Source organism: Cetorhinus maximus, chromosome 21, assembly GCF_964194155.1.
Source record: "Cetorhinus maximus chromosome 21, sCetMax3.hap1.1, whole genome shotgun sequence".
Classification (NCBI taxonomy): Eukaryota; Metazoa; Chordata; class Chondrichthyes; order Lamniformes; family Cetorhinidae; genus Cetorhinus; species Cetorhinus maximus.
Window position 1 is genome coordinate 20,343,587 of NC_135899.1, and position 66,665 is coordinate 20,410,251.

Consider the following 66,665-nt stretch of genomic DNA (forward strand, 5'->3'; position numbering starts at 1 on the left):
AGCAAAGGGGCATTAGAGTTAGAACACAGTACACCAAACCCCATCTGCAACGTGCTGGCCCGGTGGAACACCTGGTGGACAAGCCGAGTGAGTGGGCAAATGCATGGCCGATGCAGCATAATGTGGATAAATGTGAGGTTATCCACTTTGGTAGCAAAAACAGGAAGGCAGGTTATTATCTGGATGGCTAATAAATGGAGAGAGGGGAATGTGCAACGAGACCTGGGTGTCCTTGTACACCAATCGCTGAAGGTAAGCATGCAGGTGCAGCAGGAGGTAAAGAAAGCAATTGGTATGCTGGCCTTCATAGCCACAGGATTCGAGTACAGGAGCAGGGATGTCTTGCTGCCATTATACAAGGTCTTGGTGAGACCAACTGGAATATTGTGTGCAGTTTTGGTCTCCTTATCTGAGGAAGGATGTTCTTGCTATAGAGGGAGTGCAGCAAAGGTTTACCAGACTGATTCCTGGGATGCTGGGACTGACATATGAGGAGAGATTGAGCTGGTTAGGATTATATTCGCTGGAGTTCAGAAGAATGAGGGGGGCGATCTCATAGAAACCTATAAAATTCTAACAGGACTAGACAGGGTAGATGCAGGAAGGATGTTCCCAATGGTGGGGGAGTCCAGAACCAGGGGTCACAGTCTGAGGATATGGGGTAGACCATTTAGGACTGAGATGAGGAGAAATTTCTTCACCCAGAGAGTGGTGAGCCTGTGGAATTCGCTACCACAGAAAGTAGTTGAGGCCAAAACATTGTATGTTTTCAAGGAGTTAGATATAGCTCTTTGGGTGAAAGGCATTCAAAAGATATGGGGAGAAAGCGGGAGCAGGCTATTGAGTTGGATGATCAGCCATGATCATAATGAATGGAGGAGCAGGCTCGAAGGGCCGAATGGCCTACTCCTGCTCCTATTTTCTATGTTTCTAACACACAAAACCAGGAGGTAAAAAGCTCAGGGGAAATAAGTGGTCGACTGTGACACCAGAAGTGCAACGATCGCATAATAATAATGTAAGCTCATATGCACCGGGCATGGTATCCCCTAAAACTCCATATTATTTATGGAATCGAGATGCATACACCACTCATCCTCGGTTTTTTTATTGTCTCTACACATTCTGACTTCTTGGCCAGGATTTTTCGGATGGCGGGGTATCCCGTCCCGCCATTGGAAGAGCTGGTGGGGAACACGTCCCCACTGGCACTCTCTGTCCCGCAGCCATTTCACATTCCAACGAGCATTAACTGGCTGCAGGCGGTACCTCCGCCTCTCCCTTGGGAAGAAATCCCTTCTAGGCCGGCAGCTCTTCAGTCCCCGCAGCGCGAGAAGCTACAGTGGCCAGGAGTGGGACTGCAAGCAGTCCCAGGGGCCTAAGTCCCCAGGGTTCCAGTAAGAGGTAAGATTTGGGGAGTCTCAGGGCGGGGAGGGTAGAGGAGTCCTGGATGGGGTGGGTAGTGGGGTTTGGGGTGTCGGGGGAGAGGCCAGGGTTGAGGGGGGGGAGATCCTGCAGTTACCGGACATTAAGGTAGGGGCACCGAAGTTAAAAGGGGGATCCTGATATAGGCGCCCCCACCTTCCTGAACAAGGCTTGAAGCCGATTATTTTAGGGTCTCGTCCAACCCAGCGTAAAATTGTAGAGAGGTGAGGGTGGGCAGGAACCCAGCGGGAAGCCCATCCAAAGAATTTTGTGCTCAACCCCACCTTCAAACCCTTCAGCGGGGGAGCATAAAATTCTGGCCTTTGACCCGATGGCAACCATTATATTTAAAACAGGAAATTATAGATGAGATCCATAAAATTGATCAGAGATTAAGAGAGACAAGCTGACAGAAAAAATAAAGCAAAAAAGCATGGCAACCTGGAGCAGGAGAGTGGGTTCAGGAATGACAGTTCGAAAGGAGACCTGGCTTAAGGCCTAAATGGGAAAAAAAAGCCCTGTTTGAATACATTTGGTTGTTAACGAATGAACTGTTCAAATATTCAGTAATCAGCCACATGGCAAGCAGTCTCTATAGACAATCTGAAAAGGTGTTGTCAGGGGCCTAAGACCTCACACTTCATATTTTTATAAAATATATACAGATATCTTCAAGGCTAATTTCTAAAATTTTATAAACTGAACAAAGGCTGTTTTAAGATTGGCTGAAACTATGACTAGCTGTGACTCTCAAACAATAGGAGCTACCATGGCAGTACTGCAGAAACCTGCACCTCATTATCTCTGAAGAGACACGAATGACCTCCGTCAGCTGCAGAGAACAAATTCGAAGAGAACTGTACAAAAGCCATCTGCATTTCATAAGACAGGCCTGGCCAACTGGAGCCTATCTATCTGCTGGGACAAAGGACCCTACAACCTTCCTTTAAGTCTTAATGGGTGGGTTTAATTTAAACAGCCCTTATTTCTCCTCTCCCATAAAGAAAAAGGTGTTTTGATTTTGATTTTCCCCTTTATAAGCGGTGGTGTATTTCCCAACCCCTCAGTTATGTTGTGATCCAATCTCTATAATAACCCCACAAACTCGAGATAGGATTAATTTATTTGTACACACACAAACGCAGGACTAGGGTCACGACGTAGTCTCCTTTTCACTTGCATAATAAAAGAGAGATAGAGAAAGAGAAAGATTTACAGGACAAAGACCACAGAGAAAAGAATTATGGTTTCACATGTGTCCAGGATCCAGAATCAAATTGCAATGGTGTATTCCTTCACAGAGGTCGGCAGGCTGAAACTGATGCTGGATAATTCACTTAGTGCATCAGCAAGGACATCACCTGATCCTAGGATGTCGAAGGTTAAGATGACATGGGAAGATTTGAATATGTCCTTATGGGGAATTCCATTCGGACTAGAGTTCTGAATTCCCTCTGTTGGGGATCAGGTGTAAGCAAAGCCATTGGTTTCAGATCTATAACTATTCAATTCCTGATTAAGTATCCTCCAAAGTGTCTGGGGTTTACAGGGTGGTTAACACTCAGGGGGTGAGCGATGGTCAAGCTGCTCTGGGCAATCTGCAGGGGAATGCTGGGCATCACTCTCTCTGAGCACCAGGTCTTTTGATCATAGGGCTGAGCTGCTGTTGTTGAGGCTAGCTTCTGCCTGTCTACTTTGGTAACCTCTGGGTTCACAGGTTAAGGTGGGGAGGGCGATGGCGTAGTGGGATTGTTGCAGAACTAGTAATCCAGAGACCCAGGGTAATGCTCCAGGGACCCGCCACGGCAGATGGTGGAATTTGAATTCAATAAAAGTCTGGAAATGTTGTAAGAACCCATCTGGTTCAATCTGTCATCCTCACCTGGTCTGGCCTACATGTGACTCCAGACCAGTTGACTCTTAAATGCCCGAAAAAGCCACTCAGTTGTATCAAACAAAGTCACAAGAAAGGAATGAAACCGGACGGACCACCGGGCATCGATCCAGGCACCGGAAATGACAATGAGAATCTAAGCCCTGTCGACCCTGCAAAGTCCCCCTTACAAACATCTGGAGGCTAGTGCCAAAATTGGGAGAGCTGTCTCACAGACTAGTCAAGCAACAGCTTAACATAGTCATACTCATGGAATCATACCTGACAGATAATGTCCCAGGCACCATCATCACCATCTCTGGGTATGTCCTGTCCCACAGGCAGGACAGGCCGAGCAGAGGTGGGGGCACAGTGGTATACAGTCGGGAGGGATTGCCCTGGGAGTCCCAAACATTGACTCCAGACCCCATGAAGTCTCATGGCATCAGGTCAAACATGGGCAAGAAAACATCTTGCTGATACCATGTACTGCACCACCCCCCCTCAGCTGAGGAATCAGTGCTCCTCCATGTTGAACATCACTTGGGTGGTAAGGGTGCAGAATGTACTCTGGGTGGGGGACTTCAATGTTCATGACCAAGAGTGGCTCAATAGCACAATTACTAACCGAGCTGGCTGAGTCCTAAATGACATAGCTGCTAGACTGGGTATTAGGGAACCAACAAGAGAGAAAAACATACTTGACCTCATCCTCACCAACCTGCATCTAGGAATGACCACCACACAATCATTATGGAGATGAAGTCCCATCTTCATGTTGAGCATACCCTCCATCATGTTAAATGGGATAGATTTTGAAGAGATCTAGCAACTCAAGACTGGGCATCCATGAGGCGCTGTGGGCCATCAGCAGCAGCAGAATTGTACTCAAACACAATCTGCAACCTCATGCCCCAGCATATCCCCATTCTACCATTACCATCAAGCCAGGGGATCAACATTGGTTAAATGAAGAGGGCATGCCAGGAGCAGCACCAGGCATGCCTAAAAATGAGGTGTCAACCTGGTAAAGCTACAACACAGGACTACTTGCATGCCAAACAGCATAAGCAGCAAGTGATAGACAGAGCAAAGCAATCCAACAACCAACAGATCAGATCTAAGCTCTGCAGTCCTGCCACACCCATTCATGAATGGTGGTGGACAATTAAACAACTCACCAGAGAATGAGGCTCTGCAAATATCCCCATCCTCAATGATCGAGGAGCCCAGCACATCAGTGCAAAAGATAAGGCTGAAGTATTTGCTACAATCTTCAGCCAGAAGTGCCGAATGGATGACCCATCTCGGCCTCCTCTGGAGGTCCCCAGCATCATTGATGCCAGTCTTTAGCCAATCTGATTCACTCCACATGATATCAAGAAATGGCTGAAGGCACTGGACACTGCAAACGCTACGGGCCCTGACAATATTCCGACAACGGTACTGAAGACTTGTGCTCCAGAATTTGCCGCGCCCCTAGCCAAGCTGTTCCAGTACAGCTACAATATTGGCATCTACCTGGCTATATGGAAAATTGACCACGTATGTCCTGTACACAAAAAACAGGACAAATCTAACCCAGCCAATTACCGCCCCATCAGTCTACTCTCCATCATCAGTAAAGTAATGGAAGGGGTTACTAAGCACTTGCTTAGCAATAACCTGCTCACTGAGGCCCAGTTTGGGTTCCTCCAGGGCCACTTGACTCCTGACGTCATTGCAGCCTTGGTAAACATCGACAAAAGAGCTGAACTGCCGAGGTGAGGTGAGAGTGACTGCCCTTGACATCAAGGCCGCATTTGACTGAGTGTGGCATCAAGGAACTCTAGCAAAACTGGAGTCAAGGGGAATCAAGGAGTAAACTCTCTGCTGGCTGGAGTCATACCTTGCATAAAGGAAGATGGTTCTGGTTGTTGGAGGTCAATCATCTCAGCTCTAGGACATCACTGCAGGAGTTCCTCAGGATAGTGTCCTTGGCCCAACCATCTTCAGCTGCTTCATCAATGACCTTCCTTCCATCATAAGGTCAGAAGTGGGGATGTTCGCTGATGATTGCACAATGTTCAGCATCATTTGCGACTCCTCATGCTTGAAGCAGTCCATGTCCAAATGCAGCAAGACCTGGACGATACCCAGGCTTGGGCTGATAAGTGGCAAGTAACATTCGCGCCACACAAGCATCAGGCAATGACCATCTCCAGTAAGAGAGAATCCAACCATTGCCCAGTGATGTTCAATGGCATTACCATCACTGAATCCCCCACTATCAACATCCTGGGGGTTACCATTGACCAGAAACTGAATTGGACTAGCCATATAAATACTGTGGCTACAAGAGCAGGTCAGAGTCTTGGAATCGGGCGATGAGTAACTCACCTCCTGACTCCCCAAGGCCTGTCCACCATCTACAAGACACAAGTCAGGAGTGTGATGGCACCACATCCACAAACATTCACTCCCTCCACCACCAACACACAGTGGCAGCAGTGTGTACCATCTACAAGATGCAGTGCAGGAATTCACCAAGGCTCCTTAGACAGCACCTTCCAAACCCACGACCACTACCATCAAGAAGGACAAGGGCAACAGATAGATGGGAACACCATCGCCTGGAAGTTCCCCTCCAAGCCACTCACAATCCTGACTTAGAAATATATCACCATTCCTTCACTGTCGCTGGGTCAAAATCCTGGAATTTCCTTCCTAACAGCACTGTGGGTGTACCTACACCACATGGACTACAGCGGTTCAAGAAGGCAGCTCACCACCACGTTCTCGAGGGAAATTGGGAATGGGCAATAAATGCTGGCCTAGCCAGCGAAGCCCACATCCCATGAAGGAATTTTAAAAAAGCTGTTTAAACCCAGGTACTATGCTTAGGCTGATTGTCAGGAGTTTAGTGTGCTTTGAAGGGACTTTGAACCAGAATCCCATAAAAGGATCAGCGTTTGGCTCAGGCACTGACACAACTGGGATGTTCCAGGGCAGTTGCTAGGTGCTTTAGGCTGACATAGCAATAGGTGGGCAGCGCGCTCCTAAACTTGGGCCTCGTTCTCTGGGCCCAGATGATAGGAAGATGTGTTTCTGACAGGGGCCTCTTCCGCATCCATAGCAGGTGAGGTTGCAGTGCAGTAGCCTGGTGGGTTGTTATGGATAATTTTAACTGCAGGGGTTAACCCTGTCAGGTCACCTTGTGATTCTGCATTAAGGTGGGAGAGCATGGGGCCCAATCTGGTTGGAATTCCTCTGCTGGTCAGTTGGGTGGTAGGCTTCATGTATTTTGGGACACTATTGCTCTAATGTGGATGGTCAGCTCTTGCCACACCACCTGGTGGCTTTTCAACTAAGTGAAGCATCAAGTTCAATCTTTCTGGGCTAACCTGGGAACTTTCCTGGTCTCCATTTAAATTCGCCAGAAAGTTATTGGCTAAACCAAGCATTGACTTCCTCGTTGGGGCCTTTGGCTTTGGAGGATGCACTCTCCAAATTTATTCCATGTCCCCGGCACACCTCTGCCCTCAAGTGAAGGTGCAGCCCCAGCTACACTCCCTTGTGGCTTTTCGACTGGGGGAGGCATCTCACTCCCCATCTGCTCCGGGTCTCCCTCTGTCTCTATTTAATGTCGGAAAGAAGGTTTCTGCTAGCCATACTTCAGGCAAGTCCGTAAACTTTTCCTTTCCTGGTTTAATAACTTTCCTTTGTTCCGGCTGTTGGGCTACATGGGGCATCTCCCTCACCATCTCTTTCCCTGCTGTAGGGCTTCTCTTGTCCCTGTTTAATTCTGGGGTACTCTGTGAATTTAATTTAGATTCTGATGGACTTTCCTGGACCTTTTTTAAATTTATTGGCCTGGCTTCGGCCTTGTTGCATTTGAGTAGCCTCCGGTCAAAGTTTATAGAGGCTATTTCACCCTTTTGTGCCTCTGAAACTTACCCAGCTTTCTGCTTTCTTGCAGATTTCTGTTTGTTGGCGTTGGCTCCTTTCACTAGCTAACACATTGCAGCCAGCCAATTCGTTCTCAAGGAGGAAATCGATTCCTTTTACTGATAGTTCAGAGACAATTCTTACTGTAACAGGGCCTGAAAAGGTCCCACTCTAGGTGTCACACCTTATGGAGGAGACATGAAGAGGTATTAATATCTATAATGTTTTTGGAAATTATTTTTATTTTTAAAATGGAATTGCAGTGGGGTCTGTGTCTATGTGTTTGACTGCGTATCTTAATTGGATTAAAGCCAGCTAGCCTGAGTGCTTTGATGTGTAGTAGTTTTGAGATGTTAATTAGGTGAACAGTAAAGAGAACAGTAAGGTAAAGTGTTCATTTGCATTTGCTGAATAAAGCATTCCAATAGTGGGAGTAAAATCTTGCACCTAGCTCGAAGACGCCAGGCAATGTGCATATTTTTTTCAGCTTACTAATAAAATTGGTGGAATGAAAGGATATTATTGTTTGGAGAAGTAATGTTAAAAGCCTGGTGATACAATGGAAAATTTACATTTAAAGGAAAAGCTAGATATAAACAGAAATTAGCTTGTGTGTGTAAGTCAGAGGCATTTACGATCTAACCAGCCTGGAAGCCTACAACTGTGTCTGCAAAGGAACTAAATTGCAAACTAAATTTCATTTTGAATTTGTAAGGTCAAATGTGCTTTGCCTGGTGTCTGTTTAAAGTCTATGGGTTACTGTTGCCTTGATGGAGATTTACCTGGGAGTGATTAATTTGGGGATTTGTTTAAAAGTTATTAGGGTAGTAATAGACACTGTGAAATTGTTCATTTTGGCAGTAAGAATAAAAAAGAAGCTAATTATCTAAATGGTGAGAAATTGCAGAGCTCTGAGATGCAGAGGGATCTGGGTGTCCTAGTGCATGAATTGCAAAAGGTTAGTATGCATGTACAGCAAGTAATTAAGAAAGCTAATAGAATGTTATTATTTATTGTGAGGGGAATTGATTACAAAAGTAAGGAGGTTATGCTTCAGTTGTACAGGGTACTGGTGAGACCACATTTGGAGTATTGTGCACAGTAACGGTCTCCAAATTTAAGGAAAGATGTTAATGTATTGGAAGCATTTCAGAGAAGTTTTTCCAGACTAATACCAGGGATGGGCGAGTTGTCTTATGAGGAAAGGTTGGACAGGTTAGACTTGTATCCACTGGAGTTTGGAAGAGTAAGAGGTGACCCGATTGAAACCCTTAAGATCCTGAGGGCTCTTGACAGAGTGGATGTGGAGAGCATGTTTCCTCTTCTAAGGGAATCCAGAACTAGTCAGTGGAAGCAGAGTCTTTGAATATTTTTAAGGCAGAGCTAGATAGATTCTTGATAGCCTTTCACCCTCTTGTTTATCGGGGGGTGGGTAGGCAGGAACGTGGAGTTGAGGTCACAATCAGATCAGCCATGATCTTATTGAACGGCGGTGCAGGATCGAGGGGCTGAGTGGCCCACTTCTGCTCCTAATTCGTATGTTTGTATGTATGTTGTATGGCTCTCTCAGCCTGACTGACATCATTGGTGGTGAAGGAGATGAAGTCATTTGCTCGCCTAAACACTGCAGTCATGACTACCTTTATGAAATGGTGTGCTGAAGCGTGAGATATGTCACAAAAATCTCAGGCCCGGAATGTCTCCGATGCATAAACGTTCTAGGCCACAATCATCTCGAGTGTGACAAGCATAGTTTGAACTGATCTACCCAGCCGGCAATACATAAAGGGAGGTCACTGTCTACACTAGGGGACTTATTCTACTCCCGTCCAAAGTCCTCACCTTATTCTGTTTAAGCTAGTGGACTGCAGCAGTTTAATTAGTAGAACAAGTAGAAGTAGCAGTACTCACCTGACCCTATTTACCAATCAGCTGCCTCCCTTGCGTCGTGACACTTTTTGAATTGTGACATCACATCGAACTCCACCACCTTAGCGTCCTGAGGGTACACTCTCCTCTCCTGTCTAAAACTCACCCTCTTCCAACCCTAACAGCAACTTTTAGTTAATTGCTAAATTAAAGAAAGACTAGACTTTAGATGGAATTTAACCCTTAAACTCCCTCAGTCACCAATCTCCAACTAAAGCTCTCTACTGCAGCCAAACACAGCACTCCATATTTCCATTTATGTGTTTCCATTAACAGGGCTATCATTTCAGCAGGCCATGATTGGTTTAATTAGCACAATATAAATGATCTAGATCTTGGTGTGCAGGAAACAATTTCAAAGTTTGCAGATGACACAAAACTTGGGAGAATTGTAAACTGTGAGGAGGACAATGTAGACTTTCAAAAGGACATTGACATATTGGTGAAGTGGGCACATAGGTGGCAGATGAAGTTCAATGTGGAAGAGTGTGAGGTGATACATTTTGGTACAAAGAACAGGAACAGTATAAAATAAAAGATACTATTCTGAAAGGTGTGCAGGAGCAGATAGACCTGGGTGTCTATGTGCATAAGTCATGAAAGGTGGCAGACAGGTAGAGAAAGCTATTTCTAAAGCATACAGTATTCTAGGCTTCATTCATGGGGCATAGAGTACAAGAACAGGGAGGTTATGATGAACTTAGATAAGACACTGGCTAGACCTCAGCTGGAGTAGTGTGTACAGTTCTGGGCGCCACACTATAGGAAGGATGTGAACACGTTGGAGAGAGTGCAGAAGAGGTTTATGAGAATGGTTCCAGGGATGAGGCACTTCAGTTATGAGGAAAGATTGAAGAAGTTGGGACCGTTTTTCTTGGAGAGGAGAAGGCTAAGAGGAGACTTGATACAAGTTTTCAAAATCATGAGGGGTCTGGACAGAGTAGATAGGGGGAAACTGTTCCTACTCGTAAGTGGATCAAGAACCAAAGGGCACAGTTGTAAAGTGTTTTGCAAAAGAAAAAATGCGAGGTGAGAAAAACTTTTTCACACAGCGAGTAGTTAGGGTTTGGAAAGCACTGCCTGGAAGTGAAGTGGAGGCAGGTTCAATTGAAGCATTCGAGAGGGCATTAGATGATTATTTAAATAGAAACAACGTGCAGGGTTATGGGGAAAAGCCAGAAGATTGGCACTAAGTTAAAATGCTCAGACAGGCGGTGCAGACACGATGGGCCAAAGGGCCTCCTTCTACACCGTAACAATTCTGTGATTCTAATGGCCCTTGAGAAGGTGATGCTGAGCTGCTTTCTTGAAATACTGCTGTCCATGTGGTGTAGGTACACCTACAGTGGTGTAAGGGATGGAGTTTCAGCACAGTGAAGGAATGGTGATATATTTCCAAGATGGTGAGTGGCTTGGAGGGTAACTTCCAGGTGGTGGTTTTCCCATGAATCTGCTGCCCTTCTAGATGGTAGTGGTCGTGGTTTGGAAGGCACGTCCTAAGGAGCCTTGGTGAGTTTCTGCAGTGCATCTTGTAGGTGGTACACACTGCTCCTACGGTCAGTGGTGGAAGGAGTGAATGTTTGTGGGTGGGGTGCCAATCAAGCGGGCTGCTTTGGCCGGGATGGTGTCAAGATTCTTGAGTGTTGGAGCTGCACTCATCCAGAAAAGTCGGGGGTATTCCATCACACTCCTGACTTGTGCCTTATAGATGATGGACAGGCTTTGGAGAGTCAGGAGATGAGTTGCTCGTTGCAGGATTCCTAGCCTCTTGATCGACTCTTGTAGCCAGAGTATTTATATGGCTAGTCCAGTTCAGTTTCTTGTCAATGGTAATCCCCAGGATGTTGATAGTGGGGAATTCAGCAATGGTAATGCCATTGAATGTCAAGGGGCGATGATTAGATTCTCTCTTGTTGGAGATGGTGATTGCCTGGCACTTGTGTAGCGTGAATGTTATTACCACTTGTCAGCCCAAGCCTGGATATTGTCCAGGTTTTGCATATTTGGTCATGGACTGCTTCAGTATCTGTGGAATTGTGAATGGTGCTGAACATTGTGCAATCATCAGTGAACATCCCCACTTCTAACCTTATGGTGGAGGGAAGGTCATTGATGAAGCAGCTGAAGATGGTTGGACCTGAGGTGCTACCCTGAGGGACACCAGCAGTGATGTCCTAGGGCTGAGATGACTGCTCTCCAGCACCACAGAAGCACAGGGCCGGAAGGAGGTTGGCAGGCAGGCTGGTTAACAAAGTGATTGGTGCCAGAATATAACCATTGGGATGGTAGCAGGGAAATGCAGAGGAGCAGCGAGGTACTGAGCAGAGACTGGTTGAGAGCAGAGCAGGCAGAACTAAGTATCTAAGGGAAGAAATTGAAAATTACATTGATTGATGTGAAATGTAGACAATAAATCATAATAAAATGCTTATTTTAAAAAAAACTTTTGTCGTGACCAAGGTCCAACTTGAGGTAAGTTTTACAATCCATCAATCTGAGTAAAATGGGTAGAATGAATAGAATAAAATAACCTTCAGATTGGTAGATTAGGGCTTTTATATTATTAGGGTTCAAAATTTAACAGTCTTTAGAGACTGTTCATTGAATGGATAAGATATAGAATTGGACTATTCTTAAACTTGTTGTTTTACATTGGAATTCAGTTAAGTTGTTCTGAGTTCTGTAACTGGCAGCCACTATGAGGTCTATCTTGGGATAACAAGCGGTGAAGTTTGGAATTCAGTCACTATCTCAGGAAAGAACGACAGAATGGATTGCGTTTATCTTCGAGTGTCTCCAGACAGCAATCATGTTAACCATTTGAGTATCTGTCAGATGGTCAGGGCTGAGAATAATTCTATAAGCCCTTTTCCTAAACACTTTCAATGGCTTTACACTGCTGCTTTGCGACTCTGCTCGACTAAACAGGTGTCCCACATTCCAATACATAACATTTGGAAATGGTAAAAAAAAATTGTTGCTTGAGAAGGAGCAGTAAGTATTTCAGCTTCTGAAGCATGTCCAGAACTGACATGTACTTCCCATTTTAGACAGCTTAATGGCGCAGTGACGTTGGATTGTGATGAGATTGTGACAGATTGGGAGGGGCCTGTTTGTTTTAAGTGAAGCAGATCTCAACAATCGCAAACTAATTAGGATCAAGGCATATTCCATTCTCTGCAAATCAATTGTCCGATGCACCTGATAACATTTAACAAGCCACCCACCGAGCCTCAGAGACAGTGCAAAATCTCAGAAAATCTTTTTCATACGTGTAATAGTGTGGAATGATAGTGCATGCTAAAAAGTATATGAAGTCTATCGATGATTACTTCTTGACCACAATTTGTCATCTGGAGACTATGTGGGATGGCCACATAATTTTGCCCAGTCCAAACGAAAAATCATGAGACGGAAAGACAGTTGTATTCAATGTAAAATTATTAAAAATATGAGCTAATAGTGCTTCTGTACTTGTTGAGAACATATAAGGGAAACTGGACATTCATGTGATTCTCCACTCTTCAAAATTTAAAGTTGAAAAATCATGCTGCCAGCTCATCGATCCCCCCGTATTTAAAGTCCAAATTGAAGGTAGTTTGTTGGTGATAGCAGTGCTCCTAGGTTTAAAGCAGTCCTTCAACAGTAGCAGTGCTCCCAGATGTAAGTCACTTATTCAATGGTGGCTGTCCTAGATTTAAGGGTTTTTCCTTCAACTCCTGCGGAAAGACAAAAGTGAATTTAGAGGTCTTCAAACAGGTTTTAAAAAAGGCTTATTTTATTTAAATATGCAATCAACACTTCTTAATTTGAATTTGGTTTGGCTCTTTTTAATGATGCATTAAATCAAACTTTTCCCTTTTAAACATGAACCAGTTTTATTAAGTCAAGAGGTCTTTTTTAAGAAGCAGGAACATTCACTCCATCTAACTTTAATAAATGTGTTAATTAGGGGCCACACTGCAATACACGGTGTTTTAATACAGCAATTTAAATCAGCTCTAGACATACAGCACTTTCCTCTATTTTCTAAGGTTTACATTCTTTTCCAAATGATCATTTACCGTAATTTGATCGAGGCAAAGTTGTTATAAATGTCCACATTGCTGGTGTTAAATGCTTTAATATTAAGTTATTTAATTTCACCTTGTACATTTTGTCTACCAGGTTTGTTTCATTTTCCTTTTAAATGTTTAACAGAGCATAGTTTATGAGAAATAACCCCAGTTATCTGGTGTTTCACTGAGATCAAACACCTCTGTTTCCAATAAGTTCAGCAAAAAGTAAAACAAAATCTTCCATTTCAACCATAATAATAGCAGGAACATCCAATTACAGAAAGGCTGTATTTCTAACTTGTGCTGAATTCCAACACTTACGGTACATTGAGACTCATTAGGACGCTCATCTCTGGCACGGGTATTTGCGCACGGAGGTCCACATATCCATTTTTTCCATTCTGTGCCTGTTGATGTGAATGTACAATGAATTATATCAATGCAAAAATGAACTGAGCAAAGATTTTCAAGTAAATGGACGGTCAGAATCGTGTATAAGCTTTTCTCTCAAAACACTAGGGACTGGATTTTATGTTCTCCAGCCAGGGGGGTTTGAAGGATGAGGGGAGGCATGTATAATCCCTTGCACGCATTGTCCGCCACCTACTCAATTGCCCCTGGTCACGATGCAATTATATGTATGTCAGGGGAGCTGTTGGGTAGCCCACTCTTGGGCCAGTTAAGGATATTGGAAATGGCAGCATGGTGGTAGTGTCGCTCGATCAGCAACCCAGAGGCCCAGGCCAATGCTCTTGGGGCATGGGTTCAAACCCCATCACAGCAACTGATGGAATCTAAATTTAATTAATTAATAAATCGGGAGTTGAAAGCAAGTCTTAGTAATGCTGACCATCGAAACTATAACTGATTGTCGTAAAAACTAGTCTGGTTCAGTCTGGTTTAGTATGGCTGAAAGAAAGAAGAATGCCGTCTTAGCTTTTCGTCTTGCACGCCTTAGGACAGATGCAAGAATACCAAATTTCAAGGGGAGCAACAATATATATTGCATGAGAAAAGGGTGCTGATTGGCTGGCAAGTGAACTGTAATTGGTTGAGGCATTGCCATAGAGAACGTACCAGTGGATGTTTATCCCCCAAGTTTTAGTCTAAATTTGAAAAAAAGCAAGTCAACTCTGACTGGTCAAGGCATTGTCATGGGGAATGTGCCAGGGAACAGTTGTCCCCCATGCTTGTGTTTAATTCGAAAAGGTACAATGCCTGGGACATGTTCCTTCTGCTTGCAAAGGATGGGGTCCTAAGTATGAATTGTATGTAGCTTCTGCAGGCATAAGCGAGCCACCTTGTGAGCCCAACTGATAATATTGAATTAGTTGTTACTGTAATTCTTAGCATACTTGGGATTGTTCAGTAAGTGCTGTCCAATTGGTGAGTCACTTCTAATATTGAATGCTATGTTTTGAGTGTTGCAAGCATGGGCAGGAGCTCACCACTTCTCAATTGGACAAATCATATCAACATCTTGGTTAGTGACATATAAAGTAAGTCAGTAATACCCATGTAGGGCCTGAAGTAACTGAGATCACCATTGCTCCAGTCCATTCAGTCCAAGTAATGGTTTAACATGCTTTAATAGGACCATAAGATACAGCACAGCAGGGGGCCATTTAATACTTTAGTACAGAAATTAATTCCACTGCCCTGCTCACCTCCTAACCCTGTACCTCCCTCAGCTTCAAATGTTCATCTATTTTTCTAGTTCCTACCTCAACCACTCCTTGTTACAAAGAGCCCCATGCTTCAATGACCATATGTAAAACTATCACTCATCTCACTCTTTGTGATGATTTTTGTGATGATTTTCACCAACTCTCCAATCCTACCCATTCACTACCAAAGCCAATTGGTAAAACCTCTTAGCCTGCACTGTTCCAGTAGAGATGTACCCAGTAATTCAAATCTCTCTCTATGCTACCAAACTGATATGTGCTAACCCCAGGCTTGGGTTTCCCAAGGTGTGGATCAGATTGAAACCAATACATCACATACTAGAAGTTACGGTCAGACTTAGTTCTAGCCTTAACGTTTTCCTAGACAAAGTAGCAAAGAGAATCTGAGGGTTCTGTAGGTTTCTGAAGCAGCTTTTACATAAGAAAATATCTTTTCCTACAATGCAACATGACTCTTTTACACCTGCTAATTTGCAAGTGAAAAATGACTCTATGAATAAAAGTAAAGCGCTGCGGATGCCAGAAATCAGAAAAGCAGAGTTAATATTTGGAGTCCGTATGACTTCAGATGGACTCGAAATGTTTCTCTCTCCAGAGATGCTGCCAGATCGGCTGAGTTTTTCCAGCATTTTCTATTTTTATTAATGACAGCATGAATGTTTGGCATGTTAGCCTATGTTTAAATGTCTCTTCATAGCCACATTTCAGGATTTTGACTATTTGGTCTGAATGATATCTCTTTTTGTAAGAAAGTCAGATACAGGAATGAGTTCCGAAGAAGAATCATGTTGGAGTCGAAATGTTAACTCATTTCTTTCTCCACAGAGGCTGCCAGACCTGCTGCGTTTTTCCAGCATTTTCAGTTATTATTTCAGGAATCTAAGGATCCAGCATAAAGCCGCCAGAACACATTGTGTCCATGAGTTCTAATGAGTTCACTCCAAAACGAGATGGATTCATTGTTATAACTAGTTCTGTTATCAGTTTAAGACAAGGTGATGCCATTACAATTATGCAGTAAAGATAAACTCCTAATCCCAGAATCTCAGAGTGCAGAAGAGGCCCTTCGGCCCATTGAGTCTGCACCGACACGTGAGAAACACCTGACCTACCTACCTAATCCCATTTACCAGCACTTGGCCCATAGCCTTGAATGTTATGACGTACCAAGTGCTCATCCAGATACTTTTTAAAGGATGTGAGGCAACCCGCCTCCACCACCCTCCCAGGCAGCGCATTCCAGACCGTCACCACCCTCTGGGTAAAAAAGTTTTTCCTCACATTCCCCCTAAACCTCCTGCCCTCACCTTGAACTTCTGTCCCCTCGCGACTGACCCTTCAACTAAGGGGAACAGCTGCTCCCTATCCACCCTGTCATCCCTAATCATAAGGGATGTAGAGGCTGCTTACACCAGAGACCAGCAACACTGTGTGGCTAACAAAATATCACCAAACAATGCAAAATGAATAAAGAACCTTGACCAAGATTGTCCAATTCAGTGTTCCTGACACAAACTAGGCAACATCAGTAAATTTCACACTCTCAGCTTAGTTGGGTGAAAACTTTTGGGGCTGGAGGTTTGGAATTTCCCAATATGCACTCTGGGTGACTGAAGTGGAAAGCCCAGTCAAGCTTTCTGCTCACAGCACTTTGTGTTCATCATAATAGATTTGAAACAACTTTTACCATCATTGCTTACATGTTTTGCGGGGTGCAAAGGTTACAACAAGAATAACTAATGTCATCAGCGCAGCAAAAATTATAGTTGATTGTAGATTGGCTGCTGGCTCACATTCTTCACCTGTCAATAGAGAGCATCAGGTCAATGGCTGAATCGTAGTTCTGGTCAGCAGATTAGTTAGGAAACCAATACAAAACACAAAGTGAAGTCCAGTATCCGAGGAACTCAACTGTACCTGAATTCATAACAGTTGTGGGGGAACTTAGTTATTCACTGATCTCTAACCGTTTGTGAGAATGAATCTTTGCGGTCCATTACACAATGGTTCAGGGATTGCCTTTGTCAAAGGTTTACTGTGTTTGTGCCTGAGTTTGGAGCAAGAAATTATTTAGTTATACTTGCCATTATAAATAAATTTATTGAACTCAAAAAAAATTCAAAGTAAACAAAATAAATGGGTGCAATATATAGAGCGTTAGAAAAATTAAATGTGCCCTCATTAGATCATTGCCACTAAAAATCATTGGCTTACAAATTTCAGCTTGTCTTATCATATCAAATCAATTGGAGCTAATATTTACCTCATTTATTATTATAAAATGTCAAAATATTGCACATTAGCAGTCCTGACACAACTGGTACTATGTATCAGGAAATGGTGTGTCTCTAGACTGGGACGTTAATTAGCTGAAAACCATGGGCTTGTAGTGTGAAAGTTCCCAGGGGAGCAAAAGCAGTAAAACTGAAAATCCCAGCCATCATGTTCAGCAGACATTCACATCCATCACACCTTGTGTCACAGTCAAATCTTTATGTTCCTCTTCAAATAAAAGTCTAAGTAAACAAAGGCATTTGGAATGCATGAAGGGATTCGCCAAAGAGAGAAAATACCAGAGTCAGAATGACTCTGGGCTCTTCATTCATTCATGTATGAATTCACCCAACATTTACCGAATAGGGATTAAAATACTGTCGCCTTGAAAGGTCCATCTCAGCAGCAGAATAACACAGCATGCTGTCCTTGTAAGAAAGCACATCTAACATATTACGGGCAGTGACACGGGAGATCAGCTGGCAACAAGCCAATCTTTGACTCTTGGTCAGGCGAATGTTCAACTTCCGAACTTCTTCTCCAGAATCAAAAGCCTCGATTCAAAAGTTGCACTTACTGCAAGTGCCCATTGTAAATGCAATATACTATCACCATTTGATGGTTCGATTTGCCACCAAAGAGTTGTGGGCAACACATATCTGAATTTGTACATAGTGCTTTCAGAAAGCAAGCTGTTATTGTGGCGCTGGAGAGGAAAATCTGTGCATCGGGATAAAATGGCGTTCCATTCTCTACTATTGTATTGCAGGCCAATCTGTTTAAAGCTTGATTAAAATACTGTCTTATTCTCTCTCCAAGAACTTGGGAATGAACAAAACAATTGACTTCACGCAGCACTCCCTGGAACACTTACAAAACGGACAAACACAAGTGCTCAGTCTAACTTGTTATAGGGGTTTAGAGATATCATTAATAAGTTGTTGAAATTACTGTAACAGAAAGGTTAATAATTATTACCTTAAAAATGAACAGTGTAAATCACCCACAGCACCACAACTTGCAATATTAAGCTTGTGTTAAATCAGATGGAGTGAATTCCTAGGGTAGGATACCATAGATATGCAAAGACCCCAGTGTTTTAGAACAACTTTCCTTTTTTGGTTGAAGGAATATGTTGCACTCAAATATTTTTCCTACTCAATGTCCTACTGACCATGCACCACCCATGACCCAAGGTAGCAACCTGATCCCCCACCACATCCACCAACTGAAGTGGCCACCTCGAGTAGTCCATATTTAACAGGTCTTCATTTCTTCTCTCATGTAGGAGGAACCTGACCTCAAACTGATGCCTCCATAGAGTATGGCCTTACTGCTCTCTGACCTCCTCCAACCTTAGATCGCCTCTTAATTTTCTGCTTCATTGACTGCAGAATGTCCCCTCCTCTTTGGTCCACCATTGGCAACTATGCCTTCAGCTGCCTGTATCCCACACTCTGGAAGTTACTCCTCAAACCTCCTCTACCTCTCCACCTCTCTCTTCTCTTTTAAGACATCATTAAAACCCAATTTCTAATGATGGCTTGAGTCATCACATTTGATAAATTCTTTTTTGGCTTGGTGCCTATTCTCCATATGCTTCTGAAGCACCTTGGATGTTCTCCTCCATTAAATGCCCCTACATAATGTTATAATATGATACATGCTGTGATTCTCACTAAAGTGGAAATCCAGCATGTATCAACCATGATCTTACTGAATGGCAGAGCAGGCTTGAGGGGCTGAGTGGCCTACTCCTGCTCCTAATTCGTATGTATGTACTCATTCACTCTCTACCTTCAAAACACTAACCTATAAATTTTAGGCATGCATCAACATAAAATGATAAAATAGCTCAAATGTATTCTCATAAATCGGCTGATATAATATGCATTATGAGAAAGTGAAGTTATCTCAAGTTAGGAAGACAAGTGCTTCACTGAAGACATGTCACCAAAAAATTAGAAGGTGTTCTAATCAGCTAGATGAAATAGGATAAAATGTGGAGGAAGAACTGGGTTTCGTTAATCTGATCCACCCCTCCACCCCCCAACTGAAGTGGCCACCTAGATTAGTCCATATTTAACAGGTCTTCATTTCTTCTCTCCTCATGTAGGAGAAACCTGACCTCAAACTGATGCCTCCATAGAATATGACCTTACTGCTTTCTGACCTCCTCCAACCTTAGATTGCCTCTTAATTTTCTGCTTCATTGACTCCAGAATTTGACTGAAGAATAGTAGATTAGATTATAATGTGGGATCTTTATACCAATGATAAGCAAGTTGGTGGAACCAGTAATATTTGCCTTATAGTACCTATAAACCTCAGTCTTCCCTTCTTCCAAATACTTAGCAGCAGCACAGAAAAGGGGGTCTGTCCAAGCAGAATACCTGCCCCATCAACACTGTTTCAACTGGAACTTCCGTACCATCGCCTACAAGACAGATTCTTCTCTGTGTGCCCATCTCATCATGGGAGTCAACTCTACTGGAAAAGTGAATTATCCAGCATCAGTTTCAGCCTGCCGACCTCTGTGAAGGAATACACCATTGGGCTTTGATTCTGGACTCTGGATACATGTGAAACAATAATTCTTTTCTCTGTGGCCTTTGCCCTGTAAATATTTCTTTCTCTATCCCTCTTTTACTATGTGGGGTGCACAGAGGGCTCCGTAGCGATTCCCCTCTCCCGCATTTTTAATGTGCAAATAAACTGACCCTCTGAGTTCGCGAGTTTGCTGTGGGGTTATTAATAGAAAACTCAGTCACACCAAAACTGAGGGGTTGGGAAACACGCCACTTATAAAGGGGGAAGCATATCAAAACACCTTTCTCTTTATGGGCAGGTGGTGAGAGGAGAAATCAGGGCTGTATAAATTAACCGCCGCCTCCATAACAGATGGGTTCCCAAGAAAACTGTGGCAAAAATGACCGAGCGATTAAGTCTCCTAATCACGCTACTCCTGACACGGTGTTACTTTCAGAAATGAATTGTTGACTTTAACGTTGAACACTCACCAGTTTGTTTCATTACTTCTCCAGTCAGAATACATGACACACATATCGCAATGATCCCACCCAATGGAGCTGCAGCACTGAGAATCACACGGCAAACTGGGAACAAATAAAACAGAAGAATTGCAGAGAGCCGTAAACTCTGATCTCCCAAAAAGGGGAAAAAACACAAAGACTGAATTGAAGGACATGAGCAAATCTTGTCCGAACTTGTTTTGAATGCTTGACAATGGAACTCCAGGATTACTGAAATAAAGGCAAAATACTGCGGATGCTGGAAATCTGAAACGAAAACAAAAAATGCTGGAAAAACTCAGCGGGTCTGACAGCATCTGTGGAGAGGGAGAGGCAGAGATAACGTTTCGAGTCCAAATGACTCTTCATCAGGTCTAAAGGGAGGTAGAGATGTGGTGAAATATATACTGATTAAAGGGGAGTGGAATCGGTGAAGCTGGATAGAAGGCCAGTGGAGGCAAAGGAGAGATGGCAAAAGATGTCATAAACAAAAAGGTCAAAGGGTTGTTAATGGTGGAGGCACTGGCTAAAGGAGGTGCTAATGGTGACATTAAGAAAGCAAAATGTGATAATGGCCGGACCAGGGTAAGCACTCTGGAAAGTGACAGATGGCCCTAGTGGGGGTGAGGTGGGGGAAGAAAGATCGAAAATAGGCTAAAAGCTGGGGATAAAACAATGAATGAAAATGGAAATAAACTAAAATAAAATAATGAAAATAAGTGAGAAAAAAATTAACGAAAATTAAAAAAGATAAAAATAAAACATTAAAAAAAAATGAATATGGAAAAAAGGCAGGTGAAGAAAGGGGAGGTGGGATGGAGGGAGAGAGTTCATGATCTAAAGTTGTTGAACTCAATATTCAGTCCGGAAGGCTGTAAAGTGCCTAGTCGGAAGATGAGGTGCTGTTCCTCCAGTTTGCGTTGAGCTTCACTGGATCAATGCAGCAGGCCAAGGACAGACATGTGGTCAAGAGAGCAGGGTGGAGTGTTAAAATGGCAAATGACAGGAAGGTCTGGGTCATGCTCGCGGACAGACCGAAGGTGTTCCACAAAGTGGTCACCCAGTCTGCGTTTGGTCTCTCCAATGTAGAGGAGACCGCATTGGGAGCAGCCCCTGCCCCTTTACTTCCCCCCTCCTCATTGTCCAAGGGCACAAACACTCCTTTCAAGTGAAGTAGCGCTTCACTTACACTTCCCTCAATTTAGTCTACTGCATTCGCTGCTCCCAATTTTAACACACCGCCCTGCTCTCTTGCCCACATGTCTGTCCTTGGCCTGCTGCATTGTTCCAGCGAAGCTCAATGCAAACTGGAGGAACAGCACCTCATCTTCCGAATAGGCACTTTACAGCCTTCCGGACTTAACATTGAGTTCAACAACTTCAGATCATGAAGTCTCTCCTCCATCCCCACCACCCCCCTTTTCTCATCCCCCTTTTTTCCATATTCATTTTTATTTATTTTTATTTTTTATTTTTAAAAAAATTTTCATTAATTTTTTTTCTCTCACCTATTTTCATTATTATTATTTTTAAAATTTATTTCCATTTTCATTCATTGTTTTATCCCCATCTTTTAGCCTATTTTCGATCTTACTTCCCCCACCCCACCCGGGCACTTTCGGGAGTGCTTACCCTGGTCCGGCCATTATCACAACTTGCTTTCTTAATGTCACCATTAGGATCTGACCTTTAGCCAGTACAGCCACCATTAACAACCCTTTGATCTTTTACTTGTGACATCTTTTGCCATCTCTCCTTTGCCTCCACCTATCGCTGGCCTTTTATCCAGCTTCACCGGTTCCACTCCCCTTAATCAGTATATATTTCACCACATCTCTAGCTCCCTTTAGATCTGAAGAAGAGTTATTCGGACTCGAAATGTTACCTCTGTCTCTCTCCACAGATGCTGTCAGACCTGCTGAGTTTTTCCAGCATTTTTTGTTTTCGTTCCAGTATTACTGAATTTTAATGGGATTTGACAGTTTTGCACTGGCTTTTCCTTCTGTCTGCCTCCAGTTGTGCCTTGGGGGAATAAAAGAAAAGCATAGGAAAGATTTTCCTGTTCCTGCAATTGTGATGATTTGATCATTCAGGTACAGGGAATACAGGAAAATCGGGTGGAGAAAGAGTGCATGCCTCTAACACAGCCCATTTGATTCACCATCCATTTAAATGAAGAGACAGGGGATCAGGCGGCCTTCCTCACGGATGTGTGTACTCTCCACCTGATTCTCCTGCATTTGCTGTGTCCAGGTGATCAAATAATCCCAACATTAAACACTAAGTTAGAAGGTCTTAACATTGAGTTCAACAACTTCAGATCATGAACTCTCTCCTTAGAAGAAACTTACAGAATACTGAAAGGCCTGGATAGAGTGGACATGGGGAAGATGTTTCCATTAATAGGAGAGACTAGGACCCGAGGGCACAGCCTCAGAGTAAAGGGAAGACCTTTTAGAACAGAGATGAGGAGAAACTTCTTTAGCCAGAGAGTGGTGAATCTATGGAATTCATTCACAGAAGGCTGTGGAGGCCAGGTCATTGAGTGTATTTAAGACCGAGATAGATAGGTTCTTGATTGGTAAGGGGATCAAAGATTACGGGGAGAAGGCGGGAGAATGGGGTTGAGAAACTTATCAGCCATGATTGAATGGTGGAGCAGACTCGATGGGCCGAATGGCCTAATTTCTGCTCCTATATCTTATAGTCATTGATACAAGTCCCGCTCCACAGTCTTAAACCCATAATCTCAGCTAGCATTTCAGAGCTGCACTGAAGGAGTGCTGTGTTGTTAGATGCACTACCTTTAGGATGAGATGTTCAACTGAGGTCTCCTACTCCCACTCAGGGTGAGTGTATCACTGTGCATTATCTTAAGGAGGGGGGTGAATTTCCCACTATACTGGCCAATATTTATCTCTCAGGTATGACTCTGTCAATTGTTTCATTGATGTTAGATCTTGCTGTACCCAATTTGGCTTCTATGTTTTCCTGATTAAACAATAATTGCTCATCAGAAAGTTCACCACTGGCTTAGAACTGCCCAATGTTGTGAAGGTTCTTTTAAAAACATTCACACAGCTTGCAGCACACAGCATCGTCAGTCTAATTCAACAGTTATAATAGGCAGTTACTAATATGCTTCATCCCATCCACAAACTATGCTCCAGAACATTCTAAAAAACCCAGTCAGATTACAAAAATAGGAATTAACTTTAAAAATCTTTCATTTTTGTCTGCTTCTAGTTTATCTCAGGTAGTGGGAATTAAAAGTGATGCTGTTACTGTTTTGGTTTCTCCCTCTCACAAAGTTTATTATGAATCATGCCTTAACTGCAACCTCTGAACTTATTTCACTCTGTTAGTCTGCTTATCTCAATCGTTACTTATTTCACAATTACAGCACAGGTGGAGGCCGTGCGAGTATTGTGCCTCTTCCAGTGATACATAGAGGTGTCAGCTGTGGCTCAGTTCATAGCACCCTCGCCTTTGAATCAGAGGGTTGTGGGTTCATGTCCCACTCCTGGAAAACCAAGAACTGTGATTGTACTCGAAAGAAGTTGCAATCTGTGACTGTTGCTAACTCGAAAGAGTTTCCAGTGATACATCCTCTCAGGGCCAATCTACATGGAAATTCTGTCCATCGCTTTGGACTTTTTCTGACCTATCTCCAATCCCGGGGGTGTTATTATGTTGGGGACAGACGTTTGAGCTGTTAATAAACTTTAGCCTGCAGAAGCAGTGAGAGTCGCAGCCCGCCCCTCAGAACAGTGAGCCACAGGCTGACCTGGCCAGTGACTCAAAAAGGCTTCCCACACTGTTCAGTGAGGCTCCAACTCTCCCTGACTTGCTGCTCCTTGTTTTGTCCCAATTTCAGTGTGAAATGAGGAGAGGCAGCGTAAACTGGGGCTCTCCTGCCACATATCACTCGCAAGCAGTACAGGAGCAGTCTTGAAAATAGGTGGATGGTGGGCTAGACAGAGGAAACACGACCATGTCCATGAGAGTTCACTGCCTCAGTAATAGGACAAGGAGTATAATCTGCTCAGAGACAAGGCCATGTAAGATCTTCACCAACACGCTCAGTTGCCTTGGGAGGCATAGAGGCCAATTGCATATCAATAACAGGACTCAAAAAAAAAGCATTAAAACAACAGGGCTTAAAGTGAAGATTAGCAGGATGAGATTAATGGGACTATTTAAATGGAGCAGTGAAAATTTAATTCAGGGTCTTAACATAAGGAAGAATTTAGATAAACATGATATTAATAATAATATATTTGTTAATTAAACTTACTTTTGGTCGACAAGATCCTATTTAACATGTGTCTGTCACAGGTGATCATATTAAAAGTTGTAAGTGTGATTATTATTAGGTGGAGACATAAAAGCGCCAACAGGATCCTGGTGATTGTAGAAGGCCCTATTAAAAGAACAAAAGGTGATAAAATTGCATAAGAACATAAGAACTCGGAGCAGGAGTAGGCAATTCAGCCCATCGAGCCTGCCCCGCCATTCAATACGATTATGGCTGATCTCATTTCGGCCTCAACTCCAATTTCCTGCCCTCTCCCCACAACCTTTCAACCCATTACTAATTAAAAATCTGTCTATCTCCTCCTTAAACTTAAGCGTCCCGCCATCTACTGCACCCTGCGGTCATGAATTCCACAGATTCACGAGCCTTTGAGAAGAGTAATTCCACCTCATCTCTGATTTAAATATACCACCCCTTAGCCTAAAACTATGGCCTCTCGTTGTAGAATGCCCCAGAAGGGGAAACGTCCATTCCACATCTACTTTGTCCATCCTCTTTAGCATCTTGTATACCTCAATTAGAACTCCTCTCATCTTTCTAAACTGTAGCGAGTATAGGCTTAAACTGCTCAATCTCTCCTCGTAAGACAATTACGCACATTCTTAGGTTAAAGAAAGGAATACAAATGAGAATTACACATTCCTTAAGGCCATTCTTTATATCCAAACCCATATATATTTACAGTAAAGAAAGCGTCATTTGACCCATTAGATTCATGCCAACATTTTGTAAGAGCAATCCTAAACTAAATCACACTGCTCCACCTTCTCTCCATATTCCTCTTCAAAGATGCAATACTTCTGCCTGAAGAAGAGAACACCACCACCTCCAAGTCCCCCTCAAAGTCACGCAACATCCTGACATGAAAATATATCACCATCCATTCGTTGTCACAGGAACTTCCTACCTATTAGCACTGCCAGAGTCCTTTCACCTCATGGGTCACAGTAGCTCAAGGAGGCAGCTCACCACGACCTTCTCTTGGGCAATTTTTAAAAATTAATTCTTAGGATGTTGGTGTCGCTGGCTAGGCCAACATTTATTGCCCACCCATAATTGCTCTGAGAAGGTGCTGGTGAGCTGCCTTCTTGAACCGCTGCAGTCCATGTAGTGTAGGTACACCCACAGTGCTGTTAGGGAGGGAGTGCCAGGGTTTAGACCCAGTGACAGTGAAGGGAACGGCGACATATTTCTAAGTCAGGATGGTGGGTGGCTTAGAGGCGGGTGTTCCCATGTGTATGTTGCCCTTGCCCTTATAAATGGTAGTGGTCATGGGTTTGGAAAGTGCTGCCTAAGGAGCCTTGATGAGTTCCTGCAGTGCACCTTGCACATACTACACACTGCTGGCGCTGTGCGTTGGTGGTGGAGGGAGTGAATGTTTGTGGATCTGGTACCAATCCAGTGGGTTGCTTTGTCCTGGATGGTGTCAAGCTTCTTGAGTGTTGTTGGAGCTGTACTCATCCAGGCAAGTGGGGAGTATTCCATCACACTCCTGATTTGTGACTTGTAGATGATGGACAAGCTTTAGGGAGTCAGAAGGTGAGTTACTCATTGCACTATTCCTAGCCTCTGACCTGCTCTTGTAGCCACAGTATTTATATGGCTAATCCAGTTCAGTTTCTAGTCAATGGTAACCCCCCAGGATGTTGATACTGGTGGATTCAGTGATAATAATGCCATTGAACATCAAGGCGTGATGGTTGGATTCTCTCTTGCTGGAGATGTTTATTGCCTGGCATTTATACGGCACAAACATTACTTGCCACTTGTCAGTCCAAGCCTGGATAATGTCCAGGTCTTGCTGCATTTGGACATGAATTGCTTCAGTATCTGAGGAGTCGCGAATGGTGCTGAACATTGTGCAATCATCAGCAAACATCCCCACTTCTGACCTTATGATGAAGCAGCTGAAGATGGTTGGGCCCAGGACACTATCCTGATGAACTCCTGCAGTGATGCCCTGGAGCTGAGATGACTGACCTCCACAACCATAACTATCTTCCTTTGTGCTAGATATGACTCCAACCAGTGGAGAGTTTTCTCCCTGATTCCCATTGACTCCAGTTTTGCTAGGGCTGCTTCAGTCAAATGCTGCCTTGATGTCAAGGGCAGTCATTCTCACCTCACCTCAGGAGTTCAGCTGTTGTGTCCATGTTTGAACCAAGGCTGTAATGAGGTTAGAAGCTGAGTGACCCTGGCAGAACCCAAACTGAGTGTCAATGAGCAGTTTATTGCTAAGCAACTACTGCCTGATAGCATTGCTGATGACCCCTTCCATCACTTTACTGATGATCAAGAGTAGACTGATGGGGTGGTAATTGGCCTGGATGGATTTGTCTTGCTTTTTGTGTACAGAACATACCTGAGCAATTTTCCACGTTGCCGGGTAGATGCCAGTGTTGTAGCTGTATGGGATCAGCTAGGCTACGGATGTGGCAAGTTCTGGAGCACAAGTACTATTGTTGGAATATAGTCAGGGCCCATAGCCTTTGCAGTATCCAGTGCCTTCAGCCTTCTTGATATCACGTGGAGTGAATCGAATTAGGGCAATAAATGCGAGCCTTGCCAACAACACTCACATCTCATGAATGATTACATTAAAAAGAATAAATACTTCCCGTGACAGAGTAACCTGTGTTTGAACAACTCTCAAAGTAAAGGAATTCTTGCTAACCTCTCTCCTCACTCATTGGCAAGTTTAAAGTGATGACCTTCAAACTGATGACTGTGGTTAACTCTCCTACTTACACTATTCCTCATGGGATGTTACATTCAGAAATGATTTGTTGGCTACAACTTTATCATTGAATACTCACCAGTTTGTCCCATTATTTCAGCAAACAGAACACGTGTTGCGATGATTTCAACAACTGAGGTTACAGCATTGGACATTTCATGGCAAACTGAACAAATTAAACAGAGTCAGAGAGCATATTAGATATGCAAAGAAATCGGAACTAACAAAGAGACAAGTAACATGAGGTGAACATACAGTACCTTCAGTCTGTATCCAAAACACATATGCAATGAAAAGAAAGACAAATGAAATCACTGGGGCAAGCTGCAAGAAATGTTGCATCTTCTTTTGAACAAACTGGAACCCTTGGAAAATAAGCAAATTGATATCAAATAGTCATTTGGTAGTACAGAACTTGAGTATTGCTGAATAAAGAGACATTGAAGCTTTTCATCTTGCACTCATCAGGACACTTAAGAATACCAATGTAAGGGTGAAAACAACAATTTACACTGTATGTGAAGATGTTGTGAACCGTGAGGACGAATGCTGTCATATATATCACGTGGTAGCTCATTGCTCTTACACAAGTCGAGCACGCTTTTTTTTTAAGCTTACTTTCGAGCACGGTCATGTCGAGCGGCAGGCATTGGTATTCTTGTGAATTGTCCTGATGAGTGCCAGATGAAAAGCTTCGACATGTCCCTTTTTTTCAACAAGAAATTGATGTCAATTATACTCGAGCAGAAAATATCCACACAATCCGATTAATCGTTCTAAAAAATTGAGGTCCAAAATTTAAGATGGCACAGGGATCATGTCTGAAGGTTTCACAGGATCTCTAATATTAAATTGTAAGTTTTAAATTTTCAACACAAAGTTGTGCAAAGAACAATTTTCTCTTACTTGCTTTCCTGTCCTCATTCAAGCATGGCACTTTATCCAAAAGGGTTGCACCAGCAGTTAACAGTATGGCAACAGCAGTAACAAATGCAGCAGTGGCACATGCCACTGTGCTCTGATGTAAATATGTAAGACCTGAAATAGAAAAATTATTTTGAAATTACACGATTTTCCAAACCTATTTTACAAAATGTAAGCAGGGATATTTTCCCCCTTATAAATGTAGTTATTGAAGTCTTGTGTGTTAGAAAATAGTACACTTCTTGCTTCTTGAATCCAACACTAGTGTCAAAGCCCTCCACATGTAAGTTATCAAATGCAGGTAGAATTAATGATGATCAAATGTACAGACAATGGTTCTGAACTATTAAACAGGTCTGAGAATAAGACAACATTATGTTAATATAGTAACATTATATAGTGTAGGATAGATTAATAAGAACACTGTTCTTCACACATATCACATTCTTCAAACCTGGGCCAAACTTCCTATCCGACAATCCTATCACAAAGATTGCCTTCACTTCTTCTCCATACCATTGTCCAACTTGGCCTGTACTTCAGCCCAACCGAAACTCTCAGCCATCACCTCTCTCACCTCCAGACTCGACTATCCCAACTTTTTACCTGCTGTTGTCCCACCCTTCCACCCATCATAAACATCAGCTCATCTGTAACTCTGCTGCATGTATCATATCTCTTACCGAGTTCCTGTCAGCCACCCCCCACCTGCCCTCACTGGCCCACATTGGCTCCCATCCTTCAATGCCTTAAATTTAAAATTCTCATCCTGCAGCCTAAACCTTTCAGGGCATTTTCCTTCTCATTCGCTCTCATGCATATATCCCCCTCACTCTGGAGTTACGTCTAAAAACTGTCTGCTTCCCCACTGACTGCTGCTCCTCAAAAATCCTGCTTCCGAAACAAGCTTTAGAGGGCTCCTTATAATATGCATGGATATAAAATTAGTTTGCTGACAGGAAACAAGTGTTTAGGGTAATGGATTTAGCTTGGTGCTGGCTCCACTCTATAGATGGACAGTTTAGGATTGGGCACATGGAGCACAATATTGACATTTGCTTTTGCCACAAAACTCGGCTTAGGTGAACAAATGGCAAACTGGACTATTAAATATTCCTGAAGGGCGCAAACAGGTTAGCAGGATGGACAGAGGCAACTTGTTGTGAAAAAGTACAAGGTAATTCACTCTGGAAGGACAAACAAGCAGTTTGACTTCACACACAACTCAAATACACAGATGGTGTAAATGAACAAGAGAACTGGGTGCAAGTAAATCATTTCTGGGAATTGGAGTCGCAGGGGAGGTAATGCCAATAAAAGAAAAAGCTAATAGTATACAGTTGCAGTATGAAAGAGCAAGGAGGTCAGCATGAGTTTGTGCAAGGCAGCGTTTATACTATAGAGTACTGAGCCAGTTCTGATCACTCCATTACAGAATGGATATTAAAGCCATGGGGTGCGCACTGCAGAGATTTAAAAGGTTGACACTAACAATGAGAAACTAGCGCACAAGGAGAGACTTGGGAACAACAGAAACAAGAATTGGAAACAGCGCGAGAGGAGAGGTGATTGGGAGATTGAAAACAGCATGAGAGGAGAGTCAGTCAGGAGATTGAAAACAGCACGACAAGAGAGGTGATTGGGAGATTGAAAACAGCACGAGAGGAGAGTCAGTCGGGAGAGTGAAAACAGCGCGAGAGGAGAGTCAGTCGGGAGATTGAAAACAGCGCAAGAGGAGAGGTGATTGGGAGATTGAAAACAGCGCGAGAGGAGAGTCAGTTGGGAGATTGAAAACAGCGCGAGAGGAGAGTCAGTCGGGAGATTGAAAACAGCGCTAGAGGAGAGTCAGTCGGGAGATTGAAAACAGCGCGAGAGGAGAGTCAGTCAGGAGATTGAAAACAGAGCGAGAGGAGAGTCAGTCGGGCGATTGAAAACAGCGCGAGAGGAGAGGTGATTGGGAGATTGAAAACAGCGCAAGAGGAGAGTTGATTGGGAGATTGAAAACAGCACGAGAGGAGAGTCAGTCGGGAGATTGAAAACAGCGCGAGAGGAGAGTCAGTCGGGAGATTGAAAACAGCGCGAGAGGAGAGTCAGTCGGGAGATTGAAAACAGCACGAGAGGAGAGGCAGTCGGGAGATTGAAAACAGCGCGAGAGGAGAGTCAGTCGGGAGATTGAAACAGCGCGAGAGGAGAGTCAGTCGGGGGATTGAAAACAGAGCGAGAGGAGAGTCAGTCGGGAGATTGAAAACAGCGCGAGAGGAGAGGTGATTGGGAGATTGAAAATAAAAGGAGGGGAAGCTGAAGAGGAGCGGCCAGTGTGTGAGCGGCCCAGTGAAGGAGTGGAGCTTTGAGGCTTAGTCTCGAGAGGCTTCGGCGAGCTGAGGATGAGCTTGCTCCCAGTGAGGTAAGGCCGGGTAAGTTCCTTTAATTAAATTAGTTGTAGGTAATGGAGGCAGCAGTTAAGGCAGTCGAGTGCTCCGAATGCAGCATGTGGGATGTCTGGGACAGCACAATTGTCCCTGATGACTACACCTGCAAAAGATGCATCCAGCTGCAGCTCCTGACAAACCGAGTTAGGGAACTGGAGCTGGAGCTGGATGAACTTCGGATCGTACGGGAGGCAGAGGCAGTAATAGACAGAAGTTTCAGGGAGACAGTCACCCTTAAAAGTCAGGAGGCAGGTAGCTGGGTGACTGTCAGGAGAGGGAAGGGGAATAGACAGAAAGAGCAGAGCACCCCTGTGGCCGTTCCCATCAACAATAGGTATACCGTTTTGGATACTGTTGGTGGGGACGACCTACCAGGGACAAGTTGTAGTGGTCGCGTCTCTGGCACCGAAGCTGGACCCTCAGCTCAGAAAGGAGGGAGGGAAAAGAGGAGAGCGGTAGTGATAGGGGATTCGATAGTTAGGGGGACAGATAGGAGGTTCTGTGGGAGAGATCGAGAATCCCGGATGGTCTGTTGCCTCCCCCGTGCCAGGGTTCACGATATCTCGGATCGAGTTCTCAGTATTCTCAGGAGGGAGGGTGAGCAGCCAGATGTCGTGGTCCATGTAGGGACCAATGACGTGGATAGGAAGGAGGAGGAGGTCCTGCAAAGAGAATTTAGGGAGTTTGGTGCAAAGTTGAAGGACAGGACCTCCAGGGTTACGATCTCAGGCATGCTACCCGTGCCACGTGCTAGTGAGGCTAGAAATAGGAAGATAATGCAGTTAAATACGTGGCTAAGGAGATGGTGCAGGAGGGAGGGCTTCATGTTTCTTGACAATTGGGCTCTGTTCCAGGGAAGGTGGGACCTGTTCCGACGGGACGGTTTGCACCTGAACTGGAGGGGGACTAACATCCTTGCGGGTAGGTTTGCTAGTGCTGCTCCGGGGCGTTTAAACTAGATTTGCAGAGGGAGGGGAACCAGAGTGTTAGAGCAGATAGTGAGGTGGAGGAGGATAAAGGTCAAGTGAGGAATGCATGTATAGACAGAAATCAAAGGTTTGTACGTGATAGAAATGTTCTCAGGTGCATCTATTTCAATGCAAGGAGTATTGTCAGAAAGGCAGATGAGCTTAGGGCGTGGATTGGCACGTGGGATTACGACATTATTGCTATTAGTGAGACTTGGTTGCAGGAGGGGCAGGACTGGCAGCTCAATGTTCCGGGGTTCTGTTGTTTCAGACCTGACAGAGGGGGAGGGATGAAAGGGGGAGGAGTGGCATTACTAGTCAGGGAAAATATCACAGCTGTGTATAAGCAGGACAGCCCGGAGGGCTCGTCTACAGAAGCCATATGGATGGAGCTGAGGAACGGGAAAGGTGTGACCACACTAATAGGGTTGTATTATAGACGGCCCAATACTAAAGAGAATTGGAGGAGCAAATCTGTAGAGAGATAGCAGACCGATGTAAGAAACAGAAAGTTGTGATAGTAGGAGATTTTAACTTTCCACATATTGACTGGGACTCCCATACTGTAAAAGGGCTGGAAGGCTTGGAGTTTGTCAAATGTGTTCAGGAAAGTTTTCTAAATCAATATATAGAGGTACCAACGAGAGAGGATGCAATACTTGATCTCCTATTAGGGAACCAGACAGGTCAGGTGACAGAAGTATGTGTAGGCGAACATTTTGGGTCCAGTGACCACAATGTCATTAGTTTTAAGCTAATTATGGATAAGGATAGGTCTGGTCCTCGAGTTGAGGTTCTAAATTGGAGAAAGGCCAATTTTGTGGAAATGAGAAAGGATCTAGGAAGAGTAGATTGGGATAAGTTGTTTTCTGGCAAGGATGTGTTCAGTAAGTGGAAGGCATTCAAAGGCGAAATTTTGAGAGTGCAGAGTTTGCATGTTCTTGTCAGGATTAAAGGCAAAGTTAACAGGCACAGGGAACCTTGGTTTTCAAAGGATATTGGCGATCTGGTTAAAAAGAAGAGAGAGGTGTATAGCAGGTATAGGCAACAAGGAGCAAATGAGGTACTTGTAGAGTATAGGAAATGTAAGAAAATACTAAAGAAGGAAATCAGGAAGGCAAAAAGAAGACATGAAGTTGCTTTGGCAGATAATGTGAAGGTAAACCCGAAGGGTTTCTACAAGTATATTAAGAGTAAAAGGATTGTAAGGGACACAATTGGTCCCCTTGAAGATCAGAGTGGTCGTGTGTGGAGTCTCACGAGATGGGGGAGATCTTAAACAGTTTTTTTGCATCAGTATTTACTCAGAAAACTGGCATAGTGTATAAGGAAGGAAGGGAAACAAGCAGTAGTGTCATGGAACATATAGAGATTAAAGAGGAGGAGGTGCTTGCTGCCTTACAGCGAATAAGGTAGATAAATCCCCTGGGCCTGACATGATATTCCCTCGGACCTTGAGGGAGACTAGTGTAGAAATTGCAGGGGCCCTGGTAGAAATATTTAAAATGTCCTTAGCCATGGGTGAGGTGCCGGAGGATTGGAGGGTAGCTCATGTTGTTCCGTTGTTTAAAAAAGGCTCCAAAAGTAAACCAGGTAATTACAAGCCAGTAAGCCTGACGTCAGTAGTAGGTAAATTATTGGAAGGTGTTCTGAGAGATCGGATATACGATTATTTGGACAGCCAAGGGCTGATTAAGGATAGTCAGCATGGCTTTGTGTGTGGTAGGTCGTGTTTAACGAACCTTGTAGAGTTTTTCGAGGAGGTTACCAAGAAAGTAGATGAAGGAAAGGCTGTGGATGTTGTCTACATGGACTTTAGTAAGGCCTTTGACAAGGTCCCACATGGGAGGTTAGTTCAGAAGGTTCAGACACTTGGTATCCATGGAGAGGTTGTAAACTGGATTCGAAACTGGCTGTGTGGGAGAAGACAGAGAGTGGTAGTGGATGATTGCTTCTCAGACTGGAGGCCTGTGACTAGTGGTGTGCCTCAGGGATCTGTGCTGGGACCATTGTTGTTTGTTGTCTATATCAATGATCTGTATGATAATGTGGTAAATTGGATCAGCAAGTTTGCTGATGATACTAAGATTGGAGGCGTTGTGGACAGCGAGGAAGGCTTTCAAAGCTTGCAGAGGGATCTGGACCAACTGGAAAAATGGGCCAGAAAATGGCAGATGGAATTTAATGCAGAAAAGTGTGAGGTGTTGCATTTTGGAAGGACAAACCAAAGTAGGATATAGACAGTAAATGGTAGGGCACTGCAGAATGCGAGGAACAAAGGGATCTGGGAATTCAGATACATAATTCCCTGAAAGTGGCGTCACAGGTAGACAGGGTTGTAAAGAAAGCTTTTGGCATACTGGCCTTCATAAATCAAAGTATTGAGTATAGGAGTTGGGATGTTATGGTGAGGTTGTATAAGACATTGGTGAGGCCAACTTTGGAGTATTGTGTGCAGTTCTGGTTGCCTAACTACAGGAAGGATATCAATAAGATTGAAAGAGTGCAGAGAAGATTTACTAGGATGTTGCCGGGTCTTCAGGAGTTGAGTTACAGGGAAAGATTAAACAGGTTAGGACTTTATTCTTTGGAGCGTAGAAGAATGAGGGGAGATTTGATAGAAGTTTACAAAATTATGAGGGGTATAGACAGAGTAAATGCAAGTAGGCTCTTTCCACTTAGATTAGGAGAGATAAACACGAGAGGACATGGCTTTAGGATGAAAGGGGAAAGGTTTAGGGGGAACATTAGGGGGAACTTCTTCACTCAGAGAGTGGTGGGAGTGTGGAACAAGCTACCATCTGACATGGTAAATGCGGGCTCACTCTTAAGTTTTAAGAATAAATTGGATAGATACATGGATGGGAGAGGTCTGGAGGGTTATGGACTGGGTGCGGGTCAATGGGACTAGTGGAATAATATTTTGGCACAGACTAGAAGGGCCGAATGGTCTGGTTTTCTGTGCTGTAGTGTTCTATGGTTCTATGGTTCTAAGAATAGTCCATTTAATCCATCGAGCCTGCTCCGCCATTCAATGAGATCATGGCTGATCTACACTTTGATTACGTTTCCCGCCTTTGCTCTATTTCCCTTGACACTCTTCCCCAAACAAAACAAAATCATCAATCTCAGCCTAGGTCGCCAGGACAATTGGAGCTTTCAGTGTTTGTGGGGAGCGTACAGGAGATTTTTTACTAATTTTCATGATTTTTTTTCCTGAATAGCCTCGGTTCTACTTTTAAGATTAGATTCGCTTATTTTTGATTCCCCGCCAGAGGAAATGGTCTCCCCATATCCCTACATCACGTCCTGTCAATGTTTAAAACATCTAGATTAGAATGCCATAAGACCGTAAGAAATGGGAGCAGAAGTAGGCCATTCGGCCCATCAAGTCTGCTCCGCCATTCAATGAGGTCAATGGCTGATCTGATAATCCTCAACTCCACTTTCCTGCCTTGTCCCCATAACCCTTGATTCCCTTACTGATTAAAAACCTGTCTATCTCAACCTTGAATATACTTAACAACCCAGCCTCTACAGCCCTCTCGGGTAAAGAATTCCACAGATTGACTATCCTCTGAGAGAAGAAATTCCTCTTCATCTCTGTTTTAAGTGGGTGCTCCCTTACATTGAGATTATGCCCTCTGGTCCGAGACTCTCCCACAAGGGGAAACAACCTCTCAGCATCTACTCTGTCAAGCCCCCTAAGAATCGTATATGTTGCAATAAGGTCGCCTCTCATTCTTCTAAACTCCAATGAATAAAGGCCCAACCGACTCAACCTCTCCTCATGAGAAAATCACTCCATACCTGGGATCAACCTAGTGAACCTTCTCTGGACTGCCTCCAATGCCAGTATATCTTTACTTAGATAAGGGGACCAAAATTGTTCACAGGATTCTAGGTGTGGTCTAGCTAGTGCCTTGTATAATTTTAGCAAGACTTTCCTATTTTTATACTCCACTCCCTTTGAAATAAAGGCCAACATTCCATTTGCCTTCCTTAATACCTGTTAGGCTTGTATGTTAGATTTTTGAGATTCATGCACAAGGACTCCCAAATCCCTCTGTGCTGCAGCTTTCTGCAGTCTTTCTCCATTTAACTAATATTCAGCTCCTCTATTCTTTCTGCCAAAGTGCATAACCTCACATTTTCCCACATTATATTCCATCTGCCAAATTTTTTGCCCACTCACTTAACCTGTCTATATCCCTCTGTAGATTCCTTGTGTCTTCCACGCCACTTGCCTTCCCACCTATTTTTGTGTCATCCGCAAACCTGGCGATAGTACATTCACCTCCCTCATCTAAGTCATTCATATATATTGTAAATAACTGAGCCCCCGGCACTGATCGCTTCAATCTTACATAGTGAAGGGAATATAAAACTTGGGGTTTGAGAATCTGGGCGCTATGCCACTAGAAAAGAAAGATTAAGAGGAGATTTTCATAGAGTTTTGCTAAAGGATGATGGAATTAATGGGGAAAGACTATTTTCTTTGGCAGGGAGGACAGTCACCCTGAAGAGCCAGTAATTTAAGGATTATTCCATCCATGTTTATTCACTTGTTAACAAGGGCCTTGTCAATGGAAGGCCTGAAGATTGGACAGAATGTAAGGAACTGCAAAAGATGACTAAAAGATTAATAAGGAGTTAAGAATTAGAGAACGAGAGAAAGTTAGCCAGAAATATAAAAACAGATAGTAAGAGCTTCTATCAATATTTTAAAAAGAAACGAGTTAACAAAGTGAGCTTTGGTCCTACAGAAAGTGAGTCTGGAGAATTGATAATGGAAAACAAGCAAATGGCAGATGAATTGAACAGGTATTTTGCATCAGTCTTCACTATAGAGGATACAAGTAACATCGCAGAAGCAGCTATAAACCAGGAAATGGAAAGGAGGGAGGAATTCAGGAAAATTACAATCACCAGAGAAGGGGCACTGAGTAAATTGTTGGAGCTGTGGGCTGACAAGTGCCTGGGTCCTAATGCATCTCATCCCAGGGTCTTAAAAGAAGTGGCTAGTGAGATAGGTGATAAATAGAGTTGCAGAACAAAAGAGCAAGGAGGTCAGGATAAGTTTGTACAAGGCAATGATTCGACTATAGAGTATTGGGGCAGTTCTGAGCACTCCATTATAAAAAGAATATTAAAGCCATGGAGTGTGCGCTGCCTAGATTCAAAAGGATGTCACTACCAATGAGAAACTATCGTATGAGGAGAGTCTTGGGTGCAGGAGAAACAAGAGTAAGTCATTTGGCCCTTTGAGCCTGTTCCACCATTCAGTTAGACCATGGCTGACCAGCACTTCAATTCCAATTTTCTATCATCTCTCTATTTCTCCTTATACTCTCCCCAACAAAAAACAAATTATTGATCTCAGTAAGGCTTGGGCAATAGGAGTCCTCAGAGTCTTGTCACCTATCACCCTTCAGTTCACTGACCTACACTGGCAGTTAAGCAATATTTCCACTATAAAATTCTCAATTTTGTTCTCAAATTCATCCATTGTTTTGCCACTTCTTATCAGTTATCAACTCCAACCCTGCAGCCCACTGAGATATTTGCATTCATTCATAATTATAATAATTAAATCCTCAATTTTAATTGTTCTAGCATTTGATCCCCATGTCTGCACTGCAGTGCTGTGTTTGGCTGCAGTAAAGAGCTTCAGTTGGAGATTGGTGACGGAGGGAGTTTTACAGTTTAAAACAGCGAGAGAAGAGCCAGGAGTTTTATAGTTTAAAATAGGGAGAGGAGAGGTGGGGTTTTCACAGTTTAAAGCAGGGAGAGGAGAGCTGGGATTTTCACAGTTTAAAATAGTGAGAGGAGAGCCGGGAGTTTCACAGTTTAAAACAGTGAGAGGAGAGCCGGAATTTTTACAGTTTAAAACAGTGAGAGGAGAGCTGGGATTTTCACAGTTTAAAACAGTGAGAGGAGAGCTAGGATTTTCACAGTTTAAAACAGTGAGAGGAGAGCTGGGATTTTCACAGTTTAAAACAGTGAGAGGAGAGCTGGGATTTTCACAGTTTAAAACAGCAAGAGGAGAGCTGGGAGTTTCACAGTTTAAAACAGTGAGAGGAGAGCTGGGAGTTTCACAGTTTAAAATAGTGAGAGGAGAGCCGGGAGTTTCACAGTTTAAAACAGTGAGAGGAGAGATGGGATTTTCGCAGTTTAAAACAACAAGAGGAGAGATGGGAGTTTCACAGTTTAAAACAGCAAGAGGAGAGCCGGGATTTTCACAGTTTAAAACAGTGAGAGGAGAGCTGGGATTTTCACAGTTTAAAACAGTGAGAGGAGAGCTGGGATTTTCACAGTTTAAAACAGTGAGAGGAGAGCTGGGATTTTCATAGTTTAAAACAGCAAGAGGAGAGCTGGGAGTTTCACAGTTTAAAACAGTGAGAGGAGAGATGGGATTTTCACAGTTTAAAATAGCGAGAGGAGAGCTGGGATTTTCACAGTTTAAAACAGTGAGAGGAGAGCCGGGAGTTTCACAGTTTAAAACAGTGAGAGGAGAGATGGGATTTTCGCAGTTTAAAACAGCGAGAGGAGAGATGGGAGTTTCACAGTTTAAAACAGCAAGAGGAGAGCCGGGATTTTCACAGTGTAAAACAGTGAGAGGAGAGCTGGGATTTTCACAGCTTAAAACAGCGAGAGGAGAGCCGGGAGTTTCACAGTTTAAAACAGCGAGAGGAGAGATGGGATTTTCGCAGTTTAAAACAGTGAGAGGAGAGCTGGGAGCACATGGAGAGTAGACCTGCATGAGAAAGGCAGCAGTGGTGGGAAATAAAAACCAGCGGCAGAGAGCCCCTTCAACCTGTTTCTACCTGTCAGAGCCAGTGTGTGACATCACAGGAAAACAGATAGGTGATTGGTGGGTATCTCTCCCGTGTCTCTTCTGATTGGCCAAGCGGTTTAAATCAGGAGACGTTATTACAGCTGAAGAGTACAGTTAAGAAATTCACTTTTAAAATATTTAACATCCAAATTAATTAATTAAATAGACTAGTGATGGCTGGGCAGGCGATGTGTTGCAGCTGTAGCATGTGGGCGCTGGAGGACGCTGGTATGATCCACGGTGACTACATCTGCAGCAAGTGTTTGCTGCTCAAGGAACTTTGGCTCAGAGTTGATGAGCTGGAGTCCGAGCTGAGGACACTGCGACACATCAGGGAGGGGGAGAGTTACCTGGGCATTGTGTTTCAGGAACAGTCACACCCCTTAGATTAATTACATCAAATTTGGTCCATGGTCAGGGACAGAAGGTTGTGACTGCGAGCGAGGCAGGTGTGGGGATCCAAAATTTAGCTTTGGAGGAGCCTCAGCCAATGCCCTTGTCCAGCAGGTATGAGATTCTTGATCCCGGTGTGGACGAGGGCACAGACTGCAGGGAGGATGAGCGAACTGACCACAGCACCATGGTACAGAGCGCAATTCAAGTGGGGAGAGAAAAATGTAGTAGTAATGGGGGATAGCATCGTTAGGAGAATAGATACTGTTCTCTGCAGCAAAGAAAGAGAGTCCTGAAGGCTGCATTGCCTACCTAGTGCCAAGGTTAAGGATATCTCTTCTGGGCTGGAGAGGAACTTGAAGTGGAAGGGGAAAAATCCAGTTGTTATGGTCCACATAGGCACCAACAACATAGGTAGGACTAGGAAAAAGGTTCTGCTGAGGGACTATGAGCAGCTCGGGGCTAAATTAAAAAGCAGAACCAACAAAGGTAATAATCTGCTGATTACTACCTGAGCCACGTGCAAATTGGCGTAGGATAAATAAAATTAGAGGGGTAAATGCGTGGCTCAAAGGAGAAATGGGTTCTGATTCATGAGGTACTGGCACCAATACTGGGGAAGGAGAGAGCTGTTCCATTGGGACGGGCTTCATTTGAATCATACTGGGACCAGTGTCCTGGCGAATCGTATAACTAGGGTTGTAGGTAGGGCTTTAAACTAATTAGTTTGGGAGAGGGTTCAATTGAAGGGAAATTTAAAAAATCAAAGAGAAACGAAAGAGCAGAGGTGCAGGGTAGTGAAGAGGTGAATGACAATCAAAGTGTGACAGGGAGGGGCAGAAAAAAGAAGCAGAAGAGCGCAGTAGAAATTAGAGCCAGAGTGAGTAATAATGGTAAAAAGTCAAATCTAAAAGCTCTTTATCTGACTGCACGCAGCATTTGTAACAAGGTAGATGAGTTGACGGCACAAATAGAAAGAAATGAATATCACTTGATAGCTATTACAGAGACCTGGTTGCAGAGTGACCAAGACTGGGAACTCAATATTCAAGGGTACTCGATGTTCCAGTAAAATAGGCAAAAAGGAAAAGGAGGTGGGGTAGCTTTGTTAATAAAGGAAGTTATCAGTGCGGTGGTGAGTAGTGATATAGATGCAATAGATCATGATGTGGAATCAGTTTGGGTGGAAATAAGGAATAGCAAGGGAAAGAAGTCACAGGTGGGAGTCGTCTATAGGCCCCAGAAGAGTTGCCTCACTGTAGGACAATGTATAAATCGGGAAATAATGGCGACGTGTAAGAAGGGCGCCACAATTGTCATGGGTGATTTTAATCTGCATGTTGACTGGACAAATCAGATTGGCATGGGAAGACGAATTTGTCGAGTGCATCATGGATTGTTTCTAGGAGCAATACATTGCAGAACCTACCTGGGAACAGGTTATTTTAGATCTAGTAATGTGTAATGAGGTAGGGTTAATAAGATATCTCATAGTTAAGGATCCTCCAGGGGGTAGCGATCATGACATGATAGGATTTCAAATTCAGTTTAAGGGCGAGCAACTTGGAACTCAAACCAGTGTCCTCGACTTAAATAAGGGAAATTACAGAGGTATGAAGAAAGAGTTGTCTAAAGCGGGCTGGGAAAATAGACTAAGGGGAAGGTCAGTGGATGAGCAGTGGCTGACATTTAAGCAGATATTTCATAAAGCTCAGCAAAAATTTATCCCTGTCAAGAAGGAGGACTCAATGAGAAGGATGAACCATCCGTGGTTAACAAAGGCGGTCAAGGAGAGTATTCAATCAAAAACTAAGGCATACAAAATGGTGAAAACTAGTGGTAGGCCAGGGGATTGGGAATTTTTTTTAGGAACCAGCAGCGGATGACTAAAAGGTAATAAAGAGGAAGAAAATTGATCATGAAAGTAAATTGGCAAGAAATATAAAAACAAACAGCAAGAGCTTCTACAGGTATATAAAAAGAGAGTAGCTAAAGTGAGTATGGCACCCTTGGAGGTTGCGACTGGAGAATTGATAATGGAAAACATGAAAATGACAAATAATTTAAACCAATGTTTTGCATTGGTCTTCACAGTGGAGGACACTATAAATATTCCAAAGATATAAGATAAGCAAGGTGCTAATGGGAGGAAAGATCTTGTAACAGTCTCTATCACGAGGGAAAAATATTTGGGAAACTAATGGGACTAAAGCCAGACAAGTCACCAGGATCTGATGGCCTGAATCTAAGGGTTTTAACGGAAGTGGCTGCAGATGTAATGGAGGCATTGGTCAAAATATTCCAAAACTCACTGGAGGGTCCCAACAGATTGGAAAACAGCTAATGTGACAGCCCTGTTCAAGAAGGGAGGGAGACATAAAGCAGGAAACTATAAGCCAGTCAGCCTAACATCTGCCATTGGGAAAATGCTACAGTCCATTATTAAGGAAGAAATAGCAGGACATTTAGAAAAGTTTAATGCAATCAGAGTCAACATGGTTTTGTGAAAGGGAAATCATCTGACACATTTGCTAGAGTTCTTTAAGGATATAACAAGGGGAACCGGTAGATATAGTGCATTTGGATTTCCAGAAGGCATTCGATAAGGCGCCACATAAAAGGTTACTGCACAAGATAAGAACTCATGGTATTGGGGATAATGTATTAGCATGGATTGAGGATTGGTTAACACACAGAAGGCAGAGAGTCGGGATTAATGGGTCTTTTTCAGGTTGGAAAGACATAACTAGTGGAGTGCCACACGGATCAGTCTTAGGGCCTCAATTATTTACTATCTATATTAATGACTTCGAGGTGGGGGCAGAGTATAATGTATCCAAATTTGCTGACGATACAAAAATAGGTGTGAGGGCAAGTTGTGATGAGGACATAAGGAATCTGCAAGGGGATATAGGTAGGTTGAGTGAGTGGGCAAAAACTTGGCAGATGGAGTTTAACGTAGGAAAGTGTGAGGTCATGCATTTTGGTAGGAAAAATCAAAAGGCAGACTATTATTTAAATGGAGAGATACTCCAAAAAAAAGTGCAGCACAGAGGGATCTGGGTGTTCTTGTGCGTTATACACAGAAAGTTAGCATGCAGGTGCAGCAAGTAATTAAGAAGGCAAATTGAATTTTGGTCTGTATTGCTAGGGGCTTGGAGTTTAAAAATAAGGAAGCCTTATTACAACTGTACAGGGTGTTGGTGAGGCTGCACCTGGAATGTTGTATACAGTTTTGGTCCCCGTATTTAAGAAAGGATATACTGGCATTGGAGGCAGTTCAAAAGAGATTCACTAGGCTGATTCCTGGGATGAAGTGGCTGACTTATCAAGAACGGCTAAACAGGGTAGGCCTTTATTCATTAGAGTTTAGAAGAATGAGGGATGATCTTATTGAAACGTACAAGACTCTGAGCGGCTTGACAGGATAGATGTTGAGAAGATGTTTCCACTAGTGGGGGAATCTTGAACTAGGGATCATAGCTACAGAATAAGGGGGCACTCATTTAAAACTGAGATGCAAAGGAATTTCTTCCCTCAGGGTAGTGAATGTCTGGAATTCTCTACCCCAGAGAGTTGTGCAGGCTAGATCACGAAAAGTATTTAAAGAGGAGGTAGATCGAATTTTAAAATACTGGGGAGTTGAGGGCTATGAGGAGCTGACCCGAAAGAGGAGTTGAGGCCTGGGGCAGATCAGCCATGATCTTTTTGAATGGCAGGGCAGGCTTGAGGGGCCAAATGGCCTATTCCTGCTCCTATTTCTTATGTTTCAGCTGTCAAGGGCCTAACCTCTGGAATTCCATCTGTAATCCTCTTTACCTCTTTTTCTTCTTTTAAACATTCCTTAAAACCTACCTCTTTGACCAAGCTTTTGATCATATGGCCTAATGTCCCCTTATGTAATTCAGTGTCATATTTTGCATTCTAATGCGTGAAGCATCTTGAGATGTTTAATTACATCACGGGTGTTCTATCAATGCATGATGCTGCTGTTAATCACCAGTTCCTCTTGCAAATGGACTGTGCAAGTGACTGCTTGACTCGCCTCATATACTTTTCTCCATATCAAAATGTCTCCTTAAAGCCCTCATCCTTCTCTCCTCCACCCTCAGCTCATCCCCACCTGAAACAGATGCATTATTGTAAACTTACACTACTTTCTAAACCAGATTACAAAGTGTATACAGGGACATTTCACACTATAAGTGTAGTTATCAAGAGCTTGTATGATAGAAAATAGAACCCTACCCGCTTCAGGGATACAATGCCCTCCACAAACCATCAATCATATACTTCAGATGTGGTGTAAAGCGCTCTCCACTCTGTCCCAACAGCGTATGGAGACTCCACAATCAGAAGACTGTATAATAGGGCACAAATCTGCTATTTTCTACTTTCCACATCGGGCAGCCTGCCAGCACCCTGACTGACATTGCCAACTTAAAAGGAAACCTTTCACTTCAGAACTCCTGCTAAGTGTTGGGAGAATATTTTGAATTGTGTAAAACCAGTCTATGATTTTCCATACTAGTCCTTTCTCTGTCATTTGTGGGCCAGTCCACATTAAAAGAGAATAATAGTACACAATTTTAAAGGTTGAGTGCAAGGGATGTCAGTGAAATATTATTTTTAAATAGGGGAGTAACTAACCGCCCGGATTGACTCACCATAAATAGTAAGAGAATATGAATTGTTCTTCTTACTAACAGGGTTTTCCATGGTGCAAGTGTAGATTCCACAGTCTGATTTTATGGCTTTGGAAATGATCAATGTGTTGTTTTGCAATAACTGGTAACGTTGACCATTTGTTATCTCTTTGTCATCTTTCCACCACAGAATGGAATTCGCTTTCCCCTCAGACACTTGACAGGTCAATTCAATGGTGGTATCCACACAGGTAGAATTACTGGCAATCAAGGGTTGAGAAAGTGGTTCTGAAGAGATAAATATGCCCGAGCATTAAGGCAACATTATTGCTTTGCATTCTGTTAGCATCGTTAATAAGAATTCTTTCACACATATCTCATAAAGCTTCAACCCGGAGATGAATTTCTGACCCCATAATCCTATCTTATCCTACACTCCATCTCTGTAACATTGTCCAGCTTTGCCTGTACTTCAGCCCAGCTGTTACACTCAGCCATCACTCTGACTCCAGTCTGGACTATTCAGTTCTGTTGAAGGGTCATGTTGGACTCGAAACGTCAACTCTTTTCTTCTCCACCGATGCTGCCAGACCTGCTGAGTTTTTCCAGGTAATTCTGTTTTTGTTTTGGACTATTCCAATGTTCTCCTAGCTTCCACTCACCAGAAACTTCAGCTCATCTGTAACTCTGCTGCTTGTATCCTATCTCTTGCCAAATCCCTGTTACACATCCGGCCTGTCCTCACTGGCCTATATTGACTCCCATCCTTCAAAGCCTTAAATTTAAATTTCTCATCCTGCTGTTTAAACTTTTCAGGACATTTTCCTTCTCCACTGCTTTTAGTCACATACCTCCCACACTCAGGAGTTTACAGGTCCTTAAACTGTTCTGCTTGCTCTCCTCAAATTCAGCCTCTGAACAATCTTTTGATGACTCCTAATATGCATGGATACAAAATTGATTCGCCGACAGGAATCTAGTGTTTAGGGTAACGGGCGCTGCTTGGTGCTGGCTCCAATCCCTATAGGGATAGTTTAGGCTAGGACATCAGGAGCACAATACTGACATTTGCTGTTGACAAAAAACTAAGTTGAAGTAAGCTAGACTATTGAAGACTCATCAAAGACAGAAACAGGTTAGCAGAATAGACAGACAGGTGCAATTTAATGTGAAAAGGTGCAAGACAATTCATCTTAGAGGACAAACAAGTAGTGGAACTCCACACACAAATCAAAGACACTAATGGTGAAGACCAACAGAGAACTGGACACGAATAAATATTTTCTGGGAATTGCAAATGCAGGAAGGTAATGCCATCAAAAAAGTTTAATAGTATTTTGTGTCACATAAATAAGGTCGTAGATCATCACAGAAAGGATATTAAAGCCATGGAGTGTGCACTGCCTAGACTGAAAAGGACGGCACTACCAATGAGAAACTATCATATGAGGTTGGGTGCAGGAGAAACAAGAGTAAGTCATTCGGCCCTCTGAGCCTGTTCCACCATTCAATTAGATCATGGCTGACCTGCACTTCAATTCCATTTTTCCACCATCTCTCTCTTTCTTGGGATACTCTCCCCAACAAAAACCAAATGAATGATCTCAGTCAAGCTTGGACAATTTGAGCCTTCAGAGTCTTGTCGCCTATTACCTTTGAGTTTACTGACCTGCATTGGCAGTCGAGCAATGGTTCAATTTTAAAATTCTCAATTTTGTTTTCAAATCCATTCTTGGCTTCACCCCTCCTTATCTGTTATCACCTCCAACTCACTGAGATATCTTCACTCCTCTAATAATTATAATCATTAAATCTCCAATTTTAATTGCTCTTGCATTTGATCCCCGTGCCTTCAGCTGTCGAGGGCCTAACCTCTGGAATTCCATCCCTAGCCCTCTTTGCTTTTCTTTCCTTTTTAAAACCTACCTCTTTGACCAAGCTTTTGGTCATGTGCCCGAATGTCACCTTGTGTAGTCCAGTGTCATATTCTGCATTCTAATGCTGCTGTGCAGCATCTTGGGGTGTTTAATTACAATACAGGTGCTATATCAATGCAAGTGTTGTTATTAATCATCAGTTCCTCTTGTAAGTGGACTGAGCAAATTGCTTTGTTTGACTTGATGCATCTTGTCTTATATCTTCTTGTGGTGATAACATGGCCTGGGGTGTAACCACCACATCCTCTTACAACGTGAACTGGATGTTTTTTGTATTTTATAAATGACCCCTCATTCCTCTCCAATCTTCCCAAACATTAGATGAGGTCTGACATGAATCGTGAGGCTGCTCTACTTTCCAGACAGAATTGAACTTAAGAGCACCAGCTGGAGTCAAACTCAAATAGCACACCGACCAACGCTTCATTTTGTTGTAACTTCGCAACACTATTCTACCGAATGATCTGGTTTTCTATATAACTAATGTTTGTAAGAAACTGAATCCCTGCATTTTGGCCTGCAGCCCTGCCTTTTCTTCTGTCGGTGATGATTTACCAACACTGATTACTCCCCCTTCTTCTGCAGAGACCTGCCAAATCCAGGCAATGATCCCGACCGAGTTCCAATGAAAAACAATGGCCTAGATCTTCACATTGGAATAGTGGGAAACATTCAGGCGTTTGCTGCTGTTAAGAATCTGGACCCAGGGGATGTCCTGACATGTGTGGCCCCTAAGCGGGAATTTCAAACTTCCAAAGGGCGGAGGTAAACTGCTCGTACCCCTCCACGGATGCCTCGGACACGAACCCTGCCCTTGGAGAATTAGGCTAGACACCCTGAGCTTGTTCAGAAATTTACTCCAGGATGCGTCGACCTGCAGGCGCAGGACTGTGATTTACAGAGAAAGCTGTATTGGGGAAAGCTCCTCCTTTATGCAAAATGTATTTAAAAGCAAGTTTGTAGCATAATCGACACTCCCACACATCCCGCCCCAACCTCCATCCACAGCCCCACTAAGTTCAGCAGTACAAACACATTGGAAAGCTGGGTTGAATCTAAAAGCCATTGTATAAACATTCTGAACCCGCAAGCCTCATTATGACGATGCTCCAAAAGGCATTAAGCTCAGTAGTATAAACACAGTGGCAACTAAACGAAAGCCCTTACTAGAATTGTTTCACTGCAACTTCTCCTGACACTATGGGCGGGATTTTCTGGCCCCTCTCGCCGGCGGGATTTTCTGAACAGCTCATCGCATGTTTCTCAGCCCTGCTGCCCTCTGCGTTTAGCTCACTAGTAGCAGTTTTAAGGCATGTTATACCGAGGTCCCCTGTGAGCAGCGTGGTCTGAAATCCCAACCTCAATCCTGAAACTGTTCACCTGTTTCACTACCCCTGTCATACCCCCTGTTAAAAGTTTCAAATTGTCTGGTTTGAAAAAGAGTTCTTTTTGCCTTAACCTCACCAATATAGCTGCACATGCTGACTCACAATCCCTGGCTGATTCCTCCATGGGATGGCGAACATGCCACAATAACAGAGGGATTTCATTTCAATAATTACAACCTTTCCCTCCTCAGATCAGTGGTTTAACCACTTCTAGTGGGGGAATCCAAACCAAAGGGGCGCTAACTTACAATTAGAACTAGGCCAAATTAGTAGTGTAATTAGCAAAGCATTTTACTCCCACACACAGAGTAGAGGAAATATGCTGTTTGAGGCTGTGAATTGGGTAACCAACTGTGATTAAATCGGCCATCAATCCATCCTGTGACAAGCTGCCTTCCTTTGCCAATTGGAAAGCAAAAAGACTTTGTCCGATTAGATGATAGTTGACTGTCAGCCAAACAGCCTTTCCCCCCATTTTCAATATTTTATATCTGGTAAAGAGAAATGCTGACACAAAGTTAGAAAATAAGCTATCTTTTTTAATGTCCCGATCATATTTTTCCAGGATTGCACATAGTGGTGTCCTGGAAATTTCCCTTCAATCCCTAGAGACTCCAGGCCAACCCCCTACTCTAGCTGCGAATGCTGAGTTAATGGAAACTTCCAAGGTTGAGACTGATTTTTGTTTGAGCGACATCATTTTAACTGGAGGAACAGCACCTCATCTTCCGATTAGGCACTTTACAGCCTTCCGGACTTAACTTTGAGTTCAATAACCTCAGATTATGAACCCTCTCCTCCATCCCCACCCCCTTTCCGATCCCCCTTTTTCCAATAATTTATAATTTTTAAAAAATATTTACTTTTAAAAATATATTTTTCTTTTCCCACCTATTTTTATTATTTTTAAATTTATTTCCATCCATTGTTTTATCTCTACATTTTAGCCTATTCGATCCCTTCAGCCCACCCCCACTAGGGCTACCTGTCACTTGCTCATCCTGCTTTCTATCCTTAATGTCACCATTAGCACATTCTTTAGCTAATATCACCACTGTCAACACCCCTTTGACCTTTTTTTTAATGACATCTTTGTCAATCTCTCCTTTGCTTCCACCTATCACTGGCCCTCTATCCAGCTCTACCTGTCCCCCCCCTACCCCCGCCCCCCACCTTAAACAGCTTATATTTCACCACATTTCTATTTCTCTTTAGTTCTGGTGAAGTGTCATACAGACTCGAAACGTTAACTCTGTCTTCCTCTCCACAGATGCTGTCAGACCTGCTGAGTTTTTCCAGCAATTTTTGTTTTGGTTCACTTTCAAAGTGATAGTATCGAAATGACTTACCAACGAGTTTCAGGTATGTAGCCCATTTCCATTTCTCACCTACAGTGAAGGTGTAAACCCCTTGGTCACCGGGGTTTAAGTTATTTAACGTCAGTGATCCATTGGACGAATTGAAATGTAAGCGAGATTTGAAATGGTTATTTGGCTCCTCCATTAGGTGGTTTGGTACGTAATCCAAGATGGTCACAAGGTTCCCGTTGCTGCCAGTGAAACTCCAGATAATTTCACTGTTGCTGAAATTAGCTTCATGTTCAGGATCCAGTAAAACCGATGAACCAATGGCAGCAAACATTTCTTTTCTTCCAGCTGATTAACATAAAACAACCAGTTTATTCCTTTAAAGTGTGACAGTGAAACACTGGAATTCAGTGCTCTTTTGTCCTTCCTGCCCCTCTTCCCCCTTCCACTGAAACTGGCTTTATAAACTCTTACATTTCTACCTTGCTTCGGGTCATCTCGACCCCGAAACTCTTGTTTCTCTCCACGGGTACTGCCTGACCTGCTGAGTGCTTCCAGCATCTTCTGCTTTCATCACTGAAATGCAGCTGCAGTTGTGAAGGAAGCATGAAAGACAGACCCTCGTTTATAGGGAATCTTCCACGACCTCGGTGCATCCAAAAGCTCCATGCAGCCCACTGAAGTATGTTACGAAGCGCAGTCACTGTTATAATGTAGAAAACGTGACTTGTTAATTTGTGCACAGCAAGATCCCACAAGCAGCAGTGTGATAACAACCAGGTAATCTGGTTTTGGCACATTGACTTGAGGGATGAATGTTAGCCACAACACTGGGGATAACTTCCATGCTCCTTCTTTGCAAAGGCCATGGGATCTTTCACATGTACATTGACAGCAACTGGGCTCTCAGTTTAACACCTCATTTGAAAGATGGCACCTCTGACTGTGCTGAACTCCCTTGGAGGGAGAAGGAGAGGGAAGGGGAGGGGCATGCTGAGCGGGGCGAAAGAGTCCTGAAAGGGGCAGCTGGGAAGTAGCAACAGAGCCCAAGGGGGAAGGGGCGGGAGGAAAGGGCCCTGGAGGGAACAGATAGACCTTTCTGCGGCCGTAGATGTGACTCCAGGATCCCTGGTGCCAGGATCAAGGATGTCACTGAATGGCTGCTGGACATTCTGAAGGGGGAGGGTGAGCAGCCAGAGGTTGTGGTCCATATCGGTGCCAATGGCATAGTTAAAAAGAGGGATGAGGTCCTGAGAGCAGAATATAGGGAGCTAGGAAATAAATTAAAAAGCAGGGCCCCAAAGGTAGGAATCTCAGGATTACTCATATTGTGTGCTAGCATAATCAGGAATAGGAGAATAGATCAGATGAAAGCATGGCTGGAGAGATGATGTAGGAGGGAGGAATTTAGATTCCCGAGGCATAGGACTGATTCTGGGGAAGATGGGACCTGTACAAGTTGGACGGGTTGCACCCCAGCAAGACTGGGACCAATACCCTCACAGGGGCATTCGCTAGTACTGTGGGGGAAGGGCTAACTAAATTGGCAGGGGGATGGGAACCTGAGCAGGGAGGCGGAGAATTTGGGGGAGAGGGGAAGGGCGGGGACAGAGAGTTTGGGGGGAAAGGGGCGGGGACGGAGAGTTTGGGGGGAAAGGGGCGGGGACGGAGAGTTTGGGGGGAAAGAGGTGGGGACGGAGAGTTTGGGGGGAAAGGGGCGAGGACGGAGAGTTTGGGGGGGAAAGGGGCGGGGACGGAGAGTTTGGGGGGGAAGGGGCGGGGACGGAGTGTTTGGGGGGAAAGGGGCGGGGACAGAGAGTTTGAGGGGAAAGGGGCGGGGACGGAGAGTTTGGGGGGGAAAGGGGTGGGGACGGAGAGTTTGGGGGGGAAGGGGAGGGGACAGAGAGTTTGGGGGGGAAAGGGGCGGGGACGGAGAGTTTGGGGGGGAAAGGGGCGGGGACGGAGAGTTTGGGGGGGAAAGGGGCGGGGACAGAGAGTTTGGGGGGGAAAGGGGCGGGGACAGAGAGTTTGGGGGGAAAGGGGCGGGGACGGAGAGTTTGGGGGAGACAGAGGTGAAGGAATGAAATCTCTGCAACAATAACTTCCAGCCCTGAACTTGCCCGAGAGATCCCGCTTCTCAGTTACTCTGATATCCCCCTGGTGGGGTTGGGGGGGGGGATGTGACCAACCCCCGCTCCCATTCCCCATCCCCTTTCCCAGACCCTGCGGGAATCCCTCTGTTTCCCCACTCAGTCCCTCACCTTCCGCATGGAGCGGCCGCAGCAGGAACAGGCCGAGCAGCAACAGGGGAGGCGACGGGCGACCCATCCGCAATTCAAACTTTCAACCACCGGCCAGGAATCCGCCTGGATCCGCCTGTCAGACTCTTCAGACCCGGGAGTCTGGTTCAGGTTCAATCCCTCCAGCAGCGACTCTACCACAAACAAAACAAACACCCTCCGCCCCGCTCTCAATACGCCCCAGGTGCAGCCTGACTCTTCCTGCTCTGTGAACACGGGGGCGGAATGAGCGAACCTGCATCAAACCCGGAAAAACTCTGATCAGACTCAGTCTCTTTCACAACATCTCGCGGAGAGAGTTAGCGTTTCAGCTCAGAGTCAGAACTCCGCAGCCAAGGACACCAGTCAGCCCTCCTGTGTAGTGTAGTGACCAGAAGTGGACACAAGACTCGAGATGTGGCCAAAGCAGGGCTTTCTAAATGTTCAGCATAGCTTCCCTGCTCTTCAACACCGTCTCTGTAAAACCAATGATCCTGTGTGCTTTGTTATTTATTTTCTAATATGTCCCGCTGCATTCAAGTATTAACCTCCAGGTTCCACACAATCTTTACAACCATGCCCGATGACGTCCTATATGTGACTGTGGCAAAGGTGAACTTTCCCTCCTCATCCTTCTTGGGTTGTCTGCAGCCTTTTGGACACAGTCCTCCAACACCATCCTCCTCCAACACCTCCTCACTGTCGTTCAGCTGAGTGGGACTGATCTCACCTGGTCCCATTCTTACCTATCTAATTGCAGGCAGAGAATCACTTGCAATGGCTTCTCTTCCTGCTCCTGCACCAATAGCATACTTCTGGTGTCCTCCAAGGATCTATACTTGGTTCTGTTACGACCACAGCTGTTGTTATACGCTGAGCAAGCCAAATCCTGGAGGGAAACATGTCTTGCTGATCTAACATTTTTTTTGTATTTTGAAAATGCGGGAAGAACTACTGATCCCAGAAGCATTGAATCCCAGTAACACTTTTACAGTTTCAAAATTAGAAGATTTATTAGCAAGAAGAAAATAAAACTTAAGCACACGGTTAAAATTATACAGTTAAACAGTCTTACAAAGCATTTCCCCAAAAAACTCACTTGGTCAAAACACAAAAATAAACTACTTGGCTCAGCTCCCTTATAGATTTTTAAACATAAAAAATCCAGTAATATTACCCAAGGCAAAAAACTGCTGCTACAAGATTAAAATTCTACAGTTAAACAGTCTTACAAAACATTGCCCCCAAAATATCCACTTGGTCAAAACACACAAGTGAATGACTTGGCAACAACTCCCATATAAATTTTTGACCATAAAAATCCAGTAATATTACCCAAGGCAAAAACTGCTGCTACTATTTTAATAAAGTATACCACATAACTACTCACTTTCACTCTGCTGTGGAATGGAAGGAAGTTCAGAAACAAACCACTTTCTGAAAACAAAGACTTTTCTGGCTCGACACTGAATGACTGCTTCAAATTCACAACTTTTTGCAGCACAGAGCTGGTCTCAGGACATCTCTCCCACACAGGCAACAGATCTCAATTAAACATCTTTCCTTTGATATCCTTTTCCCCTTTGATCTTAGACTCCATTGTTCTAAGCACCTCTTTGAACTCAATTTTTCCAAAATATAAAAATCTTTCATGTTTTCCTACTGCCTCCAATTTTGAGTAAAATAAAATTTAATAACCTTCCCTTGTTTACCTATGAAACCTTTGTAAGTTGTAAAAGTCCCATGTCACTTCTAAACTCCCTTTGAAATTTAACACCCTGAAAAGTCAAGTTCTTACTTATCTAACAATGCAGATTTCAAACCCAAACTATTTACTCATAGATCCAACATCACCATAGCCTTTCATTACAAATGCATGCATTTATCACCTTTCCCTTTCATCTCTCTGCTCCCACAGGCAACCTGTCTTTACTAACCTTCCCTCAGTTTAATTACACATACACATGCGCACACACACAGGCACTCACGGCCTTCTTTACAGAATACCACCATAGTTCCAAAAATATTTTAAAAAAATAACATCCATCTTCACAGCCTCCTTTTTTTTCATTTATATGCTTCCCCTTGGTTACATCAAACAGAAGCACAATGTTAGTTTTCACAGGTACACTGATGACACCCTGCTCTACCACCCCTCTCAACATCTACTGTTGCTGAACAATCAGCCTGTTTATCTGATATCAGGATAAGCAAATATTTCCTCCAGTTAAATATTGGGAAGACTGAAGCCACCATTTTGGGTCCCATCTTTCTCTGAGGCAACAGCCTGAGATTAAACCAGTCTGTTCACAATGTTGGTCTTACATTTGACCCTGAGATGAGCTCCTGACTCATATCGATGCTGTCACTGATACCACCTATTTCCGCCTCCATAACATTGTCTGACTTTGTCCCTGCCTCAGTTCATCTGCTGCGGAAACCCCCATTCATGCCTTCAGTACCTTTAGACTTGACTATTCCAATGCACTCCCAGCTGCTTTTCCACAATCGACCCTCCGTAAACTTGAGACCATCTAAACCTTGTTTCCTGTGCCTTAACTTGAAGCAAATCCCATCCCCCTATCACCTCTCTGCTCACTGACCCACATTGGCTCCCTGTCAAGCAACATCTTGATTTTAAAATTCCCATTCTTGTTTTCAGGTCCCACTACGGCCTCACCCATTTCCTTATCAACCAGCCATAACACTGTGAGATATCTGTGCTCCTCTAATTCTGGCCTGTTATGATTCCCTGATTTTAATTGGCTCAACATTGGTGGCTGTGCCTTTGGTTTCCTAGACCCCAAACTCTGGATTTCCCTCCCTGCGCCTTTCATTCTCTCTACCTTGCTTTCATCCTTTAAGCCATTCACTAAAATCTACCTTTTTGACTAAGATTTTGAACATCTGGCCTGAAATCTCCTTATGTGGCTCATTGTCACTTTTTTAAAAATAAAATGCTTCGGTGAAACACCTCAGAATGTTTTATGAAGTTAAATGCTCTATTGTTGTTGGATATTGCTTTTTGTGGACATGACATAAATGGCCAATTATCCACGTTGTCGGGTAGGTGCCTCTCAACATTGAAGTCAATGGGAATTGAGGGAAAACTCCCTACTGGTTGATGTCATTGCTAGAATAAAGGAAGATGGTTGTGATTGTTGGAGGCCAATCAGCCCCAGGACATCACTGCAAAAATTCCTCAGGGTAGTGTCCTAGGCCCAATCATTTTCAAATGCTTCATTAATGACATTCCCTCCATTATAAGGTCAGAGGTGAGGTATTTGCTGAAATTTGCAGTGTTCTGTACCATTCACAACTCCACAGATACTGAAGCAGTCCATGTCCATATGCAGCAAGACCTGGACAATAGCCAGGCTTGGTCTGACAAGTAGCAATTAACGTTCATGCCACACAAGTGCCAGGCAATGACCATCTCCAACAAGAGAAAATCTAACCATCTCCCCTTAATATTTAACAGCATTACCATTGCAGAATCCTCATTATCAACATCCACTTTATAGATATGTAACTGGACCAGCCATAATAATACTGTAGCTACATGAGCAGGTCAGAGGCTGGAAATTCCATGGCAAGCAATTCACCTGCTGACTCCCCAAAGTCTGTCCACTGCGGATGGAATGCTCTTTACTTGCCTGGATGAGTACAACTCCAACAACATTCAAGAAATCCAGGACAAAGCAGCACGTTACCACGACACCTCCATCACCCTTGATTCAACAGCTGAGGGAAGATAGTTGGTGGCAACCAGCACGCAGTTTCCTTGCCCATGGTTGACTGGGTGCCATGAGACCTCATGGCGTCAGGAGTCAATGTTGAGGACATCCAGGGCCACTTCTTCATGACTGTATACCACTGTGCTGCTCCCTCTGTCCTGCTGGTGGGACAGGACAAAGTCAGGGATGATGATGGAGGAGTCTGGAACATTGGCTATAAGGCATGATTCAGTATCACCGTTTAACTCCCAATTTTGACACAAGTCCCTAGATGTTACAAGTTAATTGAATTTAAATTCCACCAGCTGCCATTGTGGGATTTGGACTTGTGTTTCCAGAGCATTAGTCTGTGCCTCTGGATCACTAGCCCAGTAACATTACCCCTATGCTGCCGTTTCCCCAACAGCGGCATTTGATTTTGGACGATGATGGTGGGTATGAACAGCATGGCTTTCCTAAGAAGAGTTGGTACAGCTGGAGTTGGATGGGTCATGTAAAGAGCAGTCAGAAGCCAAACATTGGAAAACACCAGGATTTGAAGGGCATCAAGAACAGGTTTGAAGCAAAGAAGGAGCAGAATGGATGTCAAATCAATGGGGAAGAAATACCATGAAGACTAATTATGTAAAGAATATTATAAAGTTATAATCATAAGCGAGACAGAGCAGGGCCCATTCTTTAAGAGAGCAGAAGTGGGCAGGTAGGTGGGTGATGGAACACAGCAGCAGGAGGCATACATGGTAAAGAAATCAAAATATTTGGAAGGTAAATTTATAAATCATCTAAAATATGAACACACGAATTTTTTTTAAAAACTGAGCGAAACTAAAGCTTTAGACTCTTACCTGCGCAGAACCCAACCCAAACCCAGCTTCCAGCTTCATAACGCAAAAACGGCTATAATGCAGCATCGATTGGCAATTGTCCTGAGTTATTAGCACAAATGATCTGACATGGTTTCCTCATGATGTGGACCGACTCAGAAATCGGGTGAGAAAGTGATTCAGTATTCAATGTCCCTGTGGAAAGGTTGGGGAGCTTGATGGGGTTCAGTGTCTCTATGAAATGTTGGGGCGTCTGATTGGGTGCACTATTTGTGTGAACCTTTTCCGGAGGGGATTAGAGACGTGAGAGTAACTGATGAGATACGATTGGATGAGTTGGAAAGATAAGGCAGCAGCATTCGCAACAATCTTCAGCCAGAAGTGCCAAGTGGATGATCCACCTTGGCCTCCTCCGGAGGTCCCCAGCATCACAGATGCCAGTCTTCAGCCAATTCGATTCACTCCACATGATATCAAGAAATGGCTGAAGGCACTGGATACTGCAAAGGCTATGGGCCCTGTCAACATTCCGGCAATAGTACTGAAGACTTCTGCTCCAGAACTTGCCGCATCCCTAGTCAAGCTATTCCAGTACAGCTACAACACTGGTATATATTCGGCCATGTGGAAAATTGTCCAGGTATGTCCTGTACACAAAAAGCAGGACAAATCCAACCCAACCAATTACCGCTCCATCAGTCTACTCTCGATCATCAGTAAAGTAATGGAAGGGGTCATCAACAGTGCTATCATGCGGCCCTTGCTTAGCAACATCCAGCTTACTGATGCCCAGTTTGGGATATGCCAAGGCTACTCAGCTCCTGACCTTGTTACAGCCTTGGTTCAAACATGGACAAAAGAGCTGAACTCCCGAGGTGAGGTGAGAGTGACCGCCCTTGACATCAAGGCAGCATTTGACCAAGTGTGACATCAAGGAGCCCTAGCAAAATGAGTCAATGGGAATCAGGGGGAAAATTCTCCGCTGGTTGGAGTCATACCAAGAACAAAGGAAGTTGGTTGTGGTTGTTGCTCTGGGACATCACTGCAGGAATTCCTCAGTAATAATGTCCTAGGCCCAACCATATTTAGCTGCTTCATCAATGACCTTTCTTCCATCATAAGGTCAGAAGTGGGGATGTTTGCTGATGATTGCACAATGTTCGACACCATTCTCAACTCCTCAGATACTGAAGAAGTCCATGCCCAAATGCAGCAAGACCTGGACAATATCCAGGCTTGGGCTGACAAGTGGCAAGTAACATTCACACCACACAAGTGTCAGGCAATGACCATCTCTAACAAGAGAGAATCCAACCATTGCCCCTTGATGTTCAATGGCATTACCATCACTGAATCCCCCACTATCAACATCTTGGCGGTTACCATTGATCAGAAACTGAACTGGACTAGCCATATAAATACTGTGGCTACAAGAGCAGATCAGAGGCTAGGAATCCTGCGACAAGTAACTTGCCTCCTGACTCCCCAAAGCCTATCCACCATCTACAAGGCACAAGTCAGGAGTGTGATGGAATACTCCCCACTTGCCTGGATGAGTGCAGCTCCTACAACACTGAAGAAACTGGACACCGTCCAGGACAAAGCAGCCCGCTTGATTGGCACCACATCCACAAACATTCATTCCCTCCACCACCGACACACAGTAGCAGCAGTATGTACCATCTACAAGATGCACTGCAGGAATTCACCAAGGCTCCTTAGATAGCACCTTCCAAACCCATGACCGCTACCACCTAGGAGGACAAGGGCAGCAGATAGATGGGAACACCACCACCTGGAAGTTCCCCTCCAAGTCACTCACCACCCTGACTTGGAAATATATCGCCGTTCCTTCATGGTCGCTGGGTCAAAATCCTGGAACTCCCTTCATAGCAGCACTGTGGATGTACCTACACCACATGGACTGCAGCGGTTCAAGAAAGCAGCTCACCACCATCATCTCAAGGGAAACTAGGGATGGGCAATAAATGCTGGCCCAGCCAGTAAAGCCCACATCTCGTGAATGAATAAAAAAATGTGGTACTTCTTGATAGAAATGTCACTTCATCTTTTTAAAAATCTTACAACCAATAATTCTAAAATATAAAAGGGATTAAAATATTAATTCTTTTCTGGGGAACATGCCAATAGGCCCTCAGGGAAATCATTACCAATCTTCCAGGAATGGGTGGGTTGTCTTATGAAGAAAGGCTAGATTAGCTAGGCTGGAGTTCAGAAGAATAAGAGGCGACTTGATCGAAACATATAAGATCTTGAAGGATCTTGACGGGATGGATGTGAAAATGGTGCTACCTCTTGTGGGAGAATCTAGAACTAGGGATCACTGTTTAATAATAAGGCAGCGCCCATTTAAGGTAGATATGAGGAGAAAATTTTTCTCTCAGAGGGTGGTGACTCTTTGGAACTTTCTTCCTCAAAAGGCGGTTGAAAGAGAGACTTTGAATATTTTTAAGGCAGAAGTAGGTATATTTCTGATAATCAAGGGTGAAAGGTTATTGGGGGTTGGCAGGAATGTGGGGTTGAAGTTACAATTGGAGCGGGCTGGAGGGGCCGTGGCAGACTCCTGCTCCTAATTCGTACGTTCCACATTTTGGTTTCTTGTTCATGCTTTTGTTTGTAGTTTCTTCGCTCCCAAGTGAAGACTATTGTTCATGCCGTAAGCTTGCAAAACTTGTTTTCAAGCAAATGACATTTTCTTGAGGATGCAGCATTTTGTGTAGGTTTTGACACCGGTTGTGTGGAAGGTAATGAACAAAGAGCTAAGACAACATTATTGCTTTGCATTATGCCAGGTTAGTTAATAAGAGCTTGCCTTTCACACATACCTCATTATGCCTAAATCCGGAAGTTAACTTCTGACTTCATTCTCCTACCACAAAGACTGCCCACGCTTCCTCTCTGCAACATTGTCAAGCTTTGCTCAGACTTCGACCCAGCTGACAAGCTGAGCCCTCACTCTGACCCCAGTTTTGACTATTCCAATGTTCTCTGCACCGTTCCCCTGCCCAACATGCTCCATACACATCACCCCCTGTCCTCACTAGTCTACGAAGGGGGACAAAGCGAGTGGCCTGTCAGACCCTCAGTCAAACAGAGCCTCTCTCCCTGCTTCCCGCCAACGCCACCAATTGGACAGTTCCATATTGCAGGCAGCATTCCCCACCTCACACCCCATCCCCCTATGACCCCCCAATAACCACCCATGACCCAACTAACATTAGAAACATTGAAATATCCAACACTAAACCCTCGACACAGGACTGGGCAAAGCATGTGGATTGTCACTGAGATTCTGTCTGTGGTTTTTAGTGATGTCAGTGTGGATTGTATAGCCTGTGTGTGTGTGTGTGTGTGTCTCAGTGTCACTGGTGCCATAAGGTAAAGCAAATGTCTCCCCACATCCTCTCACCCCACCACCTCCTCGCCTGCCCCCATCCTCTTCTAAAGCATCTCGCGGTTTTCCTGGCACTTTTAAAGACATTTCAAGAATTAGAGCTAAACACAATCTCAGTTCCACTTCAATTTTAAATGTTTGTGCGTTTTTATTGATGTCACTGTGGATTGTAACTAATATTGTGGCCGCCTATATCCCGACAATAGGGGTGTGTGTGTGTGGTGTGTGCCCCTGTGTGTGTGCGTCTCAGTACTTGCCCATAATGAACCCCAGGGTCCCCTCAAAGCTTAACTGCCCCCTCCCCGTCTCCTGATCTCCTGACACTTTCAGTTCTTCACTGCTGAAGAACCTCATCTGCAACTCCTTTTCAAACACGGCGAGCGATTCCCTCAGGGAGCAGAGCTGGGTCTCTCCCTATGTCTCTCTCACTCCCTTTCTCCATCTGTCTCTCCTGCCCACATGCACTCTGCCTCCCCCACCCCTTTCTCCCTCTCTCTCAGTCTCTCCTCTGCGGCTCCTGGACTCTATTTGTCCACCTATGTTTCTCCCCCTCTCAGCTAATCTCTCCCTGTTTCGCCCACTGTCTCGCTCCCTCTGTCTCTTCTTCTCTCATCTCTCCCTTGTGATTCCCTCTCTTTCTACTGCTCTCTCTCCATCTTCAATTCACACATTGCTTCTCGGCCTTTTGGCTAAGATCAGTATCTAAGTGCAGTATCTGTTCTGATCAGCTTCTTCCACAAGTGCAAGCTTCAGTGCCTAACACGGAGAACTTGAAAAGGTGATGGCTGCAACCAGTTGAGCCCCAAACCAAGGGGTACGTAACACCGTTAGGGTGGCGGTGAAGGACAGTGAAGGAGGAACACCCATGGATTGTGCCTTCTTCATTAAGAGAATCCTTTTGACGTCATGTGAATTTGAAGCCGTGGAGATCTACTGCCTGCAGGATTTCCCCAGCGTTGGGTACTTCGATGTGACCTTCAAGAATGTTGCTACCTGCGTACAGTTCCTGAAGGACTTCAAGGAGAAGAGAGACCAGCCGCGGATGAGGATCCTGACGGTGGAGCCGCTCTTTGCTCTGCTGTTGCAACGGGACTGGGTGGTGATTGTGCATCTCTACAACCCCCATGTCCCTGTCGCCGACATGTTCACCTTCCTCGCCAGGTACGTCGACAAGGTTGGGAGCTGCACCGAGGTTAGAGACGCCTTTGGGATTTGGACCATCAAACACCAGGTCAAGGTCACGCTCAAGGCGGATGGTAAAGGAGCCATCCTCCACCCTCCTTCCAGCTTCGCTATCGGGGGAAGCCGTGGCTGCCTTGTCTACGCTGGGCAGCCCAAACTTTGTCGCTCATACAGCAAGTCTGGCCATGTGGTGGCCAACTACAGCGCCGCCCTCTGCAAGAACTGCAAACAGGGAGGGCACCAGACAAAGGACTGCAAACAGACTAAGTGCTGCAACCTGTGTGGCAAGGCAGGCCACCTCTACAGGACCTGCCCCAAACGCTGCCTCACTTATGCACAGGCAGCCAAAACCAACTAGGGGGGAGCAGGAAAAATGGTCAGTGTCCCTACTGCCAAGGACACTTGCAACCCTCCAACCACCAAGGCCTCCAATGAGCACAATGGGACAAAGGAGGACAAGATGAAGGGAAGCAGACGGCCAAACAACTGCACTGCCCCATGAGCCTCCCACTCCTCAGCAGAGCGAATCAATGGAGGAGGAACCAGTAGACAATCAACTGGGCAAGTGGCAGCTGGTGAAGAGAGCCAAAAAGAAGAAGGGGCTAAGAAGGGACCAAGCCACTCCCCAGACAAGTGGCAAAAGGCGTCTTCTATCCAACACAGATGACAAGGGCGGCTGCTCTTCGGACGAAGAAGGGCAAGGGTGGCACCTACAGAAGAAGTGTCAAAGCTCTAGGGAGTTTGAGGATGAGACACCCAAGCTCCAGAACATTGGAGACAATGAGGAGACCAGCGCACCCCAACTTTGCCCACAACTTGAAGCGGTCAGTGCACCCCAGCTCTGGGAAGCCGGGAGCGGCAATGTCCCAGAGGGGGAGAGGATCGGAGAAGCTTCTCCAATAGAGGACATTTCAAATCCTGTTCTCTACACGAACACCCAGATGCCACCTGAGTGGAACATCTCCAATGGGGAGGTTCAGGACAGTTTCCTCAGCCCATCCAAAGTGAGACAATTTGTGAACACTATGGGTATGCAAGAGCAGATCAAAGGACTGGAACTCTCAAAGACAACAGGTTTGGTAAGCGAAAAAATGCTTTAAAAATGGGGATAAAGATTGTATCCATAAATGTGCATAGCATTAAATCTACTACGCGATGCTCCTTTGGGGATTACCTTGCCAAGGTCAAAGCTGACCTGTTGTTTCTGCAGGAGTGTGCGATACCGCACCTCGGCTCCTACAGGCAATGGTCACGATGGTGGTTCCACGGGCCATCGATCTGGTCAGGTGGAAACGACTCTCGTTTCTCCGGCCTAGGTATTCTGCTGCGGGGAGGCAACTTCATCGTCTCTGAGGTTGGAGAACCGTGAAGCCCCTCTTTGAGTCCCTGACACACTGGTGGGAAGTGATCAAGGAAAACATCAAGAGGTTTTTAATCCTCAAAGGTGTCCAAAAAGCTAGAAAGAAACAGAGGGAAATGTCCCAACTCCAGAAAAACATGCAGAACCTGCTCCGGCTGCGGTCGATGGGGGTCGATGTCAAGGAGGAACTCCAAGAGGTGAAAAGCCAGCAAGCCTCGCTCTTTGCATCGAAGGCCTCCAAGATCCTCTTCCATTCCAGAGTCCGCTCCGTGGAGCAGGATGAGTCATGCTCATATTTCTTCTTCCAAAAGGTACACAGAGAGAGTTCTGTGATCAGCAGCCTGAAGGAAGAAGGCGGCTCAGTAAAGTCATCACGGTCCGACATTTTGTGGATCAACAAATCCTTTTATGCCGGATTGTATGACGTGAAGCCCACAGACAGCACGGCCTCCCAGTCCTTCCTGTCCTCTATCATGGAGGTCTTAGACGACAGTACACGGGAGAGCCTGGACAAACTGCTAACTCTTGATGAACTGATGAAGGCCCTTGAGTCCTTCGAGAAGAATAAAACTCCCGGAAGCAATGGCTTACCAGCTGAGTTGTATTCGGCTCTGTGGGACTGGATCAGCCCAGACCTGCTAGAAGTGTATGAGAGTATGCTCCTGACTGGTAGTGTGTCAGAATCCATGAGGAAAGGCATCATCACCCTCATCTACAAGCACAAGGGGGAAAGGGAGGAAATTAGAAATTGGTGACCCATTTCAGTATTGAATGTGGAATATAAGATTCTGTCCAAAGTCATTGCCAGTCGGGTCAAGTTTGCTCTGGAGTTGGTGATCCACCCTGACCAGACCTGCGCTGTGCCCAGCAGGAAGATCTCTGACAGCCTTGCACTGCTCAGGGATACGATTGCCTATGTGCAGGACAGGGGGGTGGACACCTGCTTCATCAGCTTGGATCAGGAGAAGGCCTTTGACAGAATATCGCACACCTATATGGTGGATGTGCTCTCCAAAATGGGGTTTGGGGAGGGAATCCACAACTGGATCCAACTGCTCTACACTAACATCAGTAGCACAGTCTCAAATCAATGGGTGGGAATCAGAAAGCTTTCCAATTAAATCTGGAGTCAGGCAGGGCTGCCTTCTCTCCCCTGTCCTGTTTGTGTGTTGCATAGGACCCTTTACTGAGTTCATCAGGAAGGATCTGGGCATAAGAGGAGTGACGATCCCAGGCAGTGGAGGCACTCAGATCAAAGCCTCCCTGTACATGGACGATGTCGCCGTCTTCTGCTCGGATCCGCTGTCGGTGCGCAGACTGATCCACATCTGCGACCAGTTCGAACTGGCTACAGGAGCCAAGGTAAATCATGGGAAGAGTGAGGCCATGTTCTTTGGGAACTGGGCTGACCGATCCTTTGTTCCCTTCACCTTCAGGTCAGACGGGGATATGGTTCGGAGGGACTGGGGCATGCATTAGAAACTGGAAGGAGCGAGTGGCTTTGGTGGAAAGAAAACTGGGCATGTGGAAGCGACTCTCCCTCTCCATGGCGGGTAAGAACCTGGTCATCAGGTGTGAGACACACTCGCTGTTTCTGTATGTGGTGCAGGTCTGGCCTATTCCTCACTCCTGCGCGATGGCGATCACCCGAGCCATCTTTTGCTTTATCTGGAGGTCGAAAATGGATTGTGTCTGCAGGGACGCGACGTATAAGCCTCTAGATAAAGGGGGAAAAAGGTGCCCAACATTGCCCTCATCGTGATGGCCACCTTTGTGTGTGGCTGCATTAAGCTGTGCACAGACCCTCGATACGCAAACACCAAGTATCACTACGTGCTGAGGTTCTACCTGTCCCCGGTGTTGGGAAGGATGGGTCTGGCCACGCTGCCGCGGAACGCTCCAATAGTTGGACCGTGCCGTACCACCTGTCCCGCGTGGAAAAATTTATGCAGAGAAACACCTTTGACCACAAGTCCATCAGGCAGTGGTCGGCACATAACGTCCTAGAGACCCTGCGGGTAAAGGAGATGGTGGATCATGTGGGATGGTTCCCCGAGCAGACTGTCAAGGTCATTTTGCAGAATGCCTCATCGCCAGAACTTTCCAACAAGCACCAAGTTATAGCGTGGCTGGTGGTGAGAAAGGCCCTCCCCATCAGATCCTTCCAACACGCCAGGAGTCTCACCCCCTCTGCACATTGCCCTCGAGGTGGCTGTGGTGGGGACGAGACCATTGTTCACCTCCTTGTGGAATTTGCCATTGCAAAGAAGGTCTGGAGAGAGATGCAGTGGTTTCTGTCAAGGTTCATCCCGAGCAGTTCTGTGACACAGGACTCTGTGCTCTACGGGCTGTTCCCAGGGACACACACCGAGACAAAAATAAACTGCAGCTGGAGGATCATCAACTGAGTGAACAACGCTCTTTGGTCTGCCCGAAACTTGTTGGTCTTCCAGTGCAGAGTTGTCCCCGACCGAGTGTTGCAGACTGGCACATTCCAAGGTCCAGGACTATGAGCTGAGGGACGCACTAAAGCTTGGGGCAGCCACCACAAAGGCCCAATGGGGAAAGGTCGCTGTCTACGACCTTTCTGCCATAGTGTACTGAGGGGCTGGGAAAGGTATAGACCCCTCGGGCTGTATGACTCACATTGAACGTATGCAGTAAATGCTAATGGTATTATAATTGTATTGAAGCACCTCAGAGTGCAACAGGATGTATGTTGATAACTCCAATACCATAGCACTGTCTGACTGTCTGTAATGACCATATTGAAATGGCTGTAATATTCATTGATTGTATTGAAGCAGCTCGTGATCCATGTCTAAAAGTTGATGGCGATTTAGAAATGTTTTGTAATGTTCTTTCAGACATTTTATGAATAAAGTATATTTGTCCAAAAAAGAAGTGTTCTCCCAGGATGAGTCCAGCCCATTGCACTTCAGGTGTGCTGATGCCTGCGATGTCCCCAAATTCGGGATACTCGACTGTAAAATTTATGGTAGCGGGAGGACTGCATTTGCGCTCTCCCCTGATTAACTAATTAATGTCAGAATTTACTGTAACATATCGGTTAACAAACAGACCTCTGTTGCATGTACTACAAAGTACTTAGAATCACAGAATCACACAATGCAGAAGTGGCCCTTCAGCCCATCGAGTCTGCACCGACACGTGAGAAACACTCGAAAAATTACAGGGGTTAGTAGGCATGTATATGGAGAGGCAAACAGTGTTATTGTTTCGAGCTCCAAGATCGCCAATATCTGTAGTATTTTGCTTTTATCCTAATGTTGACATTTGAGGGTGCTCTGCACTCATTGCACCTATAATGATTTCCTCTCTGCTCCAATGCTTGTTTAAAAGTTAATATTGATAGCAGCGACTAGTTCACAGGATGAGCGAGGGGGAGAGAAGGGGCAAGATGATATACCTGTACAGGTGAGTGAGGCTCCCCATCAGTTCAGGCTGTGTCTGCCTGGGCTCTGAGAGACAGCAGTAGCTGGTTCACACAGAGTGAGGGAGGGGTGGTGGGGAATAGAGTGGGGGTGCAGGATAATGTATCCGTTCAGGCAATTGAGGCCTCCCCCAAGGTCCATCAGCACACTATGCCTGCTCAGCGTCCCTAAGGGCTATTGTAATTGGTTCAAAGTGAGTGAAGAGGTTGGAATGGTGGAGGGAGGTAGTGGAATAGAGGATAATGTACCTGTCTAGGTGAGGGACACTCCCCATTAGACCAGGCTGTGTCTGCCTGGTGTTCCCAAGACAGTAGGTGGTTCCCACAGTGAATGAGGGGGAGAGCGCGGAATGTTGCTTTACAGGTGAGTGAGACTGGCCTCGATGCAGCAGCTCAGTGTCTGGTTTTCCTCAATATTTGTTCATTTTCCCTCACACCCGTTTTCCATTCTGTCATTTAATGCTTCTTTCCAATCAATGTACCCAGAACTGTTTGACATGAAATGACAATTGTAAATCCAACCTGTATTGCAGTACCTCGGAGTGTCACATGCTGTATTCAAAGAAATTAAACTGTATTGCACTTCATGTCACATCAAATTGAAACTGTTACATAATTTATCTTAACACATTTTATGAATAAAGTTTATTTTTTGAAAACGATAGTATTACACGGTTTCCAGTACCTCGTTGTCCTGTGGAACATGGATCGATGTTTATCTCAATGTGCGTCCCTGGGAACAGCCTGTAGAGCACAGGGTCCTGTGTCACAGCGCTGCTCGGGGTGAACCACATCTCCTTCCGGACTTGCTTTGGAAAGACACATTCTAGCATTTAATCTGTCCTGTTTTCTATTTTATCACAGACCTTCCCTTTCGTTCATCTCCTGCCCTCCCTGCCTTCCTCTACCCCCACCCCCCCAAGCCCTTTGTGTTAAACTCCTTAAGCGTCCAACCTATTCCAGCTCTGACCTAAGGCGACTGATCTGAAATATTAATTCCGTCTCCCTCTTCAAAATTGCTGCCGGACTTGCTGAGTGTACCTGGGTATTTATTGTGCTTGTTTCAGATTCACAGCTCTCACAGTAATGCATTTAATAGTATGAAGGTTTAATGGTAGCAACCATTATACTGCCACATAGCAGAAAGTTTATCTTCTCTCATTTCCTGGCTAACCACCCACACCACCCCACAACCCCCCACCAATCTTACCCCACCCCTTGCCAGACACTGACAGATTCACTTGGACTGTCCCATAAGTGGAGGGACAGGTTTCGAGACACTCAAAGCTGGTAGCTGATAGGTGAAGGATTCTGCTCTGGGTGGAGTGTGCTTTGAGTAACAGGTCGCTGCTATATCAGAACAGGTGAGATGCCCCCGCACCCCCCAAACACCCCCCCTCCCCACCACCACTCCCCCCTCCCAACCCCCTCTCCACCTCCCCCCAGCTCCTTTAGCCCCTGGGATCGACAGCTGCAATCAGGCTGCTGAAGATGTGTATTTTAAACTTTTGCTTTAACTGATAAGGTAATCTAAGTGTGTGCAGAACACAGTGAGGGGCTGAGTATTCTAAAGAGTGTCTTGTAAGTCTGTGTGTCTTTAAACTGTGTGAATGTATGTAGTGAATACTAAATGTATCATCAACTCGGTGAAAGACGCTCTTTGGTCTGCACAAAATTTGTTGGTCTTCCAGTGCAAAGAGTTGTCCCTGACCGAGTGTTGCAGACTGGCACATTCCAAGGTCCAGGACTATGTGCTGAGAGACGCACTAAAGCTTGGGGCAGCCGCCGCAAAGGCTCAATGGGGAAAGGTCGCTGTCTAAGACCTTTCTGCCATAGTGCACTGAGGGGCTGGGAATTGTATAGACTCCTTGGGCTGTATAGCTCACATTGAGTGTATATAGTGAATACTAATTGTATTATAATTGTATTGAAGCACCTCAGAGTGCAACAGGATGTATGTCGATAACTCCAATACCATTGCACTGTCTGATTGTCTGTAATGACCATATTGAAATGACTGTAATATTCATTGATTGTATTGAAGCACCTCATGATCCATGTGTAAAATTTGAATCTGATTGCACTTTTTGTGATGGCCATTTAGAAATGTTTTGTAATGTTCTTCCAAATATTTTATGAATAAAATATATTTGTCCAAAAAAATGTGTGTGTGTGTGTGTGTGTGTGTGTGTGTGTATATACAGGGAGGGGCTGGGGGGAAGGGTGTTGCTGAGCCCTGTCTGAATCTCCAGCTGGTTCAGTCTCAGTTTCTTGACCCTGAGTGGCCCCTGGATAGGTTGCAATTCCTGGAATTGGCCATGTG

General features: G+C 44.6%; 1 protein-coding gene across 2 annotated transcripts; it reads right to left on the bottom strand.

Moving 5' to 3' along the window:
- Positions 1-12,577: 12,577 nt before the first annotated feature.
- LOC144695736 (uncharacterized) lies at positions 12,578-50,563 on the bottom strand. 2 transcript variants are annotated; one of them, XM_078566695.1, is made up of 11 exons: positions 50,353-50,563; positions 48,134-48,439; positions 43,481-43,747; positions 28,168-28,299; positions 27,522-27,626; positions 27,341-27,427; positions 24,504-24,629; positions 20,195-20,290; positions 16,601-16,702; positions 13,534-13,619; positions 12,578-12,873 (listed from the first exon to the last, which is right to left on the bottom strand). In XM_078566695.1, exons 1-11 carry the CDS (start codon positions 50,417-50,419, stop codon positions 12,823-12,825), a joined length of 1,425 nt encoding a protein of 474 aa, XP_078422821.1. In that variant the 5' UTR covers positions 50,420-50,563; the 3' UTR covers positions 12,578-12,822. The 2 variants fall into 2 exon arrangements, with proteins under 2 accessions (XP_078422821.1, XP_078422822.1); XM_078566696.1 differs by lacking the exon at positions 16,601-16,702 and having other exon boundaries at positions 50,353-50,541.
- Between the last annotated feature and the right edge of the window lie 16,102 nt (positions 50,564-66,665).

Excerpts from the sequence above, each read along its gene's own strand:
- LOC144695736 (XM_078566695.1), bottom strand. The coding sequence starts at position 50,419 with ATGGGTCGCCCGTCGCCTCCCCTGTTGCTGCTCGGCCTGTTCCTGCTG. Across the intron at positions 48,440-50,352 it reads GCGGCCGCTCCATGCGGAAG|CTGGAAGAAAAGAAATGTTT; the intron begins GTGAGGGACTGA and ends TATGTTAATCAG. Across the intron at positions 27,428-27,521 it reads GTTTTGGATACAGACTGAAG|TTTGCCATGAAATGTCCAAT; the intron begins GTACTGTATGTT and ends TAATTTGTTCAG.